The sequence below is a fragment of the Daucus carota genome, chromosome 2 (assembly GCF_001625215.2).
Source record: "Daucus carota subsp. sativus chromosome 2, DH1 v3.0, whole genome shotgun sequence".
Lineage (NCBI taxonomy): Eukaryota > Viridiplantae > Streptophyta > Magnoliopsida > Apiales > Apiaceae > Daucus > Daucus carota.
In genome coordinates, this window is record NC_030382.2 from 10,012,226 (window position 1) to 10,084,314 (window position 72,089).

A 72,089-nucleotide genomic window follows, 5' to 3' on the forward strand; every position below is an offset into this window, starting at 1 on the left:
CAGCAACTCCTGTTTTCCATCCCTCTTATCCGGCCCAAGCAAGAACATTCAACATGAATATCAAGGATGCCGTTCAGAGTTCTGAGGTTGTGGCAGGTACGCTTTCTGTCAACAACATCCATGCTAAAGTGCTATTTGATTCTGGAGCTACTAGATCTTTCATATCTGAATCTTTTGTTGGCAAGTTGAATTGTGGAATTGAACCGTTAGTTGAACCCTTATCTATCATTGTTGCTAATCAAGAACAAGTATCTGTTAGAAGTATTTGCCCCCGGTGTACTATAGAGATCTCTGGCTTTAGTTTTCCTGCTTCCCTTATACCTTTTCGATTAGGAGAATTTGATGTTATATTAGGTATGGATTGGTTAGCAGAAAATGGTGCTCAAATAGACTGTAAGAAGAAGAAGATAATCCTTAAGTCTCCTCAAGGCAAGAAAGTAGAGTTTAAAGGGCAGATACAAACTAAGACATTCTTGACGATAATTGAAGCTAAGAAGTTGTTAAGGCAAGGTTGTGAAGGTTATTTGGCTCATGTGATAGATAGATCTAAAGAGACGCCGAATATAGAAAGCATTCCGATAGTTAATGAATTTCTCGATGTTTTTCCTGACGATCTTCCTGGATTGCCTCCCGACCGTCAAATTGAGTTTTCTATCGACTTAGCACCCGGCACGGAACCAGTTTCAAAGCAACCGTATCGAATGGCACCGGCAGAAATGAAAGAGTTGGCCAAGCAATTGCAAGAGTTGTTAGACAAAGGAGTTATAAGGCCGAGTGTATCCCCGTGGGGAGCTCCAGTTCTTTTTGTGAAGAAAAAGGACGGAAGCATGAGATTATGCATCGACTATAGAGAATTGAACAAGTTGACAATCAAGAATAGGTATCCTTTGCCTCGAATCGACGACTTATTTGATCAACTCAAAGGAGCAACTTACTTTTCGAAGATTGACTTGCGTTCAGGATATCATCAATTGAAGATTAAACCGGAAGACATTCCAAAGACCGCTTTTAGAACTCGGTATGGGCATTACGAGTTTCTAGTTATGGCATTCGGATTGACAAACGCACCAGCCGCCTTCATGGATTTGATGAACCGTGTATTCAAGAAGTATTTAGACAAGTTCGTTATTGTATTCATCGACGATATTCTCATATACTCGAAATCTGAAGAAGAACATGCTGAACACCTGAGGATAGCTTTGGAAACATTAAGAAAGGATAAGTTATATGCAAAGTTCTCAAAATGTGAATTTTGGCTACGAGAAGTGCAGTTCTTAGGGCATATTGTTGGAAGTGAAGGTATTCGAGTGGATCCAGCAAAGATAGAAGCTGTGATGAATTGGGAGAGGCCGAAGACCCCAACTGAAGTTAGAAGTTTCATGGGATTGGCCAGATATTATCGAAGGTTTGTGAAGGATTTCTCAAAGATTGCAGTACCGTTGACAAGAATTGACTCGGAAGAATGAAAAGTTTGAATGGACCGACAAATGTGAAAAGAGTTTTCAAGAGTTGAAACAGAAGTTAGTCACCGCTCCAGTTCTAGCTTTGCCAGATGATCAAGGAGATTTTGTTATCTACAGTGATGCGTCGTACAAAGGATTAGGTTGTGTCTTAATGCAACACGGGAAAGTAATAGCCTACGCGTCAAGACAACTCAAGCCACACGAACAAAGATATCCGACTCATGACTTGGAATTGGCAGCAATTGTGTTTGCTTTAAAGCTTTGGAGACACTATCTTTATGGCGAGAAGTGTGAAATATTCACAGATCACAAAAGCTTGAAGTACATTTTCACGCAAAAAGAGTTGAACATGAGGCAGCGAAGATGGTTGGAATTGATTAAAGACTACGACTGCACGATTAATTATCATCCCGGAAAGGCGAATGTAGTAGCAGATGCGTTAAGTCGCAAAGAAAGGTTGAATATGTTGACCATGGCTCAAGAACTATCACAGGAATTTGAGAAGATGGGAATTGAAATTCGAGCTCCTAGTGCACCTACAGAAATGATTCATACCATGACCTTTCAGCCTGAATTGATGGAGAAGATAAAGAAGTGCCAAGAAGAAGTGATGAATGAAAAGATGAATGAGTTAACCGGAGAAGAAATCTGCACACAGAAAGACAACCAAGGAATCTTGAGGTTTTCATCAAGAATTTGGATACCAAATGTGGAGGAATTGAAGAATGAGATTTTGAAGGATGCTCACAATTCAGAGTTTTCTATTCACCCCGGAAGCACAAAAATGTACCAAGATTTGAAGCAAAACTTTTGGTGGCCAGACATGAAGAAGGAAATTGCTCAATGGATTAGTAAATGCTACACTTGTCAAAGAGTAAAAGCTGAACATCAGAAGCCAAGTGGATTAATACAGCCTTTAGAGATACCAGAATGGAAGTGGGAGCACATAGCAATGGACTTTATAGTTGGATTGCCAAGGACGAAATCTAATCATGATGCTATATGGGTAATCATTGATCGATTGACCAAGTCGGCTCATTTTCTGCCAATTAACGAGAGATTCTCAATGGACAAGCTGATTCACATGTATTTGAAAGAGATTGTTACTCGTCATGGAGTTCCAGTATCTATTGTGTCAGATCGAGACCCTCGTTTTAACTCGAGATTTTGGAAGCAATTTCAAGAACATTTGGGAACCCGACTCAAGATGAGTACTGCTTATCATCCACAAACGGACGGACAAAGCGAGCGTACAATTCAAACTATCGAAGACATGTTAAGGTCTTGTGCTTTGGACTACAAAGGAAATTGGGACGAGCATTTGCCTTTGGTTGAGTTTTCGTATAATAACAGTTATCATGCTAGCATTGGAATGCCCCCGTACGAAGCTCTTTATGGAAGGAAGTGTAGATCTCCGATATATTGGGATGAAGTTGGAGAAAGAAAAGTAATTGGTCCAGAATTGATCCAGCAAACAAAAGAAGCAGTAGATGTGATTCGAAGCAGATTGATTGCAGCTCAAGATAGACAACGAAAGTATGCTGACCCGCACAGAAAAGATGTTGAGTTTGAAATTGGAGAAGCCGTTCTGTTGAAAGTGTCACCATGGAAAGGAATAGCAAGATTCGGAAAGAAAGGGAAATTGAGTCCAAGATTTATTGGTCCTTTTGAGATTTTAAGCAGAATTGGGAAAGTGGCGTACGAACTAGCCTTACCGCCTCAAATGCAACATGTTCACAATGTTTTCCATGTCTCGTTGCTTAAGAAGTTCAACCCCGACACCAAGTGCACCATAGAGAATGAACCAGTTGAGATAGAACCCGATTTGTCTTATATCGAGCAACCGGTTAGCATTCTAGATAGAAAGGATAAGGTGTTAAGGAATAAGACAGTTCCTTTAGTTAGAGTTTTGTGGAGAAATCCCAAAGTTGAAGAATCAACGTGGGAATTAGAAAGTGATAGGTTAGATAAGTATCCTCATTTGTTTACTTAGATTCTGGGGTCAGAATCCTTTTAAGGGGGGAAGGATGTAACGCCTGTAATATTTGACTTATATATATTACAGTATTTCATTTTGGTGATATATAAAATTTTGTGTTTTAATTGCCAAATTATGTGAATTGACTCGTTTATCGTTACATGACTTTCGTATATCGTTAGAATGTACTTATATGACTTTTGGCGAATAATTCTCGCTACGCGATTAAATAATATTACTAGTTGCGACGGTTTTGACTTTACATTAATAAATGTGATCGTTGCCGTTACCCGATTAAATAATAGTCAAGATATATGCGATTTATTGATATTTGATAAATTGCGAGTAGCCGATAAACTTTAACTTGTAAAATAGCGTTTGGTGTATATATTCTTCTCAAGATTTTACGTGTATTATATTCGTGTTTTATATTTATGTGAAATGTGACTATTAGAGCTCTACTTGCAATATTTCTTTTAAAATTCATTTCTTGTCCAAAATTTGTGAAAACTATTTTATTAAATTTCTAAAATCTCATATTATTTGTGATATTAATTTCATGATTTATCGATTTGTACTTTATTTACTAAAACTCATTCTTTTAATACTCTTTTAATCACACTTTTATTAATTATCAAAAGTCTAGTCTACCCTTGCATGCATTTTACACTAACACTAGCTAGAAGGATTGATTGGTCATTTCTACATTCCACTACCACATCTTGGTCAAGTCAAATGGTCAAGAATGCTTGAACACTCCACCACACTCCACTCATTCTCACACACCAACCAAATCAAAACCCTCTTCTCTCATCTCTCTCTTCTCTCTCCCTCATCTCTCTCTCTCTCGGCCGAACCATATACACCACCATTCTCCACCATTTTTATTCATTTTCTTTAACATTTCAAGCTTGTCAAGTCAAGAACTCCACCATTCAAGCTTGCATCTTCATTTTGAGGTTAGACCTTTGGTTGCATGTTGAGTTTGGAGCCGAAATAGGGCCTTGGTTCTTATGAGCTTAGGGTCTCTATTTTGGTGGCTCCTAAAGATGAACTTGAGATGATCTTGGATGGGTTTATACCTCTATTTGACCAAGGCATCCTCTTGATTCATCACATTTGGCAATGACTCTCAAGAGGAGCCGAATGTATATATGTATGTGATGATCTTGAAACTTCATGATTTTGAGTTTGGTTTCTTGTATATTCGAAAGGTATAATGATTTGCTGAGTTTTTGGTGTGATTTCAGCCCTTGCATGTTAGTATTTTGATGTTATATGATGAGATAAGGCTATGTATAAGAAACTCTAGTGATGCATGTTGAGTTATTTGAAAACCGAGTGTTAAGCTTTGGAATTTGAGTTTTGTACATGATTTTGAGTAATGCATGCCATGTTCTAAGTGTTAAAATGATAGTTTATGGTGTGTATGATGATATCTAGTAGTAATCAGTAGCTATTATGTGAATACCATGTTGATATACTCGAAAATTTGCTCATATATGCTCCCTGAAATTCTGCTCTGTTTTACCTCTATAAATGCCTCGGTTTTATGCTTATATGAGGTTGGATTTTGTGATATCTTGCTTTGAGTGAATAGTCAGTAGATATATGTACATTGTAGGTTAGGTTTTGTGGTTTGGTTTGTTGGTATTTGGTGTTTTGAAGGGTGTTAAGGTGGAAGGAGACACACACACACCATGGCAGATTTTTGCACCTTAGAAACCATGAGAATTAGATGTGTCATGCTTAGTCCCTCATAGGCCCAAGTCTCCTGGAGTTAGGAATTGATGTATACAAGTCTCCAGTAGCTTTAGAAGTCATAAAAACCATCATTTACATAGATGCACACACAAATTTCAGAGTACACCCCAGAACAGGGCACTTTAGGATTAATTGTATCCTTGAGTGGTTAACACCTTGTCATTGATGAGGCCCTCATGGGGCCTTGATTTAGTTGAACTTAGGGAAGTATTAGGAAGCTATTTGAGTCATTGTATTGGTGTAGTGAGTGAGTTTAGTAAGTCTCAAGTTGTTAAGTTCATGGCAGTCCCCACAGCAGAGCAGGGTGCTCTGTGCCAACTTTGTTTAGAGGCCCAAGGAGGCCTGAGCAAGGCCTTAGTGTCATTCCAAGTGCACAACTTAGATTTAAGTCTTAAGAATCCAGTAGAGTCACAATTTCACCAAGGCACATAGTGGAAACACTTGTTTTTGCCAAAACCCCCAAGAGGTGCCAAACTGCTAAGGCAGAATGGTCACTTTGGTACACTAGTTTTTAAGGACCCATATAGGCAAGACCTTTGAGTCATACCACTTCATAATATTAGTTTAAGATTGTTTCAACCTTTAGAAATTGGTTTGGAGTGAATACCTTAAGTGGAGATGCCTCATTTCCACTAAAGAACACAAGTGTCACACATGGAGTCACATTCTAGTACCAACTTAGGATGCATTGCATTTGAGTGTGTCATCAGTGAGGCCTTGACCTCATATTGAGTTCATGAGTTAGTTTTAAGTCATATTAGAGAGTGCAAGTTAGTTTAAGTCAATTCACTTAGTGTAGATGCATTCTTTTACCAAGGCACCCAAGTGTCGCCAAGGTAAGCATACTAGTGGGTCACTTAGGTTGCACTTCACTTGTAAGTCTTGGGAGATGGGGAACAAGTGTGCCTTACTATTAATTGATTAAGTTCAGGTCAGTAGAGTATGGTTAGGAGGTATTGGTCTTAGATCTTATGTGTTACTTGATTAAATGCTTAAGTGACTTAGGTGTAGTTAGAGATTCTTAAGAGATAATAGTTAAATGATAAAGTGCCATGCTTTACTTGCTATGTGTATTACTTGATGATCATGCTACTTGTTTTAATTAAGTTTAAGTGTATATTGTATATATATGTATATATTATATATATATATATATATATATATATATATATATATATATATATTTATACGCGAAAGGGTAGTTAGTGACGAGGATACTATTAATTATAGGTGCAAGTAGGAGGCCAGGCAAGGAACCCCTAGAAGCATCTATACAGGAGTTTAGTAAGCTTTATCCAGGCAAGTGAAACTCTTCCTTTATACTTGCTTTACAATTGTATACCCTGTGAACGTTGAATTATTGTTTATTTAGGACTGAATTACCTTATCACCCCTTGTGATCATGACTTTGGATTCCAATAATACCCTTGACACTTGAATTACCTTTTTCATGTGATATTACCCTACACCCACATGATTATACTCCAATAGTCCCTTGATGAATAAAGAGAACTTGATACCCCACATTAAACTGAATTATCTCATTTGGAACCCTGATCTTAATAACGTCCTTTACTTTTGAAAGATCACTTGTATTTTGAAAACATCCTTGCTTATAACTTGTCTTTGATCAAGACCCCTTCTTTTGAAAATGATTTGATTTGAAATGACCTTAAAAGGAATTGGATAATAATTTTATATTTAGACTGAGGCGCCAGTCAATTATTGCAGCATCAGTAGCGGGGAGCCTGATGTCTGTTTATGGCCAATGTGTGCCGAGGATCCTCCCTGGTTGAATCACTTTATGTGGTTCGGAGCTTGGTGTGGGCTGATCACCCCTCAATGCTCGTAGCGCTGTGTGTTTCCAATTCCAATAAATTGATATCCCACATTGCACCTTTACTTGTGTTTATACCTTGTGATATCCGTTGTTGCTTTTGCACTTGATATATTGCATATTGTGAACTGTTTTATTTACTGTTTTCACTTGCTGAGCTTTTTGCTCATATATATTGTTGTTGTTATAACCCTTCAGTGAAACCCGAGAATGGCCCGATTCAAGCAGACCGCTCGTAAGACCACCTCAGGCAACGGGATTGCTTTCCGCCGTATGATGGGACAGGTTGGGAACTCGTAGTTCCCTAGTTAATTTCTTTTGAACTTTTGGGATTTAAAAACTGTAGTTTGACTTAGACTTAATTTGGATTCTATTTGGGTTGTAATAACTTTAGTTGTTGTTCATACTCATTCCTGGTGATTTTCGGGATTGTGGATTAGACTGTAGATTAATCTTTATAACTCTGTAGCTTAATTATATATATCGATATGCATGCTTTAGCCGGTTATTTAAGTTGGGTCCGTCACAGAAGATCTCTGTTTCTTGCAGCCCCGTTGATCAAACTATTACATACAAATTGTACAGGCGAACCAGCCTATTCTATTACATCAGATCATAATCTAAAACAATTACAAATTGAATTACACGATTAAACTATCACGATCAACCCTCGTGATTTACAACAGCCACGATAAACCACGTGGAATCCAAACATAACAGAATAATTAAAACACGGCCATAATAGTGGACAACGACCTGCATCACAGAATCACTATATACATGCATATATAATCATGACATGGACTACATATCATAAATCGCAGAACCGCAACCTCGCTCTGATGCCATTGTAGGAACAATCGGATCTTGGCCCTGCGTTTTATGATACTTATCAAAAGTTCGAACAAAATATTAACCTTAATCGCTACGGCGCAAGCGATTCAAATCCACGTCTTCTACTGTATTCCTTGATTCTCCTTGGACGAAGTGTGGCCTTCGATCTCCCAAGGTGTGCCTCTCCTTAAAGCTCCGAAAACCCAAAACCCTAGCTGTCTCCTTGAGAAAAACGTCTGCCTCTCTCTGACTCTAGGATTAATTCGTTTTGGTGTGTCTTTCAGCTTTAGGAGAACGAGAATATATATAGGCTACAGCAGGGATCATGGATCATTAGGTCAGGCCTTTTAATGACATTCCGGGCCAGGTTGATTCTCCTTAAAGCTCCGAAAACCCAAAACCCTAGCTGTCTCCTTGAGAAAAACGTTTGCCTCTCTCTGACTATAGGATTAATTCGTTTTGGTGTGTCTTTCAGCTTTAGGAGAACGAGAATATATATAGGCTACAGCAGGGATCATGGATCATTAGGTCAGGCCTTCTAATGACATTCCGAGCCAGGCCCAATGTCATTAAATATTAATTCTATCCACTAAAGAACTAATATTTGCACTACCTTTCCTAATTCCGTAAATTAATTATTTAATTCGGCTCCGATATTAATTGCTTATAAATTCCCCATGTTTAAGATATCGCATGTCCATTAATTAAATTAATTTCTGACAATTAATTTAATTAATATCTTTTATCCTTGATCATCCACTCAACCTTATAATTATGCAAGAACAAATCTGCCTGCAGGACTAAAGCATAATTATCTTTATGAGCTTTCAAGAGGACATCATCACCCGAATATATTTTTCGGACACGGTTTCCTTTTATAGTCAATATCCCACTCTGTATATAATGTCATTGCCCAATACATAAATTCGTAATTTAAAATAAATTACTCAATTTATGAGTCAAGGCATGTGCATTAAATACAAGTGTCAATCACTAAATCCGGATTAAGAACTTAAGCATTAATAACATCATAGAATCTTAGTTCTTTATTGTCAGAATTAAAGAGACAATTATTCTACTATTTTGATCCCATTCAATATACACAAAGTATATAAGTATTATTCAATAGTCAAGATAAACTATTTCCAAATAATACTTCAGCCATTCCAGTGGTTTGTCTAACACCACCTCGACTGTGAACCCTTATTATATTATATAAGGAGTCTGACAATCTAATCTTCTGCTATCCCATTTGATACTAGATTGTCTACAATATATAATATACAGACAATGTGAAAACATGCATTGAAGATTCTCAAATAATTGTTATATACTTCAAACGAATATTTCAGTATAACCCTAACAGTTTGAAATTGGAATCAAATTGTAGTATTATTTTTGATTCGTTTGAGCTTGTAAACCACTTGGAGCTTCATTATTGATAGATTGAAGTTGGAAACAACTTGCAGCTTAATTCCAGACTCATTTGAAGTTGAAAACAACTTGTAGTTTCATTTTTGGTTGTTTGAAATTGGAATCAACTTGTAGTTTCATTCTTGACTCGTTTGTGCACGGAAACAATTTTTAGCTTCATTATTGACTAGATTGAAGTTGGAAAGAACTTGTAGTTTCATTTTTGGTTGTTTGAAATTTGAATCAACTTGTACTTTCATTCTTGACTCGTTTGAGCCCGAAAACAACTTGTAGCTTCATTATTGACTAGATTGAAGTTGGAAACAAGTTGTAGTTTATTTCCAAACTCGTTTGAAATTTAAAACAACTTGTAGCTTCTATTTTGGTTGTTTGAAATTGGAATCAAATTGTAGTATTATTTTTGATTCGTCTGAGCTTGTAAACCACTTGGAGCTTCATTATTGACTAGATTGAAGTTGGAAACAACTTGCAGCTTAATTCCAGACTCATTTGAAGTTGAAAACAATTTGTAGTTTCATTTTTGGTTGTTTGAAATTGGAATCAACTTGTAGTTTCATTCTTGACTCGTTTGTGCACGGAAACAATTTTTAGCTTCATTATCGACTAGATTGAAGTTGTAAACAACTTGTAGATTCATTCCATACTCGTTTGAAGTTGAAAACAACTTGTAGCTTCATTTTCGGTTGTTAGAAATTGGAATCAACTTGTAGTTTCATTCTTGACTCGTTTGAGCTTGGAATCAACTTGTAGCTTTATTATTGACTAGATTGAAGTTGGAAACAACTTGTAGCTTCATTCCAGACTTGTTTGAAGTTGAAAACAACTTGGAGTTTCATTTTTGGTTGTTTGAAATTGGAATCAACTTGTAGTTTCATTCTTGACTCGTTTGAGCTTGAAAACAACTTGTAGCTTTATTATTGACTAGATTGAAGTTGGAAACAACTTGCAGCTTCATTCCAGAGTCGTTTGAAACTGAAAATTACTTGTAGCTTCATTTTCGGTTGTTTGAAATTGGAATCAACTTGTAGTTTCATTCTTGACTCGTTTGTGCACGAAAATAATTTTTAGCTTCATTATCGACTAGATTGAAGTTGGAAACAACTTGTTGATTCATTCCAGACTCGTTTGAAGTTGAAAACAACTTGTAGCTTCATTTCTGGTTGTTTGAAATTGGAATCAAATTGTAGTATTACTTTTGATTCGTTTGAGCTTGTAAACCACTTGGAGCTTCATTATTGACTAGATTGAAGTTGGAAACAACTTGCAGCTTAATTCCAGACTCATTTGAAGTTGAAAACAACTTGTAGTTTCATTTTTGGTTGTTTGAAATTGGAATCAACTTGTAGTTTCATTCTTGACTCGTTTGTGCACGGAAACAATTTTTAGCTTCATTATTGACTAGATTGAAGTTGGAAAGAACTTGTAGCTTCATTTTTGGTTGTTTGAAATTTGAATCAACTTGTACTTTCATTCTTGACTCGTTTGAGCCCGAAAACAACTTGTAGCTTCATTATTGACTAGATTGAAGTTGGAAACAAGTTGTAGTTTAATTCCAAACTCGTTTGAAATTGAAAACAACTTGTAGCTTCTTTTTTGGTTGTTTGAAATTGGAATCAAATTGTAGTATTATTTTTGATTCGTCTGAGCTTGTAAACCACTTGGAGCTTCATTATTGACTAGATTGAAGTTGGAAACAACTTGCAGCTTAATTCCAGACTCATTTGAAGTTGAAAACAATTTGTAGTTTCATTTTTGGTTGTTTGAAATTGGAATCAACTTGTAGTTTCATTCTTGACTCGTTTGTGCCCGGAAGCAATTTTTAGCTTCATTATCGACTAGATTGAAGTTGGAAACAACTTGTAGATTCATTCCATACTCGTTTGAAGTTGAAAACAACTTGTAGCTTCATTTTCGGTTGTTTGAAATTGGAATCAACTTGTAGTTTCATTCTTGACTCGTTTGAGCTTGAAAACAACTTGTAACTTTATTATTGACTAGATTGAAGCTGGAAACAACTTGTAGCTTCATTCCAGACTGGTTTGAAACTGAAAATTACTTGTCGCTTCATTTTCGGTTGTTTTAAATTGGAATTAACTTGTAGTTTCATTTTTGACTCGTTTGAGCTTCAAAACAACTTGTAGCTTTATGATTGACTAGATTGAAGTTGGAAACAACTTGTAGCTTCATTCCAGACTCGTTTGAAGTTGAAAACAACTTGTAGCTTCATTTTCGGTTGTTTGAAATTGGAATCAACTTGTAGTTTCAATCTTGACTCGTTTGAGCTTGAAAACAACTTGTAGCTTTATTATTGACTAGATTGAAGGTGGAAACAACTTGTAGCTTCATTCTAGACTCGTTTGAAACTGAAAATTACTTGTAGCTTCATTTTCGGTTGTTTGAAATTGGAATCAACTTGTAGTTTCATTCTTGACTCGTTTGTGCACGGAAATAATTTTTAGCTTCATTATCGACTAGATTGAAGTTGGAAACAACTTGTTGATTCATTCCAGACTCGTTTGAAGTTGAAAGCAACTTGTAGCTTCATTTTTGGTTGTTTGAAATTGGAATCAAATTGTAGTATTATTTTTGATTCGTTTGAGCTTGTAAACCTCTTGGAGCTTCATTATTGACTAGATTGAAGTTGGAAACAACTTGCAGCTTAATTCCAGACTCATTTGAAGTTGAAAACAACTTGTAGTTTCATTTTTGGTTGTTTGAAATTGGAATCAACTTGTAGTTTCATTCTTGACTCGTTTGTGCACGGAAGCAATTTTTAGCTTCATTATCGACTAGATTGAAGTTGGAAACAACTTGTAGATTCATTCCATACTCGTTTGAAGTTGAAAACAACTTGTAGCTTCATTTTCGGTTGTTTGAAATTGGAATCAACTTGTAGTTTCATTCTTGACTCGTTTGAGCATGAAAACAACTTGTAACTTTATTATTGAATAGATTGAAGCTGGAAACAACTTGTAGCTTCATTCCAGACTGGTTTAAAACTGAAAATTACTTGTCGCTTCATTTTCGGTTGTTTTAAATTGGAATTAACTTGTAGTTTCATTTTTGACTCGTTTGAGCTTCAAAACAACTTGTAGCTTTATGATTGACTAGATTGAAGTTGGAAACAACTTGTAGCTTCATTCCAGACTCGTTTGAAATTGAAAACAACTTGTAGCTTCATTTTCGGTTGTTTGAAATTGGAATCAACTTGTAGTTTCAATCTTGACTCGTTTGAGCTTGGAAACAACTTGTAGCTTTATTATTGACTAGATTGAAGGTGGAAACAACCTGTAGCTTCATTCTACACTCGTTTGAAACTGAAAATTACTTGTAGCTTCATTTTCGGTTGTTTGAAATTGGAATCAACTTGTAGTTTCATTCTTGACTCGTTTGTGCACGGAAATAACTTTTAGCTTGATTATCGACTAGATTGAAGTTGGAAACAACTTGTTGATTCATTCCAGACTCGTTTGAAGTTGAAAGCAACTTGTAGCTTCATTTTTGGTTGTTTGAAATTGGAATCAAATTGTAGTATTATTTTTGATTCGTTTGAGCTTGTAAACCACTTAGAGCTGCATTATTGACTAGATTGAAGTTGGAAACAACTTGCAGCTTAATTCCAGACTCATTTGAAGTTGAAAACAACTTGTAGTTTCATTTTTGGTTGTTTGAAATTGGAATCAACTTGTAGTTTCATTCTTGACTCGTTTGTGCACGGAAACAATTTTTAGCTTCATTATTGACTAGATTGAAGTTGGAAAGAACTTGTAGCTTCATTTTTGGTTGTTTGAAATTTGAATCAACTTGTACTTTCATTCTTGACTCGTTTGAGCCCGAAAACAACTTGTAGCTTCAATATTGGCTAGATTGAAGTTGGAAACAAGTTGTAGTTTAATTCCAAACTCGTTTGAAATTTAAAACAACTTGTAGCTTCTATTTTGGTTGTTTGAAATTGGAATCAAATTGTAGTATTATTTTTGATTCGTCTGAGCTTGTAAACCACTTGGAGCTTCATTATTGACTAGATTGAAGTTGGAAACAACTTGCAGCTTAATTCCAGACTCATTTGAAGTTGAAAACAACTTGTAGCTTCATTGTTGACTAGATTGAAGTTGGAAATAAGTTGTAGTGTAATTGCAAACTCGTTTGAAATTGAAAACAACTTGTAGCTTCTTTTTTGGTTGTTTGAAATTGGAATCAACTTGTAGCATTATTTTTGATTCGTCTGAGCTTGTAAACCACTTGGAGCTTCATTATTTACTAGATTGAAGTTGGAAACAACTTGCAGCTTAATTCCAGACTCATTTGAAGTTGAAAACAATTTGTAGTTTCATTTTTGGTTGTTTGAAATTGGAATCAACTTGTTGTTTCATTCTTGACTCGTTTGTGCACGGAAACAATTTTTAGCTTCATTATCGACGAGATTGAAGTTGGAAACAACTTGTAGATTCATTCCATACTCGTTTGAAGTTGAATACAACTTGTCGCTTCATTTTCGGTTGTTTGAAATTGGAATCAACTTGTAGTTTCATTCTTGACTCGTTTGAGCTTGAAAACAACTTTTAGCTTTATTATTGACTAGATTGAAGTTGGAAACAACTTGTAGCTTCATTCCAGACTCGTTTGAAACTGAAAATTACTTGTAGCTTCATTTTTGGTTGTTTGAAATTGGAATCAACTTGTAGTTTCATTCTTGACTCGTTTGAGCTTGAAAACAACTTGTAACTTTATTATTGACTAGATTGAAGTTGGAAACAACTTGTAGCTTCATTCCAGACTCGTTTGAAACTGAAAATTACTTGTAGTTTCATTTTCGGTTGTTTGAAATTGGAATCAACTTGTAGTTTAAATCTTGACTCGTTTGAGCTTGAAAACAACTTGTAGCTTTATTATTGATTAGATTGAAGTTGGAAACAACTTGTAGCTTCATTCTAGACTCGTTTGAAACTGAAAATTACTTGTAGCTTCATTTTCGGTTGTTTGAAATTGGAATCAACTTGTAGTTTCATTCTTGACTCGTTTGTGCACGGAAACAATTTTAGCTTCATTATTGACTAGATTGAAGTTGGAAACAACTTGTAGCTTCATTTTTGGTTGTTTGAAATTTGAATCAATTTGTACTTTCATTCTCGACTCTTTTGAGCCCGAAAACAACTTGTAGCTTTATTATTGACTAGATTGAAGTTGGAAACAAGTTGTAGTTCAATTTCAAACTCGTTTGAAATTGAAAACAACTTGTAGCTTCATTTTTGGTTGTTTGAAATTGGAATCAACTTGTAGTTTCATTCTTGACTCGTTTGAGCTTGGAATCAACTTGGAGCTTCATTATTGACTAGATTGAAGTTGGAAACAACTTGTAGCTTCATTCCAGACTCGTTTGAAGTTGAAAACAACTTGTAGTTTCATTTTTGGTTGTTTGAAATTGGAATCAACTTGTAGTTTCATTCTTGACTCGTTTGAGCTTGAAAACAACTTGTAGCTTTATTATTGACTAGATTGAAGTTGGAAACAACTTGCAGCTTCATTCCAGAGTCGTTTGAAACTGAAAATTACTCGTAGCTTCATTTTCGGTTGTTTGAAATTGGAATCAACTTGTAGTTTCATTTTTGACTCGTTTGTGCACGGAAATAATTTTTAGCTTCATTATCGACTAGATTGAAGTTGGAAACAACTTGTAGATTCATTCCAGACTCGTTTGAAGTTGAAAACAACTTGTAGCTTCATTTTTGGTTGTTTGAAATTGGAATCAAATTGTAGTATTATTTTTGATTCGTGTGAGCTTGTAAACCACTTGGAGCTTCATTATTGACTAGATTGAAGTTGGAAACAACTTGCAGCTTAATTCCAGACTCATTTGAAGTTGAAAACAACTTGTAGTTTCATTTTTGGTTGTTTGAAATTGGAATCAACTTGTAGTTTCATTCTTGACTCGTTTGAGCTTGGAATCAACTTGGAGCTTCATTATTGACTAGATTGAAGTTGGAAACAACTTGTAGATTCATTCTATACTCGTTTGAAGTTGAATACAACTTGTAGCTTCATTTTCGGTTGTTTGAAATTGGAATCAACTTGTAGTTTAATTCTTGACTCGTTTGAGCTTGAAAACAACTTGTAGCTTTATTATTGACTAGATTGAAGCTGGAAACAACTTGTAGCTTCATTCCAGACTGGTTTGAAACTGAAAATTACTTGTCACTTCATTTTCGGTTGTTTTAAATTGGAATTAACTTGTAGTTTCATTTTTGACTCGTTTGAGCTTCAAAACAACTTGTAGCTTTATGATTGACTAGATTGAAGTTGGAAACAACTTGTAGCTTCATTCCAGACTCGTTTGAAGTTGAAAACAACTTGTAGCTTCATTTTCGGTTGTTTGAAATTGGAATCAACTTGTAGTTTCAATCTTGACTCGTTTGAGCTTGAAAACAACTTGTAGCTTTATTATTGACTAGATTGAAGGTGGAAACAACTTGTAGCTTCATTCTACACTCGTTTGAAACTGAAAATTACTTGTAGCTTCATTTTCGGTTGTTTGAAATTGGAATCAACTTGTAGTTTCATTCTTGACTCGTTTGTGCACGGAAATAATTTTTAGCTTCATTATCGACTAGATTGAAGTTGGAAACAACTTGTTGATTCATTCCAGACTCGTTTGAAGTTGAAAGCAACTTGTAGCTTCATTTTTGGTTGTTTGAAATTGGAATCAAATTGTAGTATTATTTTTGATTCGTTTGAGCTTGTAAACCACTTAGAGCTGCATTATTGACTAGATTGAAGTTGGAAACAACTTGCAGCTTAATTCCAGACTCATTTGAAGTTGAAAACAACTTGTAGTTTCATTTTTGGTTGTTTGAAATTGGAATCAACTTGTAGTTTCATTCTTGACTCGTTTGTGCACGGAAACAATTTTTAGCTTCATTATTGACTAGATTGAAGTTGGAAAGAACTTGTAGCTTCATTTTTGGTTGTTTGAAATTTGAATCAACTTGTACTTTCATTCTTGACTCGTTTGAGCCCGAAAACAACTTGTAGCTTCAATATTGGCTAGATTGAAGTTGGAAACAAGTTGTAGTTTAATTCCAAACTCGTTTGAAATTTAAAACAACTTGTAGCTTCTATTTTGGTTGTTTGAAATTGGAATCAAATTGTAGTATTATTTTTGATTCGTCTGAGCTTGTAAACCACTTGGAGCTTCATTATTGACTAGATTGAAGTTGGAAACAACTTGCAGCTTAATTCCAGACTCATTTGAAGTTGAAAACAACTTGTAGCTTCATTGTTGACTAGATTGAAGTTGGAAATAAGTTGTAGTTTAATTCCAAACTCGTTTGAAATTGAAAACAACTTGTAGCTTCTTTTTTGGTTGTTTGAAATTGGAATCAACTTGTAGCATTATTTTTGATTCGTCTGAGCTTGTAAACCACTTGGAGATTCATTATTTACTAGATTGAAGTTGGAAACAACTTGCAGCTTAATTCCAGACTCATTTGAAGTTGAAAACAATTTGTAGTTTCATTTTTGGTTGTTTGAAATTGGAATCAACTTGTAGTTTCATTCTTGACTCGTTTGTGCACGGAAACAATTTTTAGCTTCATTATCGACGAGATTGAAGTTGGAAACAACTTGTAGATTCATTCCATACTCGTTTGAAGTTGAATACAACTTGTAGCTTCATTTTCGGTTGTTTGAAATTGGAATCAACTTGTAGTTTCATTCTTGACTCGTTTGAGCTTGAAAACAACTTGTAGCTTTATTATTGACTAGATTGAAGTTGGAAACAACTTGTAGCTTCATTCCAGACTCGTTTGAAACTGAAAATTACTTGTAGCTTCATTTTTGGTTGTTTGAAATTGGAATCAACTTGTAGTTTCATTCTTGACTCGTTTGAGCTTGAAAACAACTTGTAGCTTTATTATTGACTAGATTGAAGTTGGAAACAACTTGTAGCTTCATTCCAGACTCGTTTGAAACTGAAAATTACTTGTAGTTTCATTTTCGGTTGTTTGAAATTGGAATCAACTTGTAGTTTCAATCTTGACTCGTTTGAGCTTGAAAACAACTTGTAGCTTTATTATTGACTAGATTGAAGTTGGAAACAACTTGTAGCTTCATTCTAGACTCGTTTGAAACTGAAAATTACTTGTAGCTTCATTTTCGGTTGTTTGAAATTGGAATCAACTTGTAGTTTCATTCTTGACTCGTTTGTGCACGGAAACAATTTTAGCTTCATTATTGACTAGATTGAAGTTGGAAACAACTTGTAGCTTCATTTTTGGTTGTTTGAAATTTGAATCAATATGTACTTTCATTCTCGACTCTTTTGAGCCCGAAAACAACTTGTAGCTTTATTATTGACTAGATTGAAGTTGGAAACAAGTTGTAGTTCAATTTCAAACTCGTTTGAAATTGAAAACAACTTGTAGCTTCATTTTTGGTTGTTTGAAATTGGAATCAACTTGTAGTTTCATTCTTGACTCGTTTGAGCTTGAAAACAACTTGTAGCTTTATTATTGACTAGATTGAAGTTGGAAACAACTTGCAGCTTCATTCCAGAGTCGTTTGAAACTGAAAATTACTCGTAGCTTCATTTTCGGTTGTTTGAAATTGGAATCAACTTGTAGTTTCATTCTTGACTCGTTTGTGCACGGAAATAATTTTTAGCTTCATTATCGACTAGATTGAAGTTGGAAACAACTTGTAGATTCATTCCAGACTCGTTTGAAGTTGAAAACAACTTGTAGCTTCATTTTTGGTTGTTTGAAATTGGAATCAAATTGTAGTATTATTTTTGATTCGTTTGAGCTTGTAAACCACTTGGAGCTTCATTATTGACTAGATTGAAGTTGGAAACAACTTGCAGCTTAATTCCAGACTCATTTGAAGTTGAAAACAACTTGTAGTTTCATTTTTGGTTGTTTGAAATTGGAATCAACTTGTAGTTTCATTCTTGACTCGTTTGAGCTTGGAATCAACTTGGAGCTTCATTATTGACTAGATTGAAGTTGGAAACAACTTGTAGATTCATTCCATACTCGTTTGAAGTTGAATACAACTTGTAGCTTCATTTTCGGTTGTTTGAAATTGGAATCAACTTGTAGTTTCATTCTTGACTCGTTTGAGCTTGAAAACAACTTGTAGCTTTATTATTGACTAGATTGAAGTTGGAAACAACTTGTAGCTTCATTCCAGACTCGTTTGAAACTGAAAATTACTTGTAGCTTCATTTTTGGTTGTTTGAAATTGGAATCAACTTGTAGTTTCATTCTTGACTCGTTTGAGCTTGGAATCAACTTGGAGCTTCATTATTGACTAGATTGAAGTTGGAAACAACTTGTAGATTCATTCCATACTCGTTTGAAGTTGAATACAACTTGTAGCTTCATTTTCGGTTGTTTGAAATTGGAATCAACTTGTAGTTTCATTCTTGACTCGTTTGAGCTTGAAAACAACTTGTAGCTTTATTATTGACTAGATTGAAGTTGGAAACAACTTGTAGCTTCATTCCAGACTCGTTTGAAACTGAAAATTACTTGTAGTTTCATTTTCGGTTGTTTGAAATTGGAATCAACTTGTAGTTTCAATCTTGACTCGTTTGAGCTTGAAAACAACTTGTAGCTTTATTATTGACTAGATTGAAGTTGGAAACAACTTGTAGCTTCATTCTAGACTCGTTTGAAACTGAAAATTACTTGTAGCTTCATTTTCGGTTGTTTGAAATTGGAATCAACTTGTAGTTTCATTCTTGACTCGTTTGTGCACGGAAACAATTTTAGCTTCATTATTGACTAGATTGAAGTTGGAAACAACTTGTAGCTTCATTTTTGGTTGTTTGAAATTTGAATCAATTTGTACTTTCATTCTCGACTCTTTTGAGCCCGAAAACAACTTGTAGCTTCATTATTGACTAGATTGAAGTTGGAAACAAGTTGTAGTTCAATTTCAAACTCGTTTGAAATTGAAAACAACTTGTAGCTTCATTTTTGGTTGTTTGAAATTAGAATCAACTTGTAGTTTCATTCTTCACTCGTTTGAGCTTGCAATCAACTTGGAGCTTCATTATTGACTAGATTGAAGTTGGAAACAACTTGTAGCTTCATTCCAGACTCGTTTGAAGTTGAAAACAACTTGTAGTTTCATTTTTGGTTGTTTGAAATTGGAATCAACTTGTAGTTTCATTCTTGACTCGTTTGAGCTTGAAAACAACTTGTAGCTTTATTATTGACTAGATTGAAGTTGGAAACAACTTGCAGCTTCATTCCAGAGCCGTTTGAAACTGAAAATTACTCGTAGCTTCATTTTCGGTTGTTTGAAATTGGAATCAACTTGTAGTTTCATTCTTGACTCGTCTGTGCACGGAAATAATTTTTAGCTTCATTATCGACTAGATTGAAGTTGGAAACAACTTGTAGATTCATTCCAGACTCGTTTGAAGTTGAAAACAACATATAGCTTCATTTTTGGTTGTTTGAAATTGGAATCAAATTGTAGTATTATTTTTGATTCGTTTGAGCTTGTAAACCACTTGGAGCTTCATTATTGACTAGATTGAAGTTGGAAACAACTTGCAGCTTAATTCCAGACTCATTTGAAGTTGAAAACAACTTGTAGTTTCATTTTTGGTTGTTTGAAATTGGAATCAACTTGTAGTTTCATTCTTGACTCGTTTGTGCACGGAAACAATTTTTAGCTTCATTATTGACTAGATTGAAGTTGGAAAGAACTTGTAGCTTCATTTTTGGTTGTTTGAAATTTGAATCAACTTGTACTTTCATTCTTGACTCGTTTTAGCCCGAAAACAACTTGTAGCTTCAATATTGGCTAGATTGAAGTTGGAAACAAGTTGTAGTTTAATTCCAAACTCGTTTGAAATTTAAAACAACTTGTAGCTTCTATTTTGGTTGTTTGAAATTGGAATCAAATTGTAGTATTATTTTTGATTCGTCTGAGCTTGTAAACCACTTGGAGCTTCATTATTGACTAGATTGAAGTTGGAAACAACTTGCAGCTTAATTCCAGACTCATTTGAAGTTGAAAACAACTTGTAGCTTCATTGTTGACTAGATTGAAGTTGGAAATAAGTTGTAGTTTAATTCCAAACTCGTTTGAAATTGAAAACAACTTGTAGCTTCTTTTTTGGTTGTTTGAAATTGGAATCAACTTGTAGCATTATTTTTGATTCGTCTGAGCTTGTAAACCACTTGGAGCTTCATTATTTACTAGATTGAAGTTGGAAACAACTTGCAGCTTAATTCCAGACTCATTTGAAGTTGAAAACAATTTGTAGTTTCATTTTTGGTTGTTTGAAATTGGAATCAACTTGTAGTTTCATTCTTGACTCGTTTGTGCACGGAAACAATTTTTAGCTTCATTATCGACGAGATTGAAGTTGGAAACAACTTGTAGATTCATTCCATACTCGTTTGAAGTTGAATACAACTTGTAGCTTCATTTTCGGTTGTTTGAAATTGGAATCAACTTGTAGTTTCATTCTTGACTCGTTTGAGCTTGAAAACAACTTGTAGCTTTATTATTGACTAGATTGAAGTTGGAAACAACTTGTAGCTTCATTCCAGACTCGTTTGAAACTGAAAATTACTTGTAGCTTCATTTTTGGTTGTTTGAAATTGGAATCAACTTGTAGTTTCATTCTTGACTCGTTTGAGCTTGAAAACAACTTGTAGCTTTATTATTGACTAGATTGAAGTTGGAAACAACTTGTAGCTTCATTCCAGACTCGTTTGAAACTGAAAATTACTTGTAGGTTCATTTTCGGTTGTTTGAAATTGGAATCAACTTGTAGTTTCAATCTTGACTCGTTTGAGCTTGAAAACAACTTGTAGCTTTATTATTGACTAGATTGAAGTTGGAAACAACTTGTAGCTTCATTCTAGACTCGTTTGAAACTGAAAATTACTTGTAGCTTCATTTTCGGTTGTTTGAAATTGGAATCAACTTGTAGTTTCATTCTTGACTCGTTTGTGCACGGAAACAATTTTAGCTTCATTATTGACTAGATTGAAGTTGGAAACAACTTGTAGCTTCATTTTTGGTTGTTTGAAATTTGAATCAATATGTACTTTCATTCTCGACTCTTTTGAGCCCGAAAACAACTTGTAGCTTTATTATTGACTAGATTGAAGTTGGAAACAAGTTGTAGTTCAATTTCAAACTCGTTTGAAATTGAAAACAACTTGTAGCTTCATTTTTGGTTGTTTGAAATTGGAATCAACTTGTAGTTTCATTCTTGACTCGTTTGAGCTTGGAATCAACTTGGAGCTTCATTATTGACTAGATTGAAGTTGGAAACAACTTGTAGCTTCATTCCAGACTCGTTTGAAGTTGAAAACAACTTGTAGTTTCATTTTTGGTTGTTTGAAATTGGAATCAACTTGTAGTTTCATTCTTGACTCGTTTGAGCTTGAAAACAACTTGTAGCTTTATTATTGACTAGATTGAAGTTGGAAACAACTTGCAGCTTCATTCCAGAGTCGTTTGAAACTGAAAATTACTCGTAGCTTCATTTTCGGTTGTTTGAAATTGGAATCAACTTGTAGTTTCATTCTTGACTCGTTTGTGCACGGAAATAATTTTTAGCTTCATTATCGACTAGATTGAAGTTGGAAACAACTTGTAGATTCATTCCAGACTCATTTGAAGTTGAAAACAACTTGTAGCTTCATTTTTGGTTGTTTGAAATTGGAATCAAATTGTAGTATTATTTTTGATTCGTTTGAGCTTGTAAACCACTTGGAGCTTCATTATTGACTAGATTGAAGTTGGAAACAACTTGCAGCTTAATTCCAGACTCATTTGAAGTTGAAAACAACTTGTAGTTTCATTTTTGGTTGTTTGAAATTGGAATCAACTTGTAGTTTCATTCTTGACTCGTTTGAGCTTGGAATCAACTTGGAGCTTCATTATTGACTAGATTGAAGTTGGAAACAACTTGTAGATTCATTCCATACTCGTTTGAAGTTGAATACAACTTGTAGCTTCATTTTCGGTTGTTTGAAATTGGAATCAACTTGTAGTTTCATTCTTGACTCGTTTGAGCTTGAAAACAACTTGTAGCTTTATTATTGACTAGATTGAAGTTGGAAACAACTTGTAGCTTCATTCCAGACTCGTTTGAAACTGAAAATTACTTGTAGCTTCATTTTTGGTTGTTTGAAATTGGAATCAACTTGTAGTTTCATTCTTGACTCGTTTGAGCTTGGAATCAACTTGGAGCTTCATTATTGACTAGATTGAAGTTGGAAACAACTTGTAGATTCATTCCATACTCGTTTGAAGTTGAATACAACTTGTAGCTTCATTTTCGGTTGTTTGAAATTGGAATCAACTTGTAGTTTCATTCTTGACTCGTTTGAGCTTGAAAACAACTTGTAGCTTTATTATTGACTAGATTGAAGTTGGAAACAACTTGTAGCTTCATTCCAGACTCGTTTGAAACTGAAAATTACTTGTATCTTCATTTTTGGTTGTTTGAAATTGGAATCAACTTGTAGTTTCATTCTTGACTCGTTTGAGCTTGAAAACAACTTGTAGCTTTATTATTGACTAGATTGAAGTTGGAAACAACTTGTAGCTTCATTCCAGACTCGTTTGAAACTGAAAATTACTTGTAGTTTCATTTTCGGTTGTTTGAAATTGGAATCAACTTGTAGTTTCAATCTTGACTTGTTTGAGCTTGAAAACAACTTGTAGCTTTATTATTGACTAGATTGAAGTTGGAAACAACTTGTAGCTTCATTCTAGACTCGTTTGAAACTGAAAATTACTTGTAGCTTCATTTTCGGTTGTTTGAAATTGGAATCAACTTGTAGTTTCATTCTTGACTCGTTTGTGCACGGAAACAATTTTAGCTTCATTATTGACTAGATTGAAGTTGGAAACAACTTGTAGCTTCATTTTTGGTTGTTTGAAATTTGAATCAATTTGTACTTTCATTCTCGACTCTTTTGAGCCCGAAAACAACTTGTAGCTTCATTATTGACTAGATTGAAGTTGGAAACAAGTTGTAGTTCAATTTCAAACTCGTTTGAAATTGAAAACAACTTGTAGCTTCATTTTTGGTTGTTTGAAATTAGAATCAACTTGTAGTTTCATTCTTCACTCGTTTGAGCTTGCAATCAACTTGGAGCTTCATTATTGACTAGATTGAAGTTGGAAACAACTTGTAGCTTTATTATTGACTAGATTGAAGTTGGAAACAACTTGCAGCTTCATTCCAGAGCCGTTTGAAACTGAAAATTACTCGTAGCTTCATTTTCGGTTGTTTGAAATTGGAATCAACTTGTAGTTTCATTCTTGACTCGTCTGTGCACGGAAATAATTTTTAGCTTCATTATCGACTAGATTGAAGTTGGAAACAACTTGTAGATTCATTCCAGACTCGTTTGAAGTTGAAAACAACATGTAGCTTCATTTTTGGTTGTTTGAAATTGGAATCAAATTGTAGTATTATTTTTGATTCGTTTGAGCTTGTAAACCACTTGGAGCTTCATTATTGACTAGATTGAAGTTGGAAACAACTTGCAGCTTAATTCCAGACTCATTTGAAGTTGAAAACAACTTGTAGTTTCATTTTTGGTTGTTTGAAATTGGAATCAACTTGTAGTTTCATTCTTGACTCGTTTGTGCACGGAAACAATTTTTAGCTTCATTATTGACTAGATTGAAGTTGGAAAGAACTTGTAGCTTCATTTTTGGTTGTTTGAAATTTGAATCAACTTGTACTTTCATTCTTGACTCGTTTTAGCCCGAAAACAACTTGTAGCTTCAATATTGGCTAGATTGAAGTTGGAAACAAGTTGTAGTTTAATTCCAAACTCGTTTGAAATTTAAAACAACTTGTAGCTTCTATTTTGGTTGTTTGAAATTGGAATCAAATTGTAGTATTATTTTTGATTCGTCTGAGCTTGTAAACCACTTGGAGCTTCATTATTGACTAGATTGAAGTTGGAAACAACTTGCAGCTTAATTCCAGACTCATTTGAAGTTGAAAACAACTTGTAGCTTCATTGTTGACTAGATTGAAGTTGGAAATAAGTTGTAGTTTAATTCCAAACTCGTTTGAAATTGAAAACAACTTGTAGCTTCTTTTTTGGTTGTTTGAAATTGGAATCAACTTGTAGCATTATTTTTGATTCGTCTGAGCTTGTAAACCACTTGGAGCTTCATTATTTACTAGATTGAAGTTGGAAACAACTTGCAGCTTAATTCCAGACTCATTTGAAGTTGAAAACAATTTGTAGTTTCATTTTTGGTTGTTTGAAATTGGAATCAACTTGTAGTTTCATTCTTGACTCGTTTGTGCACGGAAACAATTTTTAGCTTCATTATCGACGAGATTGAAGTTGGAAACAACTTGTAGATTCATTCCATACTCGTTTGAAGTTGAATACAACTTGTAGCTTCATTTTCGGTTGTTTGAAATTGGAATCAACTTGTAGTTTCATTCTTGACTCGTTTGAGCTTGAAAACAACTTGTAGCTTTATTATTGACTAGATTGAAGTTGGAAACAACTTGTAGCTTCATTCCAGACTCGTTTGAAACTGAAAATTACTTGTAGCTTCATTTTTGGTTGTTTGAAATTGGAATCAACTTGTAGTTTCATTCTTGACTCGTTTGAGCTTGAAAACAACTTGTAGCTTTATTATTGACTAGATTGAAGTTGGAAACAACTTGTAGCTTCATTCCAGACTCGTTTGAAACTGAAAATTACTTGTAGTTTCATTTTCGGTTGTTTGAAATTGGAATCAACTTGTAGTTTCAATCTTGACTCGTTTGAGCTTGAAAACAACTTGTAGCTTTATTATTGACTAGATTGAAGTTGGAAACAACTTGTAGCTTCATTCTAGACTCGTTTGAAACTGAAAATTACTTGTAGCTTCATTTTCGGTTGTTTGAAATTGGAATCAACTTGTAGTTTCATTCTTGACTCGTTTGTGCACGGAAACAATTTTAGCTTCATTATTGACTAGATTGAAGTTGGAAACAACTTGTAGCTTCATTTTTGGTTGTTTGAAATTTGAATCAATATGTACTTTCATTCTCGACTCTTTTGAGCCCGAAAACAACTTGTAGCTTTATTATTGACTAGATTGAAGTTGGAAACAAGTTGTAGTTCAATTTCAAACTCGTTTGAAATTGAAAACAACTTGTAGCTTCATTTTTGGTTGTTTGAAATTGGAATCAACTTGTAGTTTCATTCTTGACTCGTTTGAGCTTGGAATCAACTTGGAGCTTCATTATTGACTAGATTGAAGTTGGAAACAACTTGTAGCTTCATTCCAGACTCGTTTGAAGTTGAAAACAACTTGTAGTTTCATTTTTGGTTGTTTGAAATTGGAATCAACTTGTAGTTTCATTCTTGACTCGTTTGAGCTTGAAAACAACTTGTAGCTTTATTATTGACTAGATTGAAGTTGGAAACAACTTGCAGCTTCATTCCAGAGTCGTTTGAAACTGAAAATTACTCGTAGCTTCATTTTCGGTTGTTTGAAATTGGAATCAACTTGTAGTTTCATTCTTGACTCGTTTGTGCACGGAAATAATTTTTAGCTTCATTATCGACTAGATTGAAGTTGGAAACAACTTGTAGATTCATTCCAGACTCGTTTGAAGTTGAAAACAACTTGTAGCTTCATTTTTGGTTGTTTGAAATTGGAATCAAATTGTAGTATTATTTTTGATTCGTTTGAGCTTGTAAACCACTTGGAGCTTCATTATTGACTAGATTGAAGTTGGAAACAACTTGCAGCTTAATTCCAGACTCATTTGAAGTTGAAAACAACTTGTAGTTTCATTTTTGGTTGTTTGAAATTGGAATCAACTTGTAGTTTCATTCTTGACTCGTTTGAGCTTGGAATCAACTTGGAGCTTCATTATTGACTAGATTGAAGTTGGAAACAACTTGTAGATTCATTCCATACTCGTTTGAAGTTGAATACAACTTGTAGCTTCATTTTCGGTTGTTTAAAATTGGAATCAACTTGTAGTTTCATTCTTGACTCGTTTGAGCTTGAAAACAACTTGTAGCTTTATTATTGACTAGATTGAAGTTGGAAACAACTTGTAGCTTCATTCCAGACTCGTTTGAAACTGAAAATTACTTGTAGCTTCATTTTTGGTTGTTTGAAATTGGAATCAACTTGTAGTTTCATTCTTGACTCGTTTGAGCTTGGAATCAACTTGGAGCTTCATTATTGACTAGATTGAAGTTGGAAACAACTTGTAGATTCATTCCATACTCGTTTGAAGTTGAATACAACTTGTAGCTTCATTTTCGGTTATTTGAAATTGGAATCAACTTGTAGTTTCATTCTTGACTCGTTTGAGCTTGAAAACAACTTGTAGCTTTATTATTGACTAGATTGAAGTTGGAAACAACTTGTAGCTTCATTCCAGACTCGTTTGAAACTGAAAATTACTTGTATCTTCATTTTTGGTTGTTTGAAATTGGAATCAACTTGTAGTTTCATTCTTGACTCGTTTGAGCTTGAAAACAACTTGTAGCTTTATTATTGACTAGATTGAAGTTGGAAACAACTTGTAGCTTCATTCCAGACTCGTTTGAAACTGAAAATTACTTGTAGTTTCATTTTCGGTTGTTTGAAATTGGAATCAACTTGTAGTTTCAATCTTGACTCGTTTGAGCTTGAAAACAACTTGTAGCTTTATTATTGACTAGATTGAAGTTGGAAACAACTTGTAGCTTCATTCTAGACTCGTTTGAAACTGAAAATTACTTGTAGCTTCATTTTCGGTTGTTTGAAATTGGAATCAACTTGTAGTTTCATTCTTGACTCGTTTGTGCACGGAAACAATTTTAGCTTCATTATTGACTAGATTGAAGTTGGAAACAACTTGTAGCTTCATTTTTGGTTGTTTGAAATTTGAATCAATTTGTACTTTCATTCTCGACTCTTTTGAGCCCGAAAACAACTTGTAGCTTCATTATTGACTAGATTGAAGTTGGAAACAAGTTGTAGTTCAATTTCAAACTCGTTTGAAATTGAAAACAACTTGTAGCTTCATTTTTGGTTGTTTGAAATTAGAATCAACTTGTAGTTTCATTCTTCACTCGTTTGAGCTTGCAATCAACTTGGAGCTTCATTATTGACTAGATTGAAGTTGGAAACAACTTGTAGCTTCATTCCAGACTCGTTTGAAGTTGAAAACAACTTGTAGTTTCATTTTTGGTTGTTTGAAATTGGAATCAACTTGTAGTTTCATTCTTGACTCGTTTGAGCTTGAAAACAACTTGTAGCTTTATTATTGACTAGATTGAAGTTTGAAACAACTTGCAGCTTCATTCCAGAGCCGTTTGAAACTGAAAATTACTCGTAGCTTCATTTTCGGTTGTTTGAAATTGGAATCAACTTGTAGTTTCATTCTTGACTCGTCTGTGCACGGAAATAATTTTTAGCTTCATTATCGACTAGATTGAAGTTGGAAACAACTTGTAGATTCATTCCAGACTCGTTTGAAGTTGAAAACAACATGTAGCTTCATTTTTGGTTGTTTGAAATTGGAATCAAATTGTAGTATTATTTTTGATTCGTTTGAGCTTGTAAACCACTTGGAGCTTCATTATTGACTAGATTGAAGTTGGAAACAACTTGCAGCTTAATTCCAGACTCATTTGAAGTTGAAAACAACTTGTAGTTTCATTTTTGGTTGTTTGAAATTGGAATCAACTTGTAGTTTCATTCTTGACTCGTTTGTGCACAGAAACAATTTTTAGCTTCATTATTGACTAGATTGAAGTTGGAAAGAACTTGTAGCTTCATTTTTGGTTGTTTGAAATTTGAATCAACTTGTACTTTCATTCTTGACTCGTTTTAGCCCGAAAACAACTTGTAGCTTCATTATTGACTAGATTGAAGTTGGAAACAAGTTGTAGTTTAATGCCAAACTCGTTTGAAATTGAAAACAACTTGTAGCTTCTTTTTTGGTTGTTTGAAATTGAAATCAAATTGTTGTATTATTTTTGATTCGTCTGAGCTTGTAAACCACTTGGAGCTTCATTATTGACTAGATTGAAGTTGGAAACAACTTGCAGCTTAATTCCAGACTCATTTGAAGTTGAAAACAACTTGTAGTTTCATTTTTGGTTGTTTGAAATTGGAATCAACTTGTAGTTTCATTCTTGACTCGTTTGAGCTTGGAATCAACTTGTAGCTTTATGATTGACTAGATTGAAGTTGGAAACAACTTGTAGCTTCATTCCAGACTCGTTTGAAGTTGAAAACAACTTGTAGCTTCATTTTCAGTTGTTTGAAATTGGAATCAACTTGTAGTTTCATTCTTGACTCGTTTGAGCTTGAAAACAACTTGTAGCTTTATTATCGACTAGATTGAAGTTGGAAACAACTTGTAGCTTCATTCCAGACTCGTTTGAAACTGAAAATTACTTGTAGCTTCATTTTCGGTTGTTTGAAATTGGAATCAACTTGTAGTTTCAATCTTGACTCGTTTGAGCTTGAAAACAACTTGTAGCTTTATTATTGACTAGATTGAAGTTGGAAACAACTTGTAGCTTCATTCCAGACTCGTTTGAAACTGAAAATTACTTGTAGCTTCATTTTCGGTTGTTTGAAATTGGAATCAACTTGTAGTTTCATTCTTGACTCGTTTGTGCACGGAAACAATTTTAGCTTCATTATTGACTAGATTGAAGTTGGAAACAACTTGTAGCTTCATTTTTGGCTGTTTGAAATTTGAATCAATTTGTACTTTCATTCTCGACTCTTTTGAGCCCGAAAACAACTTGTAGCTTCATTATCGACTAGATTGAAGTTGGAAACAAGTTGTAGATTCATTCCATACTCGTTTGAAATTGAAAACAACTTGTATCTTCATTTTCGGTTGTTTGAAATTGGAATCAACTTGTAGTTTCATTATTGACTCGTTTGAGCTTGAAAACAACTTGTAACTTTATTATTGACTAGATTAAAGCTGGAAACAACTTGTAGCTTCATTCCAGACTGGTTTGAAACTGAAAATTACTTGTCGCTTCATTTTCGGTTGTTTGAAATTGGAATCAACTTGTAGTTTCAATCTTGACTCGTTTGAGCTTGAAAACAACTTGTAGCTTTATTATTGACTAGATTGAAGGTGGAAACAACTTGTAGCTTCATTCTAGACTCGTTTGAAACTGAAAATTACTTGTAGCTTCATTTTCGGTTGTTTGAAATTGGAATCAACTTGTAGTTTCATTCTTGACTCGTTTGTGCACGGAAATAATTTTTAGCTTCATTATCGACTAGATTGAAGTTGGAAACAACTTGTTGATTCATTCCAGACTCGTTTGAAGTTGAAAGCAACTTGTAGCTTCATTTTTGGTTGTTTGAAATTGGAATCAAATTGTAGTATTATTTTTGATTCGTTTGAGCTTGTAAACCACTTGGAGCTGCATTATTGACTAGATTAAAGTTGGAAACAACTTGCAGCTTAATTCCAGACTCATTTGAAGTTGAAAACAACTTGTAGTTTCATTTTTGGTTGTTTGAAATTGGAATCAACTTGTAGTTTCATTCTTGACTCGTTTGAGCTTGGAATCAACTTGTAGATTTATGATTGACTAGATTGAAGTTGGAAACAACTTGTAGCTTCATTCCAGACTCGTTTGAAGTTGAAAACAACTTGTAGCTTCATTTTCAGTTGTTTGAAATTGGAATCAACTTGTAGTTTCATTCTTGACTCGTTTGAGCTTGAAAACAACTTGTAGCTTTATTATTGACTAGATTGAAGTTGGAAACAACTTGTAGCTTCATTCCAGACTCGTTTGAAACTGAAAATTACTTGTAGCTTCATTTTTGGTTGTTTGAAATTGGAATCAACTTGTAGTTTCATTCTTGACTCGTTTGAGCTTGGAATCAACTTGGAGCTTCATTATCGACGAGATTGAAGTTGGAAACAACTTGTAGATTCATTCCATACTCGTTTGAAGTTGAATACAACTTGTAGCTTCATATTCGGTTGTTTGAAATTGGAATCAACTTGTAGTTTCATTCTTGACTCGTTTGAGGTTAAAAACAACTTGTAGCTTTATTATTGACTAGATTGAAGTTGGAAACAACTTGTAGCTTCATTCCAGACTCGTTTGAAACTGAAAATTACTTGTAGCTTCATTTTTGGTTGTTTGAAATTGGAATCAACTTGTAGTTTCATTCTTGACTCGTTTGAGCTTGAAAACAACTTGTAGCTTTATTATTGACTAGATTGAAGTTGGAAACAACTTATAGCTTCATTCCAGACTCGTTTGAAACTGAAAATTACTTGTAGTTTCATTTTCGGTTGTTTGAAATTGGAATCAACTTGTAGTTTCAATCTTGACTCGTTTGAGCTTGAAAACAACTTGTAGCTTTATTATTGACTAGATTGAAGTTGGAAACAACTTGTAGCTTCATTCTAGACTCGTTTGAAACTGAAAATTACTTGTAGCTTCATTTTCGGTTGTTTGAAATTGGAATCAACTTGTAGTTTCATTCTTGACTCGTTTGTGCACGGAAACAATTTTAGCTTCATTATTGACTAGATTGAAGTTGGAAACAACTTGTAGCTTCATTTTTGGTTGTTTGAAATTTGAATCAATTTGTACTTTCATTCTCGACTCTTTTGAGGCCGAAAACAACTTGTAGCTTCATTATCGACTAGATTGAAGTTGGAAACAAGTTGTAGATTCATTCCATACTCGTTTGAAATTAAAAACAACTTGTAGCTTCATTTTCGGTTGTTTGAAATTCGAATCAACTTGTAGTTTCATTATTGACTCGTTTGAGCTTGAAAACAACTTGTAACTTTATTATTGACTAGATTAAAGCTGGAAACAACTTGTAGCTTCATTCCAGACTGGTTTGAAACTGAAAATTACTTGTCGCTTCATTTTCGGTTGTTTGAAATTGGAATCAACTTGTAGTTTCAATCTTGACTCGTTTGAGCTTGAAAACAACTTGTAGCTTTATTATTGACTAGATTGAAGGTGGAAACAACTTGTAGCTTCATTCTAGACTCGTTTGAAACTGAAAATTACTTGTAGCTTCATTTTCGGTTGTTTGAAATTGGAATCAACTTGTAGTTTCATTCTTGACTCGTTTGTGCACGGAAATAATTTTTAGCTTCATTATCGACTAGATTGAAGTTGGAAACAACTTGTTGATTCATTCCAGAATCGTTTGAAGTTGAAAGCAACTTGTAGCTTCATTTTTGGTTGTTTGAAATTGGAATCAAATTGTAGTATTATTTTTGATTCGTTTGAGCTTGTAAACCACTTGGAGCTGCATTATTGACTAGATTGAAGTTGGAAACAACTTGCAGCTTAATTCCAGACTCATTTGAAGTTGAAAACAACTTGTAGTTTCATTTTTGGTTGTTTGAAATTGGAATCAACTTGTAGTTTCATTCTTGACTCGTTTGTGCACGGAAACAATTTTTAGCTTCATTATTGACTAGATTGAAGTTGGAAAGAACTTGTAGCTTCATTTTTGGTTGTTTGAAATTTGAATCAACTTGTACTTTCATTCTTGACTCGTTTGAGCCCGAAAACAACTTGTAGCTTCAATATTGGCCAGATTGAAGTTGGAAACAAGTTGTAGTTTAATTCCAAACTCGTTTGAAATTTAAAACAACTTGTAGCTTCTATTTTGGTTGTTTGAAATTGGAATCAAATTGTAGTATTATTTTTGATTCGTCTGAGCTTGTAAACCACTTGGAGCTTCATTATTGACTAGATTGAAGTTGGAAACAACTTGCAGCTTAATTCCAGACTCATTCGAAGTTGAAAACAATTTGTAGTTTCATTTTTGGTTGTTTGAAATTGGAATCAATTTGTAGTTTCATTCTTGACTCGTTTGTGCACGGAAACAATTTTTAGCTTCATTATCGACTAGATTGAAGTTGGAAACAACTTGTAGATTCATTCCATACTCGTTTGAAGTTGAAAACAACTTGTAGCTTCATTTTCGGTTGTTTGAAATTGGAATCAACTTGTAGTTTAATTCTTGACTCGTTTGAGCTTGAAAACAACTTGTAGCTTTATTATTGACTAGATTGAAGTTGGAAACAACTTGTAGCTTCATTCCAGACTCGTTTGAAACTGAAAATTACTTGTAGCTTCATTTTCGGTTGTTTGAAATTGGAATCAACTTGTAGTTTCATTCTTGACTCGTTTGAGCTTGGAATCAACTTGTAGCTTTATGATTGACTAGATTGAAGTTGGAAACAACTTGTAGCTTCATTCCAGACTCGTTTGAAGTTGAAAACAACTTGTAGCTTCATTTTCGGTTGTTTGAAATTGTAATCAACTTGTAGTTTCAATCTTGACTCGTTTGAGCTTGAAAACAACTTGTAGCTTTATTATTGACTAGATTGAAGTTGGAAACAACTTGTAGCTTCATTCTAGACTCGTTTGAAACTGAAAATTACTTGTAGTTTCATTTTCGGTTGTTTGAAATTGGAATCAACTTGTAGTTTCATTCTTGACTCGTTTGTGCACGGAAACAATTTTTAGCTTCATTATTGACTAGATTGAAGTTGGAAACAACTTGTAGCTTCATTTTTGGTTGTTTGAAATTTGAATCAACTTGTACTTTCATTCTTGACTCGTTTGAGCCCGAAAACAACTTGTAGCTTCATTGTTGACTAGATTGAAGTTGGAAATTGATGGTTGGTTGTACTTAAGTGTTTAGTGTCTTTTGATGTGTTTTTATTGTTTTTCTGTGCAGGTCACGAGTTGAGGTGATGAAGTGATTTTCTATCATTTTAGGTTGGTTTTGGTGCATTAATTGCAAGAATAGAGAATTGTGGATTCACCGCGACTTGGGATTTTGTGGGTACATCTTCTACAAACCCTCACGAGAACACACTCGTCCACTAGAGCTATCTAGGGGTTTAAAGGGCTTGTTGCATATGCTAAATGCAACCGTGATCACCTACGGAAGTGGTACTAGAAGCGAGGAAGGACATGCACGCGAGAACGAGCAAGAAACGAAGAAACGGGAGTGCCATCACAGACACTAGCGCGCCCGCGCTAACCTGTAGCGCGCCCGCGCTACAGACTGCTGCATCTAGCGCGCCTGCGCTAAGTTAGCGCGGCCGCGCCCAGCAGAACTTCCCCGGGCCGATTTTTTACAGCTTTTTAGCGGATTTTCGCAGCGGTCGAGGCCCGGTTGACTTGGTCAATTTATTTTAAATTCTCATGTGTAAAACCCTAGCCTCCAAGTAGTTTTTAGGAAGAACAATATCGTAGTTTCAGTTTAATCATTCAAGCACATTATCAGTTGTATTGGATCGTTCTTTGCGAGGAAGTGACAGTTTCGAGCAAGATCGTGAACATCAAATCTGTAACGTGTGATCCTTATTATTATTAATTCAAGCATTTTTATTCCGTTTAATTCTCGTAGTTTATTTATCATGTTTTCATTAGAACCCATGATGTCGATTAGTTCGATTATGAACTAACCGCCTTCATGGGATTCTAATGGATTTATCGATGTAATCTAGTATCGAATATTAATTACTTGATTTTGTGACATACGTTGATATCTTTGCATGAGCCGTGCTTATTCTTCTTAGGAGCGTAGCTAACTTCTGAGTTGTTTGTTAATTCTTTCTGAAGCGAGAGTGGATGATTGAATTTAGAACTATGCCATGTAAACATAGGATTATGTGAATGAAACATAATTTGTGGTAGACTTGAACTATTTTTATCACCCTGTGTAATCACGATAGATGACTTGTTATTAAACCTCTCTGCTTACACTACCGCTATAGAGATATAGGGTCTGAGCTTTGTTGGTGTCCATGAGATTTCTGTCTTAATTGCGGATTTTGATTGGTATGATATGTGTGCAACGAGAGTTGGCATGTATTACTTTCGTGTTGTCTGATTAGGATCAACAGTCGCATGTTAATCAGTAATTTCAATTCTAGATGAATTCGATAATGAAGTTAGAATCCCATGTGTTTTCCTATTCTGAATTTGATTAGCAATTTTAATTATTAGTATAAAAGAAACCAATCCTTGTTAATTGTCTTAGCAGTGATAATTGATCATACATTGTTGCATAGGTGCGTATTCTTAATTCACCAGTCTCTGTGGGATCGAACTTAATATATTACTTGTGATCACGTGCGCTTGCGTGTAGTGTAGATTTCACCGAACAAGTTTTTGGCGCCGCTGCCGGGGACTCGGTGTTAATTAATTAGTTTATGTACTTGTCATCAGTGTGCATTAAAATTCACTGACTAGGATTCTATTTTCTTCTCACTTTTCTTCTTTTCTTTATTTCAGGTACTTGGATCGCGTTTATGCAAACACGTTCTCAAACCCGTAAAAGAAAAGCAATTGATTCATCTTCATCTTCTTCTTCTGATTCTGAAACAATGACAGAACCTGAAGCACAACCAGACAGTAAGGCACTGAAGGACTTCTCTATGCCAAAGATCGATGATATCCAATCAAGCATTGTCAGGCCTGCAATCGCAGCCAAAGCCTTTGAAATCAAACCAGGAACTATTCAAATGGTGCAGAACTCGGTACAGTATGGGGGTTCTCCTACTGAAGACCCTAATATGCATATACGGAATTTTATAGAGATCTGTGACACTTTCAAATTCAATGACGTCTCTGATGAAGCTGTGAAGTTAAGACTTTTCCCATTTTCACTGAAGGATAAGGCCAAGGGATGGTTACATTCTTTGCCTTCTGGTTCGATTACTACATGGGAAGATCTAGCTCAGAAATTTCTCACTAAATTCTTCCCCATGGCAAAGACTGCTGCACTACGAAATGCTCTATCTCAATTCTCTCAACAATCAGGAGAAACATTCTGTGAAGCCTGGGAGAGGTATAAAGAGATGCTAAGAAAGTGTCCCCACCATGGTATGCCGGATTGGATGCAAATAAACAGTTTCTACAATGGTCTTGGACCTCAATCCAGACCTATGCTTGATGCTGCTTCTGGAGGTGCGCTATGGGCTAAGAGTTATGAAGAAGCTTATGATCTTATTGAAATGATGGCGGCTAATGAATATCAGAACCCTACTCAAAGACTTACTCAAGGGAAAGTAGCCGGAATTCTTGATCTTGACACGTCTACAGCTATAGCAGCTCAACTTAAAGCTCTCACGATGAAAGTCGACTCTCTGGCTCACCAAGGAATTCAACAGCCAATCATTATTTGCGAATTATGTGCTGGTACTCATGCTACTGATCAGTGTGCCATTTCTAGTGAATCAGCACAATTCGTGAGCAACTTTCAGAGAGGTCAACAGCCTGCTCCAGCTACTTATCACCCTAACAACCGAAATCATCCTAATTTTAGCTGGAGTAATAACCAGGGGTATAACCAACCTCAACAAATATTTCAACAGGGACCTAAACAGTACAGTCAGGCTGGGAATTCACAACAGTATGCATCTAAACAGCCATATCACACCCCCCCGGGATTTCAGAATCATGGGCAATCAGCTAACGAAAGGTCTGACATGGAAGAGCTAAGGCTCATGTACAAGAGTCAAGCAGTAACTTTAAAAGCCTTGGAGACACAAGTCGGTCAGTTAGCTAACGCTTTACTAAGCAGACCACAGGGGAATCTCCCTAGTGATACAGAGGTACCAGGTAAGAGGGACCCTAAAGAGCAAGTCCAATCCATTACGCTGAGATCTGGAAAAACTACAGCAGGGCCTACCTCAACATTAGTACAAGATCAGGGTGATGAACCGCAAGAAATTCCAACAGAAGTTCCTTCAAATACAATTGGCACCAACCCTATTGTTGAAAAGGATAAGGCTATCCCTGCAGCTGCTCCAATGTCAAAATCAGTATATCCACCACCTCCATTTCCTAGGAGGTTAAAAAAACAGCAGCTGGATAAGCAATTTGGTAAATTCCTTGAAGTGTTCAAAAAGCTTCACATCAACATCCCGTTTGCTGAAGCACTCGAGCAAATGCCTAGTTATGCCAAGTTTATGAAGGGTATTCTCTCAAAAAAGCTAAAGCTCGAGGAGTTAGAGACAGTGGCTTTAACGGAGGAATGTAGTGCTGTGCTTCAACAGAAATTACCACCTAAGCTGAAAGACCCGGGAAGCTTTACTATCCCTTGCACTATTGGGAAGTTCTCTTTCGATAAGTGTCTGTGCGACTTGGGAGCTAGCATCAATCTGATGCCTCTATCTATCTTCACACAACTTGGCCTGCCAGAGCTCAAGCCGACAAACATGTCTTTACAGCTGGCTGATCGCTCGATCACATATCCGAGGGGTATAATTGAAGATGTGCTAGTCAAGGTTGATCAATTAATCTTTCCAGCCGACTTCGTGATTCTTGACTTTGAAGAAGACAAAAGGATTCCTATCATCTTGGGCAGACCCTTCTTAGCTACCGGGCAAACATTGATCGATGTCCAAAAAGGGGAACTTACAATGAGAATACAAGATCAGACGGTCACGTTCAACGTGTTCAATGCAATGAAGTTACCAACTGATGAGGAATCTTGTTTTAGTATGGATGTACTTGATACTACAGCAGAAGCTAATAGCAAGCGGGTTTTACAGGATGATGCATTAGAAGTAATCCTTATAAATGATGAGGAATGGGGCAGTGAAGAAGAATTGGAAGAAATCCATCACCTTAACTCATCACCTTGGAGAAGGAATTTTGAACCACCTGTCGAATCTCTTGGCTTGGAGGAACAAAAAGAAGATCATAAACCACTACAACCATCAGTAATCGAAGCACCTAAACTTGAACTTAAACCACTACCGGATCACTTAAGGTATGCTTTTCTTGGTGAAGGTTCTACTCTTCCTGTTATTGTTGCATCTAACTTGTCAGGGGAGGAAGAGGAAAAACTTTTGAGGGTGCTAAGGGAATTCAAAACAGCGATTGGTTGGACCATAGCTGATATAAAGGGCATCAGTCCCTCCTTTTGTCAACACAAAATTCTCATTGAAGAAGGAAGCAAACCTTCAGTGGAACAACAAAGAAGGCTAAATCCTATCATGAAGGAGGTTGTAAAGAAAGAGATTCTTAAATGGCTTGATGCAGGTATCATATATCCAATTTCAGATAGCTCATGGGTGAGTCCAGTACAATGCGTGCCTAAGAAAGGAGGAATGACAGTAGTAGCCAACGAAAAAGGGGAACTCATCTCAACTAGAACTGTCACAGGTTGGAGGATTTGCATGGACTACAGGAAGCTGAATAAAGCTACAAGAAAAGATCACTTCCCTCTGCCTTTTATTGATCAGATGCTTGACAGGTTGGCTGGCCATGAGTTCTATTGTCTGTTAGATGGGTATTCTGGCTATAATCAAATTGCTATTTCCCCGGAAGATCAAGAAAAGACAACCTTTACATGCCCTTATGGTACTTTCGCATTCCGAAGAGTACCTTTTGGTTTATGTGGTGCACCAGCCACTTTTCAAAGGTGCATGATGGCAATATTCTCAGAGATGATCGGCATCAATGTGGAGGTATTCATGGACGATTTTTCTGTATTTGGAACATCTTATGACGAATGCCTCACGAATCTTAGAATGGTTCTTAAGCGCTGTGTGGAAACTAATCTGATTCTCAATTGGGAAAAATGTCATTTCATGGTGCAAGAAGGAATCATATTGGGGCATAAAGTATCTGCCAAGGGACTAGAAGTCGATAAAGCGAAGGTGGAAACAATTAAAAATCTTCCTCCACCACTTTCAGTCAAGGGCGTCCGAAGCTTTCTTGGTCATGCAGGTTTCTATCGGAGGTTCATCAAGGATTTCTCGAAAATTTCTAAACCTCTTTGCAATCTGTTAGAGAAAGACATTCCATTTAAATTTGATGGGGAGTGCTTGGAAGCATTTGAAATCTTGAAAAAGAAGTTGACATCAGCACCTATCATCACTGCACCTGATTGGAGTAAACCATTCGAATTAATGTGTGATGCCAGTGATTATGCTGTGGGAGCTGTACTGGGCCAGCGAACAAGCAATGTGTTTCATGTTATCTACTATGCCAGCAAAACATTAAATGATGCACAATTGAACTACACTACTACTGAAAAAGAACTTCTAGCTATTGTCTTTAGCTTTGAGAAGTTCAGGTCTTACCTTCTTGGAACAAAGGTAGTGGTATATACTGATCATGCAGCCATTCGATATCTCATCTCAAAGAAGGATTCTAAACCAAGACTAATTCGCTGGGTTTTATTGCTCCAAGAATTTGATGTGGAAATTAAAGATCGAAAGGGCACAGAAAATCAGGTAGCGGATCATTTATCCAGACTAGAAGATCACAGCAAACAAACTACCGACAACACTCTAATCAATGAATTCTTCCCAGACGAACAGTTGTTTGGAGTTGAGGCAGAAGAGCCATGGTTTGCTGACATTGTGAATTATCTAGTGAGTAAGGTCATTCCTCCAGAATTCTCTTATGCTCAACGCAAGAAATTCCTTCACGATGTGAAATGGTATATTTGGGATGAACCCTTTCTGTTTAAACAAGGAGTCGATCAGATTCTCAGACGGTGTATTCCTAATAATGAAGTTGAGGGAGTTTTGCGCGAGTGCCATTCCACTGGTTATGGGGGCCATTATAGCGGAGAGAAGACAGCAAAGAGGGTACTTCAAGCAGGTTTTTACTGGCCAACTCTGTTTAAAGATGCTCATCAATTTGTGTTGGGTTGCGATCGATGTCAACGTACAGGTAATATTTCTAGGAGGAATGAAATGCCTCTTAAAATGCTTTTGGAAGTTGAAATATTTGATGTTTGGGGTATTGACTTTATGGGACCGTTCGTTTCTTCTTGCAACAACCAGTATATTCTATTAGCAGTTGATTACGTGTCTAAATGGGTGGAGGTGAAAGCCTTACCTACAAATGATGCTAAGGTGGTCTTGCAATTTCTACAAAAACAAATCTTTACCCGTTTCGGAGTCCCTAGAGTCATTATCAGTGATGAAGGCTCTCATTTCTGCAATCGGAAATTTACAACCTTAATGACGAGGTATAATATAAATCACCGGGTTGCTACTGCTTATCATCCTCAAACAAATGGTCAAGCTGAGGTGTCTAACAGAGAGATCAAACGCATATTAGAGAAGGTGGTTAACCCTTCTAGGAAGGACTGGTCCTTACGATTAGATGAGGCTGCTTGGGCTTATCGAACAGCTTATAAAACACCGTTGGGTACTTCTCCATTTCAGTTAGTGTTTGGCAAGGCTTGTCACCTACCAGTTGAGTTGGAACATAAAGCTTATTGGGCCTTAAAGAAGTTGAACTTCGACTTACAATTAGCTGGAGAGAAACGAATGATGCAACTCAATGAGTTAGAGGAGTTTCGTCTCCGTGCTTATGAAAATAACAAACTCTACAAAGAAAAGGTGAAAAGATTGCATGATCAGCGGCTGATACAAAAATCGTTTGTGGTTGGTCAATTGGTGCTATTGTATAACTCTCGGTTGAAGCTGTTTCCAGGGAAACTCAAATCACGCTGGTCAGGGCCATTTACAGTCAAGACGGTATTTTCCCACGGTGCAGTAGAAATCTATGCAAGATCACCGGATGAATCATTTAAGGTTAATGGTCAAAGGTTGAAGCCTTACTTTGGCGGAAATGTGAATCGTGAGGTACAAACCACGATTCTTCAATCGGAATCGGATTAAGTCTGGACTTCACGTCGAGCTAACGACGTTAAACAAGCGCTTCGTGGGAGGCAACCCACGCATTGGAACCACATTGTACCATTGTAAACCTCAAAAACACAAAAAAAAATCGAAAAATTCAGCCTTCGGGGTCAGACACTAGCGCGCCCGCGCTAGTGTCAGCGCGCCCGCGCTAAGTTTCACGGCGCGCCCGCGCTATACTTAGCGCGGCCGCGCTACTGACTGCCGAGTCAGCCGAATTTTCACCCAAAAATTTTCTTTTTTCGTTTTTAAAAGCCCACAATCCTAATTTTGCATGCCTAGCCCGAAATACATCCCATAAAACCCTAACTCAACTCTACAATCCTTATATAAACACAAAACCCACATCCAAATCCCATTATAATTCTCTAAACCCTAAATATATATACACATCCATACACACAACCTTCATCCAATCTTTCAAACCCATTACACATAAACCTCTTGCAACTCTAAATCCTTACCAATGGCACCCAAACGAGCCCGTAGATCACAAGGAACTAGCTCACAAGCCCCTACATCTAGCGATTCTTCTTCGATGGGTGAGGTTGAGTTCACCTCGGATGGTGCGCGAACCGAGTTTCAACGGCTTATGAATAAGTCGTTAGTTAAGGAGAGGGGATTCTTACCCACGGCGGAGGATGGTGAGCTTTTGAACATGGTTCAAGAGAGGGGTTGGGAATCTTTTTGCGAGGCTCCGGAGGCGGTTCCCTTGGCTATTATTCGAGAGTTTTATGCTAATGCCAAGGAGAATCGAGATGGATTCACTGTGGTACGGGGAATCCGTGTTGATTATAGTGCGGAGGCGATCCGTAGAGTTATTGGGGGGCGTGCCAAGCGCCGTAATGAAGAAGATTGGGTGGTTGAGAGGATTGGGCGTGCCAAACGCCGTTTTGATGACGATCCAATTGATTTTGAGCGGTTGGTGTATGACATGTGTGTACCGGACACGCATTGGAAGATGACTGCACCTCCTTTGCCGGCACATGTTTCGTTTCCAGCAGCCGCGTTGAACCGGTATGCGAAGGCGTGGAACGCCTTCATCTGTGCTAACATCATGCCATCTTCACATGGGCATGAGGTGACAGTGGAGAGAGCTATTCTGCTCTTTGGGATTGTCTCGGGCAAGTATATTGATCTGGGACATGTTATTCATCAGGGGATTCTGAGGTTCTTGAAGGGAGGAACCACTGGTGCCATTCCATATGGCACAATTGTGACGAAGCTCTGTCGAACGAGCGGTGTTCGTTGGCCATCCAACGAGCAATTACAGTTGCCAGGGACACCTATTGATCATTCGGCGATCAGTCGGATGACAGAGTGGGATGGAGGAATTCCCCACCCTCGAGGCCTCGGGTACTTATATGATGAGATGCCAGGGGGACGTCCAGAGTTTGTGAGGAGGGAGCAGCCTAGAGCTTCTGGAGCTGGTACTTCACAGACGGAGAGGAGCTCCGAACCAATGGGAGATGCTCATTATCGCCGCCTAGCTAGACGGATGGACACCATGCACGACATCCACCAGAGGTTTGCTTATGACTTGACACAGGCTCTAGGTAGTGCTTTCCAGGCACAGGGGGTCACAGTTCAGTGGCCAGTATTCGGAGCAGGGATGCAGTATCCTCCACCTGATTCACCTCCAGCAGAGGAGGGGGAGGACTCGGACTCCGAGTAGGTATGTGGGCGCTCTAGCCTTTTTATCACTTTCAATGGGGACATTGAAAATTTTAAGTTTGGGGGTGGTAATCTAAGGAAGAGCATATTATTAGATAGTTTTTTTTTATTATTATTTGCATGTGTAGTTAGATCATGTAGTTCACGTTTATTTTATTTTGCTTTGATTATTTCTCACGTTTTCTTTCTTATTTTTCTCAATTTTTTTTTATTTTAACATGTTTAGTGGTAATTGTCATAGTTAGTATCACGAGCATTTGCATGAATTATGAAGTTAAGCCAAGTTAATTGCCTATGATGAGTTATGTGCGTAGTTCTTGATTAGTAGTTTCAATTGCAATGCTAGGTTAGTACTTGAAAATTGCTTGTGTTGGAAATTGTAATTCACATATGTTCTTGAGATAGGACTTAGACGAAATTCCATGAATTCTAGGATTGAATTGAACACCCTTCAGCTTAGGTCTGTAAATCTTAAGTTTGGGGGAACTGAGGAGTAGATATGCCTTTCTTAAAAAGAAAAAAAAAAAAAAAGAAAAAAAAAATATAGTAGTAATAAATTCACTAAAAAATAAGTGGTAGAATTAACTAGGTTGAGCTCATTAGTACTCGAGTAATTAAGTCTGAGGGGACTTTGTGCCTAACAACCTAAAGCCCTTCGTGGTTTGGGATTGTTGACCCAACGCTCGCTACATGGGTACTAGTGCATAAATCTTTAGGGATCTCAGCCATTGCACAGTTAAATAAACCACTAGAATAGAGTGAATAATTGGTGTGTAAAGTCTTGTGGTGTTCGTAACGCATTTACACTGCGAAGCGCTCTGACCTTAGACCGAGCAATTAAACACCAATAAAAAGAAAAAAAAAATATATAGTGAATAAAATAGAAGGGTGTGGACATTCTTTGGGACCTTGGCTTTTAGTTGGACTTGAGTGACGGGGTGTTAGTTTTAAACTTTTACGATTCTTGATTGGGATTCTGTGGGAGTAGTAGTTTTTGTCTTGTCTCAATAAAAGAGCATGCTTGCACACACTGGCACTCCACACTTGTAAATAGAAGAGTAATTGACTTAGTAGCGAGAGAGATGAAATTCGAGAACATTAGCACAATCTGAGGTATTAAAAATTTGCAAGGCAATTACTTCATAGTTCACTCATTCATCACGTAGTTGCATTCATGCATTGCATTGTATTATTGTATAGTGTCGTTGACGCTTGAGGACAAGCATCAGTTTAAGTTTGGGGGTGTGATAAGTGGTATTTATACACACTGAAAGGATATCTTCGATATTGATTTATTTTGGTATTTATTAAATAAACGTAAAATTTAAATCACCTAGATCCTCCCAATAGGACATTTAATTTAAATGATTATTTCTAAGTGAAAGGTTAATTTTAGCAAGTGAATTGAAAAATGATTTCTGTATCAAAATGTTTTCAAAAGATTTTCTGCGCAATATCCATGCTGAGGAATATCGCCATTCTACGATTTTCTCTCTCTTACTATTGCAAAATCAAATTGACATGAAGATGGAAAAAGGATTTTCACAAGTTGATATTCTTTAAAAGCTTCATGTAACATTATTTTCAAAATCTAGTATTTAAAGTGATTTATTCCCTATTTTATCAATTTCTTATTTTAAGGGATAAATTAACTTTAATTACTCAAAAATAAATCTTCCTTTCCAAAAATCATTTTCTATCCAAAAGAAAGATTTACCCTCTCATCTCATTAATATTTGGTCCTACAAATATTAATATCCGTTTTTATAACCTCGTGAAATATTTTTTCTTCGGTCTCTCAAATTACCCATTTTTCGGAGAAAAATATTTTAATACTTAGAATGCTTTCCAAAACTATCAAAATCATGATTTATCATGAATCTCAATATTCTAAGTATTTTGGTTTCACAAATTAGTCAAGGGTCTACTCGTTTTGACCAAATACTAATTTTTCCGGTTTTCATATATTTCCTTATTTTTCGAAGGAAATTAATTTAAATACTCAAATATACTTCCCAACACTCCAAACTATTTTATCTTTAAGGGAATATATTTATAGTATTTATTAAAGTCAAAACTTTTGTCAAAATCCGTTTACAAATTGTCAAAAGAATTTTCGTATTTTATCGTATTCCGAAAAGCGGTTTTTATCGTTTTAATTCCGGATAAAATACTTCTACTTGCTAGAATGACTTGAAACTTTGGGGATGTCATTTTTATATGTATAGGCATGTTAGGTAAAAGTTTCGTAATTTTTCGAGAACTTTCATTTCGTAGCGTTTTTCTGTCTGTCGTCTCAAACTTCGAGTGAGCATTTGACCAAGCTAGAGTTGACCAAAAATCACCAAACTTCACAGAATTTCATTTTCCAATATTTGGAGATTTATCATATTTTTGGTTGGATTTATTGAAGACTTTCGGAAATTCGTCATATTTATTAAACGATACGTGATACGCATTTATTCGCTAAAACTGAAGCGTTTCTATTGTTTAATATTAATTCAAATCTGATGAGAATAGTGGCACATGCTTGAATTCCCCACCAACCAACAAACTTGGCTCACAATTGGCCACATCTCTCTCAATCTCACCATACACTTACATTTAATCTAAACCCTCCATTCTACCTAACCCCTCCTATAAATAAACCCCCACCCCCACCCATTTTTCTCAAGCTAAAAGCCATAGAAGTGCTGAGATTTTTGAAGTATACACTCTCTCTTTCATCTACAAACACTCTCTACAAATACTTCTTCTCTAAAACCTCCATTCTTATATATATATACATATATACTCAAGGTTTTAGTTATACAAGCTTTTGTTCATCCAACCAAGCTTTGTCTCACCACTTTAGCTCATCAACCACTACCATCTAGCCTCCCGAAGGGCTGCCCAAATTCGTCCGTGTGCTTATAGTCCTACCGAATCTCTGACGAATTTTTCCGGTGAACTTTCCGATCGTAATCGTAAGTGGTTATATTTTTAGCTTCATTAATCCGTGTCTTAACCGACCATTTTATTTATACAAGAGCTCGTTATTATCATCGATCTACTCTCTACAAAAGCTCTTCATCTCATATCTCTAATAAAAGAGATTTATTATTTCGAACAAATTAAATACACGAACTAAAGATTCGTGTTATTCGAAATATTCAAACGAACTAAAGTTTCGTGATATATTTGAGATTTATTATACAAGAACAACTTTTATATCGTACGATCTAATATTCTCTCAAATATATAATACATAAACGAACATCGATTCGTATTATTTTGCATACGAACTAAAGTTTCGTAATACACCTCGAAAAAGAGGATTATATTTGACGACGGTCAAATCGATTTAGTAAAGCTTGATCTAATTCCCTACTAGCACCTTGTGTTCCGTTGGGAAGGAAACGATCTAAAAAGTTAGTTATTTCTTTAACGTTTATTTAGCACTTATCTTGCCAACTAATCTAATCTAACTTTCCGCAATTAACTTTACTTGTTATTGTTGCCTGGTTAACATCCTACTAGCCCCTTTAGCGCTCCGTGGGAACAATAACCGGATAGGCCTACTATACGTATTTATATACTTTCTTCACTTTATAGTTGTTATTATTATAAGTGTATAAATATTGTATTGTTGGTTTTGCGGAATTTATATCAGCTTGTGCTAAAGTTAAAGAAACTCTCAACTCTCTCTACGAACTTTAATTGATTTGATTTAGTCTCCAAAGACTATAAAAGAGAAGAGTTATATTGAAAAGAAGCAAGGACTTCTCGATTATATTACTTCGAAAATAGACGTATTTTCATATAATGAAGTAATAATATAAGTCTTGTGCCATCGAGCCTAAATAGACTTAAAACTCCGAATATAATTTATTCGATCTACACGGAGTTTATAAATACAAGTATTCTTTGATTTTCAAGATCGTATATTTATCAAAGAAAGAATACTTTTACTCTACCCATATATTATTCATTTGGAGTAAGATATAACGTATACTTCGATTTAATATTTATCACTCGAAAAGTATACAAGTTATAAATATTCTTTATTGAATATTACTACACTCGGCCTAGACATTTCTAGTCCAAAACTCTTTTTATAAAACCCAAGTTATTTGTCGTAGATATTGTTTTCTGAATTTTGTAGTGAGGAAAAGTGAAGTGAGGTGATCTTCGTTTCAAGACCCAAGTCCTAGGCGTGCTAACGGGGAGTTAGTCGTCTTCGCACCGTGAGGAAGAGGAAAGACCCAAGACCTAAGACCTTAGTCCAAGACCCGCAAAAGTTTAGAAGTTCAAAGACTACACCCGGGGTACAACGACTTTGAGGAGGTGACGGGGAGTTACGCTCCAAGACGAGTCTTGTAAGTTTACATTTATAGTGAGGAGGTAACGGGAAGTTACGCTCCAAGATATATATTTGTAAAGGCTTCTCCGCCTACTGTAAAGGAGTATCTTTATAGTAGAGAAAATCTCGAGTCCGGGGAGGAGCTCGGGGACTGGAGTAGGGGTGAGTGGACTCCATCGGTTGAGTTAGCCACCGCGAACCAGGATAAATCCTTGTGTGTGGTACTTTACTTTCTTTGCTCTTTGCTTCCGCACATATATACTGCTCATCTCTCGATACAAGTTTTAAAAAGGGGATAAACTTTTTATCACACCGCATAAATTTTTAAATTGGTGATTAAGCTATTCAACCCCCCCTTCTAGCTTAATTAACCTCGTATCGGACCTAACAATTGGTATCAGAGCAGTTACTTTTAAACGTGCTATTTGAGATTACAAGCACAAGAAAAAGTAGATCCAACATGGCTTATATAAACGCCATTGGATGTAGTGAAGGTCTCTCAAATTCTAGACCTCCTCTATTTGATGGTACAAACTTTGCTACTTGGAAAACGAGATTTAGAATATATGCAAGATCTCAAGGAGTCAAAGTTTGGATGGCCATAGAAGATGGTACAATTATTCCGACTAAAATTGTCGACGATGTTACTATCGAAAAGAAAGTAAGTGAATATACTCATGAAGAAGAAGATAGAATGAATATCGCCGCTAAAGCGGAAATGGTTCTCACAAGTGCACTTGCAGAAAAAGAATATAAACGAGTAAACAATTGCAAGTCGGCACAAGAAATGTGGAACAAATTAGTGGTAACCTATGAAGGTACTACGGATATAAAAGATTCTCGAATGGATACTTTGATCCAAGAATACGAGAACTTTAAACTCCAAGATGGAGAAAATATCATCGATATGGAAACAAGATTTACTCGTATAATCGATGAATTATCTCAACTCGGGAAGAACTATACTCAAAATGAAAAGAATCGTCGGGTTCTTAAATCTCTCCCTCCGAGTTGGAAAGTTAAAGTCACTACTATTAAAGAGATGCACAATCTCAATGACTATCACATCGATAATCTATTCGGAAACCTTCGTGCTTACGAGGAAGATAATGTTCCGGATATTGTAGTTCCCAAGGTGGAAGACAAGAAGAAAAATATGGCATTAAAATCCATATTAATCGATGAAGATGAAAATGACGAAGATTTAAACGAAGAAATTCAAAATCTTGATGAAAGCGAAATTGCTTTACTAACAAGACAACTTCGTCGTGTGCTTCAAAGCAAAGCTCAAAGGTACGGAAAAGGCTTCCTTAAATCAAACAATCAACAAAGAGTTTTTAACTCTAATGGAAGGCCTAATTACTCTCAAAATTATTCTCCTAACTATAAGAGTAATTTTCCTACCAACTCGGGCTATAAAGGCAAAAATAATCAAAGTCCGAATGGCTATAATAATGCCAACGTGAGCAACAATAATATTTACACTCCTCCAAAACCAAAAGAACAAAATCCGGAGGAAACACAAGATGTATGTTTCGAGTGTAAACAACCGGGTCACTATAAACGAGAATGTCCTAAACTATCTAAGGGTCGAATTCTTGTGGCCGAAAACGGTTGGGATTTAAGTGAAGATGAGGAATCTCCCGAAGCAAGTGAAGAAGTGGTTAATCTATGTTTGATGGCAATCGAGGATGCTTCTACATCAACGGATATCTCCACTACTAACCAAGAGGTAAGTTCTTCTTCACCAACTTTAGTTGATATTCCTTTTCTTAAACTCTCTAGTTTGAATTTATTAAATATGGAAAAAGGTGAGTTGATCAAGCTATTAGTGGAAGTAAATACCCGTTATGATTATCTTGATCAATTGTTCCTCACTACTTGGTCCGAGAAAGAAAAGCTTGAAGATATATATCAAACTCAACAAAAAGAGTTCTCTCGGGTAAAGGAATCAAATATTAAACTTGAAGAAGAAATAAAAACTCTTCAAGATTCCTTTATAAAATCCAAGGATGCAATTACAAAATTGGAAATTGAGAACGTTTCCTTGATATTAGAAACGGAAGAAATAAAAGATGAGAAGCTTCAATTAAATGAAAATATTCAAAAGCTTCATGTTGATCTAGTAAATTTGAAAATCCAAAATGAGTCGCTAACTCAAGAAAGATCAACTACGAGTTATCTAAAAGATAGTCTCGAAACTGAAATTGCTCGGATCCTTGAAGAAAAAGAAAAAGAGTTCAAAATAGAAACTTGCAGAATCAAGGATGAACATTCCAACATCTTAGCACAATGCAAAGATCAAGAAAGAATTTTAAATGCTAAGATTGATGCCTTAATCAATGATAAAAATGATCTTGAACGAACGATTCAACGATTTACAAAAGGCAATGAAATGTTGGATAGAATGGTACATTCTAAAATATCCTATAATCATGAAGGATTGGGATATGATAAAAATGCTCAAAGAAAAAGCAATGTTCAACCAAAGGAACGAACCTTTCAAAAAGCTTCTAGTTCACCAACACTAAAATGTTCATATTGCAATAAAAATGGACATGACGTTCAAAGTTGCAAATTCAAGAATGGTGAATTTAAGGGGAAGCATATATGGGTTCGTAAAGGAACAAAACAAAATCCCAAGGTTGAAAAATATGTACCATACAAAAATGTTCCTAATGAGCAAAGGCAACCAAGATTTAATTATCGTCAAAAGCCTACACCGTTTCAATATAGAAATACAAGGAACAACATATTTCCAAGTGGTCAATCCTCTAGGAATTATCATGTACCAAGTTATGATTTCTATTCTCAAAATACAATGCGTTATCCAAATAATAGAAATCATGTGTATCAATATGCAAATTCTCATAAATATGAATCGAGAGATACACGGTACTATGATAACTCAAGATATCAAGGTAGGAACAATGCACCTAGAAATGAATATGCTACAAGAAATGTTCTTCCTACTTCAAACCCCTATCTTTATTATGAAGTACTAACCCCAGGACCCTCAAGACAAAAGGGTACCTATAAATTTAATTGATTTATTTTGTAGGAATGCCTTGTTGCTAAGCAAAACATGTGGTACCTCGATAGTGGTTGTTCAAGGCACATGACGGGAAATAAATCTCTTTTGAACGACATTAAAAAGGTAACCGCTGGAGTTGTCACTTTTGGAGATAGCAGCAAAGGTAATATTATTGGCATTGGGGATATTGGAAATGAACATTTTAAGATTGCCAATGTGCAACTAGTTACGGGACTCAAGTATAACCTACTTTCGATAAGTCAATTATGCGATAATGGTTATAAGGTAATTTTCTATCCATCTCATTGTTCAATTCTTAATAAGGATGGAAAATTGGTCCTTACTTGTCCTCGTAGTAAGAATGTGTATACTTGTGATATAAGCAAGCACAATAACGTATGTCTAATCACTACTCAAGATGACCCATGGTTATGGCATCGAAGATTAGGACATGCTAATATGAAGTTGATTAAGAATATATCAACAAATGATCATGTTCGAGGAATACCAAAGTTAAATTATCAAAAAGATCATAGTTGTGAGGCTTGTGAAATTGGCAAGCAAATAAGGGCATCTCACAAATCAAAATTCATGGTATCTACCTCTAGACCTCTCGAGCTATTACATATGGACTTAGTTGGTCCTGTACCCGTACAAAGTCTCGGAGGATGTTCTTATACTTTGGTTATTGTTGATGATTTTTCACGATATACGTGGACGGAATTTCTCAAAGCCAAAAGTGATGCTTTCGAGTCTTTCTCGTCCTTGTGCAAAAAGATTCAAAATCAGCAAAACAATACCATAGTCTATATAAGAACTGATCATGGTAAAGAATTTGAAAATTCTAGCTTCACTGAATTTTGTGAAGAAAATGGAATTACTCATAATTTTTCCGCTCCCTATACTCCTCAATCAAATGGAGTTGTTGAAAGGAAAAATAGAACATTACAAGAAATGGCAAGTACTATGCTTAATGAATACCGTCGTCCTAAATATTTTTGGGCCGAAGCTATGTCTACTGCTTGTCATATACTAAATAGAGTTTTGTTACGCCCTATAACTCAAAAGACTCCATACGAGCTTTATTTTGGCAAAACTCCTAAACTTAGTTATTTTAGAGTTTTTGGATGTAAGTGCTTTATTCTAAACTCTAAAGATTACCTTACAAAGTTTGATCCTAAATCAAGCGAAGGTATATTTCTCGGTTATTCAACTAATAGTAAAGCATACCGAGTATTCAATCTCAAAACTCTTGTGGTGGAAGAATCTATGAATGTTGCTTTCGATGAAGCAAAACCACCCTCGAAGTATATTGATCTTGTTGATAAAGAAGATGCACAACAAGATGGGATTGAAGATGTTATTCGACAATTCGAAAATTTGGACGTTGGGATTTCCCCTCCTAATAATCCATTAGAATTGTTAAATCAAGATGAAGAACTCCCTAAAGAAATTCCTATAATAAGGAGTCATCCATTAGATAATGTTTTGGGTGATTTAAGTAAAGGAGTTCAAACGCGTTCACAAGTTCAAAACGTTGTGAATCATCTTAGTTTTCTATCCCAAATAGAACCTAAGACTGCTAAAGAAGCTTTACTTGACGAGGATTGGATTTCTGCAATGCAAGATGAATTAAACCAATTTACTCGAAGTAAAGTGTGGGAACTCGTTCCAAAACCCGAAGACACTTCCATAATTGGAACTAAATGGGTTTTTAGAAATAAATTAGATGAAAATGGAACGGTAGTTCGTAATAAAGCGAGATTAGTCGCTCAAGGATATACTCAAATGGAAGGTATAGACTTCGATGAAACCTATGCCCCAGTGGCACGAATAGAATCAATTCGAATGCTTTTAGCATTTGCGTGTCATAAAGGTTTCAAGGTATATCAAATGGATGTTAAATCCGCCTTCTTAAACGGGATTCTTGAAGAAGAAGTTTATGTAAAACAACCCCCCGGTTTTGAAGATTCTATTAATCCAGAGTATGTATATAAATTATACAAGGCTCTATATGGATTAAAACAAGCTCCAAGAGCTTGGTATGAAAGGTTAAGCAAATTCCTATTAGATAATAACTTTAAGATGGGAACTGCCGATAAAACCTTATTTACGAGACAAGAAAAAGATGATATATTACTTGTCCAAATATACGTAGACGATATCATTTTTGGATCAACAAATGATAACCTCTGCAAGGAATTCTCTGAAAATATGAGTAAGGAATTCGAAATGAGTATGATGGGAGAATTAAATTTCTTTTTGGGTTTGCAAATAAAGCAATCAAATGAGGGCATTCATATTTCACAATCAAAGTATTGTAAAGAAATGCTCAAGAAATTTGAAATGGAAAATGCTAAACCCATTTCTACTCCTATGTCTTTATCGGATAAATTAACGGAGGATCCTAAAGGAATACCCGTTGACACTAAGAAATATCGTGGAATGATCGGAAGTTTATTATATATAACTGCTAGCCGACCCGATATTCAATATAGTGTTTGTAAATGTGCAAGATTCCAAGTTGCCCCTAAGGAATCTCATTTATCCGCCGTAAAGAGAATTTTGCGATATTTAAAAGGCACCGTTGACCTTGGCCTTTGGTATCCAAAAGGTGTACCATTTAACCTAGTATGTTTTTCTGATTCAGATTATGCCGGACATTTGGTAGACAGAAAAAGTACTAGTGGTACGTGTCAGTTCCTTGGTGGATGTTTAGTTTCGTGGTTTTCAAAGAAACAAAATTCCGTATCTATATCCACTACGGAAGCTGAATATATTGCTGCCGCAAAGTGTTGTGCTCAAATATTATGGATGAAACAAACTTTGGCAGATTATAATATTAAATTTGATGTTGTGTCAATTCTATGTGACAATACAAGTGCTATTGATTTAAGTAAAAATCCTGTACTGCACTCAAGGTCAAAGCACATAGATATCCGACATCATTTTTTACGTGATCATGTCAATAAAGGCGACATAAAAATGACTCATGTTGAAACTGAGTTTAATATAGCTGACATTTTCACTAAGCCATTAAGTTCCGAAAGATTCTCTAAATTACGATTGGATTTAGGAATGTTGGAACCGGCTAAATAATATTTTGGCAAAATTTATTATAAAATGATAAATGAGTAATGCTCATTATTTCAGATATTTCATGTACTTTAAATATGGTTATTAATTCGGATCTTTCAAGTATACTCTAAAAGTTCAGATTTATCAATAAAGAAATTTATTGATCGGATTTTTCTGAGTCAAAATTTGGGAGTTCATAATTATAATTATATTTATTGTACAAGCAAATTTTATTATTTGTGAGATATCTAAATATGAGAATTATTCATGAAATATTATGCCAAAATTAATTATATTTATAAACATACTTTTGTCCATCAATGCTACTATCAATTTTATCTATATGGACAAAATCTCTTTAAAAGAGAAAATATATTTCTGTATGAATATAAACACACCTTTGTCCTCACACTTCAAAATTATATTATTTACGGACAAAGTTTTATATTTACATACATGATTTAGTGAAAATAAATCTTGATCAAATATTTGTTTATCTATTGTCCAATTCTTTCAAGGAATAAAATCTTAAGGACAATTTATGATTTACGAATATTTAAATATTTCGAGAATTTAATTTAAGAGAATTAATCTCAAATCTCGAATATTTGTGAATCTATTGCTTGTCCATTTACGCTCAAATATTTCACGCTTTATAATGGACAAAGTAATATTAAAATGATATAAAAATATTCAAAGAGAATTTTGAATTAATATTTTCATATTTAAGCTATTTCGAAAGTCTATCTGAAATAGTCTCAAAAATATGAAATATTGTCCAATTCACTAAAATAATCTATTTTGGGCAATTCCTTTATATTTCTAAATTTCCAAAAATAATCCAGTTATTATTTTCAAATGCTGAAAAATCATTTTCGATATTCAAAATTGTTTCAGTATTTATAAAATATTTTTCGAAAAACATTTTTTAACACAAAATTTGTTTTAAAATCGGGTCAATACCCATTTATATGAGTCAAACCCGACCCAATTCCTCTAATTTAATCTCAGCTGTTCATCCTTATTAGGGATTTGATCTAAGCCGTCGGTTTCATAAATATATAAACGAAAATGTCGGTGCTTACATCATTTCTCTCCCTCGCCTCTCGCAGCTTGAGTCGTCTCTCTCGTTTTCTCTGTAAACCCTAAAATCGTTTCCGATCATTTTCGATCGATTTCTTCATCGGAAACTCGATTTCTCTTCAGATACTACTTCCTCTCGGTTAATCTCATCGCTTTTGAGTTTAAATCGACTTGCATGTTGGGTTTGGTACAAGAATGCGATTTCATCACTCTAACTCGACATCGATTAATTGATGTTTGAGGCTACTGATGGAATCTACAGCGTTTTTAAGCATAAAATCGTTTTCGAAACACGTTTTTAAGATCGATTTTCAAAAACCCTTATTTCGGTGGTTTGAACTTATGCGCCGATTTGATTTCTACTTATAAATCGAGTGTTTCTCGCCTTAAAATCACTTTATACACTGATATTTTTGTGGTTTCAGTGCTATATTTCAAAACCCCCAAATTTGTTTGACTGTGTTCGAAACCCTAGATTTTGAATCGATGAATTTTGGGAAGATTTAATGCATGTCTGAGTTGTTTTGCAGGAATATGATGACTTGAAGGTGTTTAATTGAAGTTGGAGTCCAGTCGACCATGGCTTCATGGAATTCAAGCGCGTGGCACATCCAATGTGTATGTAATGCTTCGATCTATATATGTAGGTAAGTCTCGAGTGAATATCGACCTCGAGCTCAGGTATATTTCAAAACCCTAATTTTTATTTGTTTTTTTTCGTCCTACTGACACAATTATTAAGTGTTTGCAGGTATAAAGACTTGCGTGGCTAATTGGCGAAAAGATTGTAGAAATGAATTGGATTTTTGGCGCTTTGGATGTTCGAAATCAGTTTGAAATTCGTGGATATAGGTAAGTCCCAAGAAGACACCGAAGCCTTGGGCACTGGTGATTTCTAAACTTTGAAATTTGTGATTATTTTGACTGCTGGATGTTGAAATTTGAAGATATGTGATGTGTTTGTGGCTGTCTTGACTGATATATATATGTATATTTGCTTATATGCTAAGTCAGTTGCCATGAATATTTTATTGCAGTGTTGAATTGTTGTCTGGTATGTGATACTTGGCAGTGACGTGGCCTTTATGTGTATTCATGTGCACCATTAGTTTATATATATATGTATGTATACATGTGCAACTTGTCTTTATTTAGAAATAAGACACATACACACACAAAGCCCTCATATTAAGACCTGGCCCGGGAACCCCTTGAGTTCCTTGGTATCTGGATCACTGATATGCCACGGCCACTTAGTTTTAGGATATAAAATGAATGTTTTCTGGTATATATATGCTTGTATATGTATGCCTGCTTGGTTGGTATATGTGATTTGTATAAATGGAAACTCCCCCTTGGCATTTGAGCTGACCAGACCCTTGTCAATCAATCATCTAGAGTTTTTCAACTCTTTGAGTATAAGTACATGCTCATTTCTTTACTTGATTTGACTCTAAGCCTTGGAAGTTGTATTTTATACAAAATTGTGTGCTACTTGTCCCCCCTGCACCTTCTGTAGCATGACATCAGTTTGGAAACATTAAATGCTTCTAACTTTTCTAAAAACTCACACACTTATGCACTTTTTAAAATCTGTGCACTTCATTCAATTTATACTCAAGGTACTACACTATTATATCCAAACAGCACCTTACTTTATACTATATATAGCTTACACTTGCACTGCATATTTTATAACTTCACATCACTTTTCTAAACCTACTCTGCACTCACTTCTGCATGGATTTCCAAAAGCTTCCAAACCCTAATTACAAACCACTGCACACACTCCCTCTTCTGAACAATATGGAGAGAAAATATTACAAAAATGCTCCCTCCTCTCCAGTTCACAGAAACAATGTGCACCCTTCCAAATCTTTTAACAAGAAACAGAAGCCTAACCATGCACACAACCATGCACAGAACCTGTACCAACACCCTGGAAACAAAAACACAAACCCTAGAAACCCTAACACTCAATATGGTGGTCCATATACCACTCAGAGTGCACCCATAGCCAAGCCTACTGTCTCTCCCCCTAGGAGCACTCTAGTCAACCCCATAAACTTAGAAAAATTAGAGAAAATGAAAAAGAGTGTGCAACCTGGGATGATGCCTCTAATTCCTCAACAAGGGGTAGTTCATGGTATTTTTATGGCTGGAAAATGGGATAATATGGTTTTCTACAGGGGTCAAAACTATCATACCTATTTGATGGGTGAATTTTATGCAAATATGATTGTTCAAAAAGGTCTTGATGATGTCTTTTTGCTCAACACTGTGGTACATGGGAAAAATATGCTTGTGGATGTTAATACTTTTGCAAGGGCACTAAAACTTGGTTTACAAACTCCTTTTCAGCCTTGTATTAACATTTTTGAAAAATTTGTTTTTCAAAAGAATGAGTTTGAGTTATTTGTGGGCTTCTTTTGCAATTCTGATGTTCCTGTTGGTTTGTTTGAGGAAGAATGTGCTATTGATTTTAGGCACTTTACACCTATTTACCAACAAGTTGCCATTATAATTAGGGCAAACATTTTACCTAAACCAAAAGAAGCACATTTCTTTGACTTTGTTGATCTTAAAGTCATGTTTCAGTTGGTTACAAATCAAGTTGAGTTTAATATATGCTATGTGATCCTTCTCAACATGATTTATGGTTTTCAAGAAGATTTTATGCCATTTGGTCTGCTACTTACTGCTATATTTGAGCTTTATCACATCCCTTTGCCTAGAATATTAGCAGAAAGAGTAGAATACTTGAATATGGCTGGTTTGGTTAGAAATCAAGTTCCTTTAAGTGAATGTAATCCTGTTCCTGCTGTTAAAATTAAGCTAGCTCCTGCTGTGTTGCTTAAGATCCCTCCACCTCAGAATAATTTGGATAATATGTTAGAGATTAAAACTCTAAACTTTGAGGTTAAGGTTCTTAAAGATAATCAAGAGAAAATGCTGGCTAGGCTTAATGAATTGGAAAATAGGAACAAAGAGGATTCTACTGATGGTAAAAATGAAGGTGTTAGTGAAAGGATTTCTAGACTATTTGATGAAAGTCTAGTTGATGATATGGTTGATGCTGGAGTTCAAACTGAACCCCTTCCTGATCTCACTGATATGCCTGAGGATCTTGGTTTTGTGACTGTGGAAAAGCCTGTTGAGACTTGAAGCTTTCTGGTTATGTGATCATGCTGAGAATCTGCTTCAGTTGTGTTGTTTGCTGCTGTTTGTAATGCCTGTTAATTGTGTGTCATGTTTTTCAAGATTTTTGTTCTAAAAATCTCTGTACCAGTTTCAGGTTGGATGCTTCTGGCTAGTTATAGAGAACTAGCTTACCTTGTACTTGTAGAATTCAAGTTCCTTTTGAATCAATATGTGTAATTGATTTAGTTGGAACTAATTTTGATATATATATATGAAATTCTGCAGCTAATGTGAACTATTATTCAGTCTGATTCTTTGAGATTCTCTAACTTTAATTGAATCTTGTATGCTTAATTGTCCTGACTGAAATGATAGTAAGGTAAGTATAGAGTATTACTTGTCATTTGTGCTACTGGCAATGATCAAAACTTCATGATACTAATTAGATGTTCTGTGTTTTGTTTGATAACACACATGTAAAACTATTGGATTTATGCTACTTGCTTGAACTTATTGAGGTTTTCATGATCTTAAGTGGATAGCTTTAAGCATAAATGAGTTGCTGTTTATTTAGTTTAATTAAAGCATGAATCTAGACCAATGCATGAATATTACACCTTAGTTCTAATCTTGCAACACTATTGCAGATGCTAGTAAATGCTTGATAATCCTTTTCTTGATTTAAATATAAGTTATATGCAATTAGGAAATGTTGTGTGTTTACCATAATTAATCTTTGTGGTTCGATCTGTCATGAATTGATCTGCTGAGGTCTGTGTATTGAATTTGGCTTTCAGGTTTTCATACTTGATGTAAATATCTATTATTACTCGATTTAAACTGTATGGTTGCTTACAGGTTTTTTAGTCCAAATCCAATTAAATAATGTAATTCTAGTCCAAGTTCGACTATTTTAATTTTGTGTCCAAGATTGACAATCAAAATTATTCATATGTATTTATTATCTTAATATAAAATGTCCAATTTTGACATTTCATTTGTACTCTTTATGTCCAAGTTTGACATATGAATTGAAAATTCAAATCGATATGCTGCTTTCGATTCTATGAAATCTGTTCGAAAGATATTGAATTCGATTTATACAAATGAATTCTCGATTCTTTTATAATTTAAAGGTTTAAAAGAATATCTTTGAATTACAAGTTCTTCGACTAAACACCAATATTAGTCCCAATGTGATACTACTTTTCGAAATAAAAAGAAAAGTGAAAGGAAAACTGTAGCCTTTCATCTCGATTATTCAAAAGAATTCAAAAATCGATTCCTCCTCCTTGACTCAAAGAAAGTCAAAATTATATGATTTTTGAGACAAAAAGAAAAGTTAATACTCATTTTCCAATATAAAATGAAGTCAAGAAGCTAAAAGAATATGAAATCCACCCAAAAGCTTCGACCCGATAAATTAGTTCAAAACGAACTATTTCGAGCACATTGCACAACTAGCTACTATATTTCAAAAATGCAATTGACTTGTAAATAAAAAGGACAATAAAATCCTCATACTTCTTCTCTATTTTAAAAGAATACACTATCTATATATATTCTCAAAAAGAGAATATTAGTGCGCAATTAAGGGGAAGCTAACCTCTTTTAAGTTTTTTTTTGGTTTTTATCAACCAAAAGGGGAAGAAGACGTGCAAAATGCAAGTACCAAATTAATTTTGCACGATCCAAAATTAAAATTTTTGCTATACAAAAAGAAAAGAATTGTGCTTATCAAAATTTAAAACTTAGATGCACAATCCAATACAAAAATGTGAGAACATCAAATCTTTCAAAACTCTACTAATCATTTTTGTTTCAGGAAATAATCAAAGGACTTCTCGATACGCTATCAAGAAATCATTGTGAGGATTACAAGTATACTTCCTAAACTCTTTATATGTTATGTGAAAAATATTTTTTTCATAAATTCATGCATACATCAAGGGGAAGCACACACTTGTAAAATTTAAATTTTAGGTTTGTTTGATAAATACCAAAAAGGGGAAGATTGAAAGGATATCTTCGATATTGATTTATTTTGGTATTTATTAAATAAACGTAAAATTTAAATCACCTAGATCCTCCCAATAGGACATTTAATTTAAATGATTATTTCTAAGTGAAAGGTTAATTTTAGCAAGTGAATTGAAAAATGATTTCTGTATCAAAATGTTTTCAAAAGATTTTCTGCGCAATATCCATGCTGAGGAATATCGCCATTCTACGATTTTCTCTCTCTTACTATTGCAAAATCAAATTGACATGAAGATGGAAAAAGGATTTTCACAAGTTGATATTCTTTAAAAGCTTCATGTAACATTATTTTCAAAATCTAGTATTTAAAGTGATTTATTCCCTATTTTATCAATTTCTTATTTTAAGGGATAAATTAACTTTAATTACTCAAAAATAAATCTTCCTTTCCAAAAATCATTTTCTATCCAAAAGAAAGATTTACCCTCTCATCTCATTAATATTTGGTCCTACAAATATTAATATCCGTTTTATAACCTCGTGAAATATTTTTTCTTCGGTCTCTCAAATTACCCATTTTTCGGAGAAAAATATTTTAATACTTAGAATGCTTTCCAAAACTATCAAAATCATGATTTATCATGAATCTCAATATTCTAAGTATTTTGGTTTCACAAATTAGTCAAGGGTCTACTCGTTTTGACCAAATACTAATTTTTCCGGTTTTCATATATTTCCTTATTTTTCGAAGGAAATTAATTTAAATACTCAAATATACTTCCCAACACTCCAAACTATTTTATCTTTAAGGGAATATATTTATAGTATTTATTAAAGTCAAAACTTTTGTCAAAATCCGTTTACAAATTGTCAAAAGAATTTTCGTATTTTATCGTATTCCGAAAAGCGGTTTTTATCGTTTTAATTCCGGATAAAATACTTCTACTTGCTAGAATGACTTGAAACTTTGGGGATGTCATTTTTATATGTATAGGCATGTTAGGTAAAAGTTTCGTAATTTTTCGAGAACTTTCATTTCGTAGCGTTTTTCTGTCTGTCGTCTCAAACTTCGAGTGAGCATTTGACCAAGCTAGAGTTGACCAAAAATCACCAAACTTCACAGAATTTCATTTTCCAATATTTGGAGATTTATCATATTTTTGGTTGGATTTATTGAAGACTTTCGGAAATTCGTCATATTTATTAAACGATACGTGATACGCATTTATTCGCTAAAACTGAAGCGTTTCTATTGTTTAATATTAATTCAAATCTGATGAGAATAGTGGCACATGCTTGAATTCCCCACCAACCAACAAACTTGGCTCACAATTGGCCACATCTCTCTCAATCTCACCATACACTTACATTTAATCTAAACCCTCCATTCTACCTAACCCCTCCTATAAATAAACCCCCACCCCCACCCATTTTTCTCAAGCTAAAAGCCATAGAAGTGCTGAGATTTTTGAAGTATACACTCTCTCTTTCATCTACAAACACTCTCTACAAATACTTCTTCTCTAAAACCTCCATTCTTATATATATATACATATATACTCAAGGTTTTAGTTATACAAGCTTTTGTTCATCCAACCAAGCTTTGTCTCACCACTTTAGCTCATCAACCACTACCATCTAGCCTCCCGAAGGGCTGCCCAAATTCGTCCGTGTGCTTATAGTCCTACCGAATCTCTGACGAATTTTTCCGGTGAACTTTCCGATCGTAATCGTAAGTGGTTATATTTTTAGCTTCATTAATCCGTGTCTTAACCGACCATTTTATTTATACAAGAGCTCGTTATTATCATCGATCTACTCTCTACAAAAGCTCTTCATCTCATATCTCTAATAAAAGAGATTTATTATTTCGAACAAATTAAATACACGAACTAAAGATTCGTGTTATTCGAAATATTCAAACGAACTAAAGTTTCGTGATATATTTGAGATTTATTATACAAGAACAACTTTTATATCGTACGATCTAATATTCTCTCAAATATATAATACATAAACGAACATCGATTCGTATTATTTTGCATACGAACTAAAGTTTCGTAATACACCTCGAAAAAGAGGATTATATTTGACGACGGTCAAATCGATTTAGTAAAGCTTGATCTAATTCCCTACTAGCACCTTGTGTTCCGTTGGGAAGGAAACGATCTAAAAAGTTAGTTATTTCTTTAACGTTTATTTAGCACTTATCTTGCCAACTAATCTAATCTAACTTTCCGCAATTAACTTTACTTGTTATTGTTGCCTGGTTAACATCCTACTAGCCCCTTTAGCGCTCCGTGGGAACAATAACCGGATAGGCCTACTATACGTATTTATATACTTTCTTCACTTTATAGTTGTTATTATTATAAGTGTATAAATATTGTATTGTTGGTTTTGCGGAATTTATATCGGCTTGTGCTAAAGTTAAAGAAACTCTCAACTCTCTCTACGAACTTTAATTGATTTGATTTAGTCTCCAAAGACTATAAAAGAGAAGAGTTATATTGAAAAGAAGCAAGGACTTCTCGATTATATTACTTCGAAAATAGACGTATTTTCATATAATGAAGTAATAATATAAGTCTTGTGCCATCGAGCCTAAATAGACTTAAAACTCCGAATATAATTTATTCGATCTACACGGAGTTTATAAATACAAGTATTCTTTGATTTTCAAGATCGTATATTTATCAAAGAAAGAATACTTTTACTCTACCCATATATTATTCATTTGGAGTAAGATATAACGTATACTTCGATTTAATATTTATCACTCGAAAAGTATACAAGTTATAAATATTCTTTATTGAATATTACTACACTCGGCCTAGACATTTCTAGTCCAAAACTCTTTTTATAAAACCCAAGTTATTTGTCGTAGATATTGTTTTCTGAATTTTGTAGTGAGGAAAAGTGAAGTGAGGTGATCTTCGTTTCAAGACCCAAGTCCTAGGCGTGCTAACGGGGAGTTAGTCGTCTTCGCACCGTGAGGAAGAGGAAAGACCCAAGACCTAAGACCTTAGTCCAAGACCCGCAAAAGTTTAGAAGTTCAAAGACTACACCCGGGGTACAACGACTTTGAGGAGGTGACGGGGAGTTACGCTCCAAGACGAGTCTTGTAAGTTTACATTTATAGTGAGGAGGTAACGGGAAGTTACGCTCCAAGATATATATTTGTAAAGGCTTCTCCGCCTACTGTAAAGGAGTATCTTTATAGTAGAGAAAATCTCGAGTCCGGGGAGGAGCTCGGGGACTGGAGTAGGGGTGAGTGGACTCCATCGGTTGAGTTAGCCACCGCGAACCAGGATAAATCCTTGTGTGTGGTACTTTACTTTCTTTGCTCTTTGCTTCCGCACATATATACTGCTCATCTCTCGATACAAGTTTTAAAAAGGGGATAAACTTTTTATCACACCGCATAAATTTTTAAATTGGTGATTAAGCTATTCAACCCCCCCTTCTAGCTTAATTAACCTCGTATCGGACCTAACACACACTTATAGGCCTGCATTTCCACTTAAATTGGTTGGTTGTACTTAAGTGTTTAGTGTCTTTTGATGTGTTTTTATTGTTTTTCTGTGCAGGTCACGAGTTGAGGTGATGAAGTGATTTTCTATCATTTTAGGTTGGTTTTGGTGCATTAATTGCAAGAATAGAGAATTGTGGATTCACCGCGACTTGGGATTTTGTGGGTACATCTTCTACAAACCCTCACGAGAACACACTCGTCCACTAGAGCTATCTAGGGGTTTAAAGGGCTTGTTGCATATGCTAAATGCAACCGTGATCACCTACGGAAGTGGTACTAGAAGCGAGGAAGGACATGCACGCGAGAACGAGCAAGAAACGAAGAAACGGGAGTGCCATCACAGACACTAGCGCGCCCGCGCTAACCTGTAGCGCGCCCGCGCTACAGACTGCTGCATCTAGCGCGCCTGCGCTAAGTTAGCGCGGCCGCGCCCAGCAGAACTTCCCCGGGCCGATTTTTTACAGCTTTTTAGCGGATTTTCGCAGCGGTCGTGGCCCGGTTGACTTGGTCAATTTATTTTAAATTCTCATGTGTAAAACCCTAGCCTCCAAGTAGTTTTTAGGAAGAACAATATCGTAGTTTCAGTTTAATCATTCAAGCACATTATCAGTTGTATTGGATCGTTCTTTGCGAGGAAGTGACAGTTTCGAGCAAGATCGTGAACATCAAATCTGTAACGTGTGATCCTTATTATTATTAATTCAAGCATTTTTATTCCGTTTAATTCTCGTAGTTTATTTATCATGTTTTCATTAGAACCCATGATGTCGATTAGTTCGATTATGAACTAACCGCCTTCATGGGATTCTAATGGATTTATCGATGTAATCTAGTATCGAATATTAATTACTTGATTTTGTGACATACGTTGATATCTTTGCATGAGCCGTGCTTATTCTTCTTAGGAGCGTAGCTAACTTCTGAGTTGTTTGTTAATTCTTTCTGAAGCGAGAGTGGATGATTGAATTTAGAACTATGCCATGTAAACATAGGATTATGTGAATGAAACATAATTTGTGGTAGACTTGAACTATTTTTATCACCCTGTGTAATCACGATAGATGACTTGTTATTAAACCTCTCTGCTTACACTACCGCTATAGAGATATAGGGTCTGAGCTTTGTTGGTGTCCATGAGATTTCTGTCTTAATTGCGGATTTTGATTGGTATGATATGTGTGCAACGAGAGTTGGCATGTATTACTTTCGTGTTGTCTGATTAGGATCAACAGTCGCATGTTAATCAGTAATTTCAATTCTAGATGAATTCGATAATGAAGTTAGAATCCCATGTGTTTTCCTATTCTGAATTTGATTAGCAATTTTAATTATTAGTATAAAAGAAACCAATCCTTGTTAATTGTCTTAGCAGTGATAATTGATCATACATTGTTGCATAGGTGCGTATTCTTAATTCACCAGTCTCTGTGGGATCGAACTTAATATATTACTTGTGATCACGTGCGCTTGCGTGTAGTGTAGATTTCACCGAACAGAAATAAGTTGTAGTTTAATTCCAAACTCGTTTGAAATTGAAAACAACTTGTAGCTTCTTTTTTGGTTGTTTGAAATTGGAATCAACTTGTAGCATTATTTTTGATTCGTCTGAGCTTGTAAACCACTTGGAGCTTCATTATTTACTAGATTGAAGTTGGAAACAACTTGCAGCTTAATTCCAGACTCATTTGAAGTTGAAAACAATTTGTAGTTTCATTTTTGGTTGTTTGAAATTGGAATCAACTTGTAGTTTCATTCTTGACTCGTTTGTGCACGGAAACAATTTTTAGCTTCATTATCGACGAGATTGAAGTTGGAAACAACTTGTAGATTCATTCCATACTCGTTTGAAGTTGAATACAACTTGTAGCTTCATTTTCGGTTGTTTGAAATTGGAATCAACTTGTAGTTTCATTCTTGACTCGTTTGAGCTTGAAAACAACTTGTAGCTTTATTATTGACTAGATTGAAGTTGGAAACAACTTGTAGCTTCATTCCAGACTCGTTTGAAACTGAAAATTACTTGTATCTTCATTTTTGGTTGTTTGAAATTGGAATCAACTTGTAGTTTCATTCTTGACTCGTTTGAGCTTGAAAACAACTTGTAGCTTTATTATTGACTAGATTGAAGTTGGAAACAACTTGTAGCTTCATTCCAGACTCGTTTGAAACTGAAAATTACTTGTAGTTTCATTTTCGGTTGTTTGAAATTGGAATCAACTTGTAGTTTCAATCTTGACTCGTTTGAGCTTGAAAACAACTTGTAGCTTTATTATTGACTAGATTGAAGTTGGAAACAACTTGTAGCTTCATTCTAGACTCGTTTGAAACTGAAAATTACTTGTAGCTTCATTTTCGGTTGTTTGAAATTGGAATCAACTTGTAGTTTCATTCTTGACTCGTTTGTGCACGGAAACAATTTTAGCTTCATTATTGACTAGATTGAAGTTGGAAACAACTTGTAGCTTCATTTTTGGTTGTTTGAAATTTGAATCAACTTGTACTTTCATTCTCGACTCTTTTGAGCCCGAAAACAACTTGTAGCTTTATTATTGACTAGATTGAAGTTGGAAACAAGTTGTAGTTCAATTTCAAACTCGTTTGAAATTGAAAACAACTTGTAGCTTCATTTTTGGTTGTTTGAAATTGGAATCAACTTGTAGTTTCATTCTTGACTCGTTTGAGCTTGGAATCAACTTGGAGCTTCATTATTGACTAGATTGAAGTTGGAAACAACTTGTAGCTTCATTCCAGACTCGTTTGAAGTTGAAAACAACTTGTAGTTTCATTTTTGGTTGTTTGAAATTGGAATCAACTTGTAGTTTCATTCTTGACTCGTTTGAGCTTGAAAACAACTTGTAGCTTTATTATTGACTAGATTGAAGTTGGAAACAACTTGTAGCTTCATTCCAGACTCGTTTGAAACTGAAAATTACTTGTATCTTCATTTTTGGTTGTTTGAAATTGGAATCAACTTGTAGTTTCATTCTTGACTCGTTTGAGCTTGAAAACAACTTGTAGCTTTATTATTGACTAGATTGAAGTTGGAAACAACTTGTAGCTTCATTCCAGACTCGTTTGAAACTGAAAATTACTTGTAGTTTCATTTTCGGTTGTTTGAAATTGGAATCAACTTGTAGTTTCAATCTTGACTCGTTTGAGCTTGAAAACAACTTGTAGCTTTATTATTGACTAGATTGAAGTTGGAAACAACTTGTAGCTTCATTCTAGACTCGTTTGAAACTGAAAATTACTTGTAGCTTCATTTTCGGTTGTTTGAAATTGGAATCAACTTGTAGTTTCATTCTTGACTCGTTTGTGCACGGAAACAATTTTAGCTTCATTATTGACTAGATTGAAGTTGGAAACAACTTGTAGCTTCATTTTTGGTTGTTTGAAATTTGAATCAACTTGTACTTTCATTCTCGACTCTTTTGAGCCCGAAAACAACTTGTAGCTTTATTATTGACTAGATTGAAGTTGGAAACAAGTTGTAGTTCAATTTCAAACTCGTTTGAAATTGAAAACAACTTGTAGCTTCATTTTTGGTTGTTTGAAATTGGAATCAACTTGTAGTTTCATTCTTGACTCGTTTGAGCTTGGAATCAACTTGGAGCTTCATTATTGACTAGATTGAAGTTGGAAACAACTTGTAGCTTCATTCCAGACTCGTTTGAAGTTGAAAACAACTTGTAGTTTCATTTTTGGTTGTTTGAAATTGGAATCAACTTGTAGTTTCATTCTTGACTCGTTTGAGCTTGAAAACAACTTGTAGCTTTATTATTGACTAGATTGAAGTTGGAAACAACTTGCAGCTTCATTCCAGAGTCGTTTGAAACTGAAAATTACTCGTAGCTTCATTTTCGGTTGTTTGAAATTGGAATCAACTTGTAGTTTCATTCTTGACTCGTTTGTGCACGGAAATAATTTTTAGCTTCATTATCGACTAGATTGAAGTTGGAAACAACTTGTCGATTCATTCCAGACTCGTTTGAAGTTGAAAACAACTTGTAGCTTCATTTTTGGTTGTTTGAAATTGGAATCAAATTGTAGTATTATTTTTGATTCGTTTGAGCTTGTAAACCACTTGGAGCTTCATTATTGACTAGATTGAAGTTGGAAACAACTTGCAGCTTAATTCCAGACTCATTTGAAGTTGAAAACAACTTGTAGTTTCATTTTTGGTTGTTTGAAATTGGAATCAACTTGTAGTTTCATTCTTGACTCGTTTGAGCTTGGAATCAACTTGTAGCTTTATTATTGACTAGATTGAAGTTGGAAACAACTTGTAGCTTCATTCCAGAGACTCATTTGAAGTTGAAAACAACTTGTAGTTTCATTTTCGGTTGTTTGAAATTGGAATCAACTTGTAGTTTCATTCTTGACTCGTTTGTGCATGGAAACAATTTTTAGCTTCATTATCGACTAGATTGAAGTTGGAAACAACTTGTAGATTCATTCCAGACTCGTTTGAAGTTTGAAACAACTTGTAGCTTCATTTTTGGTTGTTTGAAATTGGAATCAACTTGTAGTATTATTTTTGACTCGTTTGAGCTTGTAAACCACTTGGAGCTTCATTATTGACTACATTGAAGTTGGAAACAACTTGCAACTTAATTCCAGACTCATTTGAAGTTGAAAACAACTTGTAGTTTCATTTTTGGTTGTTTGAAATTGGAATCAACTTGTAGTTTCATTCTTGACTCGTTTGAGCTTGAAAACAACTTGTAGCTTTATTATTGACTAGATTGACGTTGGAAACAACTTGTAGCTTCATTCCAGACTCGTTTGAAACTGAAAATTAGTTGGAGCTTCATTTTCGGTTGTTTTAAATTGGAATTAACTTGTAGTTTCATTTTTGACTCGTTTGAGCTTGAAAACAACTTGTAGCTTTATTATTGACTAGATTGAAGTTTGAAACAACTTGCAGCTTCATTCCAGACTCGTTTGAAGTTGAAAACAACTTGTAGCTTCATTTTCAGTTGTTTGAAATTGGAATCAACTTGTAGTTTCATTCTTGACTCGTTTGAGCTTGAAAACAACTTGTAGCTTTATTATTGACTAGATTGAAGTCGGAAACAACTTGTAGCTTCATTCCAGACTCGTTTCAAACTGAAAATTACTTGTAGCTTCATTTTCGGTTGTTTGAAATTGGAATCAACTTGTATTTTCATTCTTGACTCGTTTGTGCACAGAAACAATTTTTAGCTTCATTATCGACTAGATTGAAGTTGGAAACAACTTGTAGATTCATTCCAGACTCGTTTGAAGTTGAAAACAACTTGTAGCTTCATTTTTGGTTGTTTGAAATTTGAATCAACTTGTAATTTCATTCTTGACTCGTTTGAGTCTGAAAACAACTTGTAGCTTCATTATTGACTAGACTGAAGTTGGAAACAATTTGTAGTTTAATCCCAGACTCGTTCGTAATTGAAAACAACTTGTAGCTTCATTTTTGGTTGTTTGAAATTGGAATCAACTTGTAGTATTATTTTTGACTCGTTTGAGCTTGTAAGCCACTTAGAGCTTCATTATTGACTACATTGAAGTTGGAAAAAACTTGCAGCTTAATTCCAGACTCATTTGAAGTTGAAAACAACTTGTAGCTTCATTTTTGGTTGTTTGAAATTTGAATCAACTTGTAGTTTCATTCTTGACTCGTTTGAGCTTGAAAACAACTTGTAGCTTTATTATTGACTAGATTGACGTTGGAAACAATTTGTAGCTTCATTCCAGACTCGTTTGAAACTGAAAATTAGTTGGAGCTTCATTTTCGGTTGTTTTAAATTGGAATTAACTTGTCGTTTCATTTTTGACTCGTTTGAGCTTGAAAACAACTTGTAGCTTTATTATTGACTAGATTGAAGTTTGAAACAACTTGCAGCTTCATTCCAGACTCGTTTGAAGTTGAAAACAACTTGTAGCTTCATTTTCAGTTGTTTGAAATTGGAATCAACTTGTAGTTTCATTCTTAACTCGTTTGAGCTTGAAAACAACTTGTAGCTTTATTATTGACTAGATTGAAGTCGGAAACAACTTGTAGCTTCATTCCAGACTCGTTTGAAACTGAAAATTACTTGTAGCTTCATTTTCGGTTGTTTGAAATTGGAATCAACTTGTATTTTCATTCTTGACTCGTTTGTGCACAGAAACAATTTTTAGCTTCATTATAGACTAGATTGAAGTTGGAAACAACTTGTAGATTCATTCCAGACTCGTTTGAAGTTGAAAACAACTTGTAGCTTCATTTTTGGTTGTTTGAAATTTGAATCAACTTGTACTTTCATTCTTGACTCGTTTGAGTCTGAAAACAACTTGTAGCTTCATTATTGACTAGACTGAAGTTGGAAACAATTTGTAGTTTAATCCCAGACTCGTTCGAAATTGAAAACAACTTGTAGCTTCATTTTTGGTTGTTTGAAATTGGAATCAACTTGTAGTATTATTTTTGACTCGTTTGAGCTTGTAAACCACTTAGAGCTTCATTATTGACTACATTGAAGTTGGAAACAACTTGCAGCTTAATTCCAGACTCATTTGAAGTTGAAAACAACTTGTAGCTTCATTTTTGGTTGTTTGAAATTTGAATCAACTTGTACTTTCATTCTTGACTCGTTTGAGCCTGAAAACAACTTGTAGCTTCATTATTGACTAGACTGAAGTTGGAAACAATTTGTAGTTTAATTCCAGACTCGTTTGAAATTGAAAACAACTTGTAGCATCATTTTTGGTTGTTTGAAATTGGAATCAACTTGTAGTATTATTTTTGACTCGTTTGAGCTTGTAAACCACTTAGAGCATCGTTATTGACTACATTGAAGTTGGAAACAACTTGCAGCTTAATTCCAGACTCATTTGAAGTTGAAAACAACTTGCAGTTTCATTTTTGGTTGTTTGAAATTGGAATCAATTTGTAGTTTTATTGTTGACTCGTTTGAGCTTGAAAACAACTTGTAGCTTTATTATTGACTAGATTGACGTTGGAAACAACTTGTAGCTTCATTCCAGACTCGTTTGAAACTGAAAATTACTTGTAGCTTCATTTTCGGTTGTTTGAAATTGGAATCAACTTGTAGTTTCATTCTTGACTCGTTTGTGCACAGAAACAATTTTTAGCTTCATTATCGACTTGATTGAAGTTGGAAACAACTTGTAGATTCATTCCAGACTCGTTTGAAGATGAAAACAACTTGTAGCTTCATTTTTGGTTGTTTGAAATTTGAATCAACTTGTACTTTCATTCTTGACTCGTTTGAGCCTGAAAACAACTTGTAGCTTCATTATTGACTAGACTGAAGTCGGAAACAATTTGTAGTTTGAAATTGAAAACAACTTGTAGTTTCATTTTTGGTTGTTTGAAATTAGAATCAACTTGTAGTTTTATTGTTGACTCGTTTGAGCTTGAAAACAACTTGTAGCTTTATTATTGACTAGATTGAGGTTGGAAAGAACTTGTAACTTCATTCCAGACTCGTTTGAAACAGGAAATTACCTGTAGCTTCATTTTCGGTTGTTTGAAATTGAAATCAACTGGTAGTTTCATTCTTGACTCGTTTGTGCATGGAAACAATTTTTAGCTTCATTATCGACTAGATTGAGGTTGGAAACAACTCGTAGATTCATTCCAGACTCGTTTGAAGTTTGAAACAACTTGTAGCTTCATTTTTTGTTGTTTGAAATTGGAATCAACTTGTAGTATTATTTTTGACTCGTTTGAGCTTGTAAACCACTTGGAGCTTCATTATTGACTACATTGAAGTTGGAAACAACTTGCAGCTTAATTCCAGACTCATTTGAAGTTGAAAACAACTTGTAGTTTCATTTTTGGTTGTTTGAAATTGGAATCAACTTGTAGTTTCATTCTTGACTCGTTTGAGCTTGAAAACAACTTGTAGCTTTATAATTGACTAGATTGAAGTTGGAAACAACATGTAGCTTCATTCCAGAATCGTTTGAAACTGAAATTTACTTGTAGCTTCATTTTCGGTTGTTTTAAATTGGAATTAACTTGTAGTTTCATTTTTGACTCGTTTGAGCTTGAAAACAACTTGTAGCTTTATTATTGACTAGATTGAAGTTGGAAACAACTTGCAGCTTCATTCCAGACTCGTTTGAAGTTGAAAACAACTTGTAGCTTCATTTTCGGTTGTTTGAAAATGGAATCAACTTGTAGTTTCAATCTTGACTCGTTTGAGCTTGAAAACAACTTGTAGCTTTATTATTGACTAGATTGAAGTTGGAAACAACTTGTAGCTTCATTCCAGACTCGTTTGAAACTAAAAATTACTTTTAGCTTCATTTTCGGCTGTTTGAAATTTGAATCAACTTGTAGTTTCATTCTTGACTCGTTTGTGCATGGAAACAATTTTTAGCTTCATTATCGACTAGATTGAAGTTGGAAACAACTTGTAGATTCATTCCAGACTCGTTTGAAGTTGAAAACAACTTGTAGCTTCATTTTCGGTTGTTTGAAATTGGGATCAACTTGTAGTTTCATTCTTGACTCGTTTGTGCACGGAGACAATTTTTCGCTTCATTATCGACTAGATATAGAGGTTGGAAACAACTTGTAGATTCATTCCAGACTCGTTTGAAGTTTGAAACAACTTGTAGCTTCATTTTTGGTTGTTTGAAATTGGAATCAACTTGTAGTATTATTTTTGACTTGTTTGAGCTTGTAAACCACTTGGAGCTTCATTATTGACTACATTGAAGTTGGAAACATCTTGCAGCTTAATTCCAGACTTATTTGAAGTTAAAAACAACTTGTAGTTTCATTTTTGGTTGTTTGAAATTGATATCAACTTGTAGTTTCATTCTTGACTCGTTTGTGCACGGAAACAATTTTTAGCTTTATTATTGACTAGATTGAAGTTGGAAACAACTTGCAGCTTAATTCCAGACTCATTTGAAGTTGAAAACAACTTGTAGCTCATTTTCGGTTGTTTGAAATTGGAATCAACTTGTCGTTTCATTCTTGACTAGTTTGAGCTTGAAAACAACTTGTAGCTTTATTATTGACTAGATTGAAGTTGGAAACAACTTGCAGCTTCATTCCAGACTCGTTTGAAACTAAAAATTACTTTTAGCTTCATTTTCGGCTGTTTGAAATTTGAATCAACTTGTAGTTTCATTCTTGACTCGTTTGTGCATGGAAACAATTTTTAGCTTCATTATCGACTAGATTGAAGTTGGAAACAACTTGTAGATTCATTCCAGACTCGTTTGAAGTTGAAAACAACTTGTAGCTTCATTTTCGGTTGTTTGAAATTGGAATCAACTTGTAGTTTCATTCTTGACTAGTTTGAGCTTGAAAACAACTTGTAGCTTTATTATTGACTAGATTGAAGTCGGAAACAACTTGTAGCTTCATTCCAGACTCGTTTGAAACTGAAAATTACTTGTAGCTTCATTTTCGGTTGTTTGAAATTGGAATCAACTTGTATTTTCATTCTTGACTCGTTTGTGCACAGAAACAATTTTTAGCTTCATTATCGACTAGATTGAAGTTGGAAACAACTTGTAGATTCATTCCAGACTCGTTTGAAGTTTGAAACAACTTGTAGCTTCATTTTTGGTTGTTTGAAATTGGAATCAACTTGAAGTATTATTTTTGACTCATTTGAGCTTGTAAACCACTTGGAGCTTCATTATTGACTACAATGAAGTTGGAAACAACTTGCAGCTTAATTCCAGACTCATTTGAAGTTGAAAACAACTTGTAGTTTCATTTTCGGTTGTTTGAAATTGGAATCAACTTGTAGTTTCATTCTTGACTCGTTTGTGCATGGAAACAATTTTTAGCTTCATTATCGACTAGATTGAAGTTGGAAACAACTTGTAGATTCATTCCAGACTCGTTTGAAGTTTGAAACAACTTGTAGCTTCATTTTTGGTTGTTTGAAATTGGAATCAACTTGTAGTATTATTTTTGACTCGTTTGAGCTTGTAAACCACTTGGAGCTTCATTATTGACTACATTGAAGTTGGAAACAACTTGCAACTTAATTCCAGACTCATTTGAAGTTGAAAACAACTTGTAGTTTCATTTTTGGTTGTTTGAAATTGGAATCAACTTGTAGTTTCATTCTTGACTCGTTTGAGCTTGAAAACAACTTGTAGCTTTATTATTGACTAGATTGACGTTGGAAACAACTTGTAGCTTCATTCCAGACTCGTTTGAAACTGAAAATTAGTTGGAGCTTCATTTTCGGTTGTTTTAAATTGGAATTAACT

The 72,089-nt window shown here is 34.9% G+C and overlaps 1 protein-coding gene and 1 non-coding gene across 2 annotated transcripts; one reads left to right on the forward strand and one right to left on the reverse strand.

Moving 5' to 3' along the window:
- Positions 1-35,096: 35,096 nt before the first annotated feature.
- Positions 35,097-35,203, reverse strand: LOC135150958 (small nucleolar RNA R71). Its single transcript, XR_010289418.1, has one exon. It is a non-coding gene; the product is annotated as a small nucleolar RNA R71 (small nucleolar RNA).
- An 11,589-nt stretch (positions 35,204-46,792) lies between these two features.
- Positions 46,793-49,054, forward strand: LOC135150336 (uncharacterized). Its single transcript, XM_064086603.1, has one exon. The coding sequence runs from the start codon at positions 46,793-46,795 to the stop codon at positions 49,052-49,054; it is 2,262 nt and encodes a 753-aa protein (XP_063942673.1).
- The last annotated feature ends 23,035 nt before the right edge of the window (positions 49,055-72,089 follow it).

What these genes read in the sequence shown, in the direction of transcription:
- LOC135150336 (XM_064086603.1), top strand. Translation starts at nt 46,793, where the DNA reads ATGTGGAACAAATTAGTGGTAACCTATGAAGGTACTACGGATATAAAA.